Genomic DNA, 69,494 nt, shown 5'->3' with positions numbered 1-69,494 from the left:
GAAATCCTTTACCAAAGACCCCATGTTTTTTATTTTCAGAGACTTCTGGGCTCACCACTCTGTTATAGGAGCCACTTCACCCTTATCCCAGGGCTGAGGAGGCAGAGGCAGGAAGATCTCTGTGAGCTCCAGGATAGCCAAGGCTACGTAGATAGACTTTATCTCCAAAACCAAAACTTCCACAAGAAACCTAATTCTTTACAGGGGCTAAACTTGAATAAGAAGAGCTATTAGCCCCCGGGAGGCTACCAAGGGCGAGAGCAACAGCCTGTGTTGTTTGGCAGTCACAGTCTCTCTTTGTAATCCAGTGGCCCTGTCGTCAGGCCTGCACATGTGTCTTCTGCCCTCTGTGGAGTTCTGCTCTCTCTTGGTCCGCAGTTGCTGCAGGTTCTATACTTAGATCTAAAGCATCAGACCTAGGATCCACAACTAAGACAAAGAGGCATCATTCGTCCTTAGAATACTGGGCTTTCAAGTGTGGCATGGTGAAGCAGGCCAAGGCCTCTAATCCTGGCACTACTGAGTCTCACACTGAGTCTTGAGAAACTTAATTCCAGAATAGTTACTGCATCGAATTGAGTTTTGGCTTTCCTTGTGCAATGGAAGAGCAAGAACTTATCATGGTGCAGGGGTTGGTGTAGGCAGGGCTTGTTGGGAACCATAGAAGTTAATATGTCCCATGGCCCTGCCCGCTCTGCTCCCAGCTGGGCATGTGCACTCTGGTCCATGTTGTGTCCTCGCATACATTCTTTCATCCCCAGGGCCCTCTGTCTCACCCTGATAGACATATGAGGCAGAGCAACCTCTCAGTACATGCATGAGTAGATACTGTAGTGGACTGAATTGAGTCTTCCCCCAAAGCCAGGCAGTGTGTGCCTCAGGACATGGTTGTCTTTGGAGACAGGATGATTTGGTGATAGGAGGCATCTTAGTATGCTCTAATACTGTAAGTCACATATTCTCATTAAAGGACATCAGAACACTATCGGGGGAGGAAGGGGAACAATAAGAACAAATAGGAGGGTTTGGGGGTAAGGATTGTGGAATCAACAAAAAGTATTTATGAAAATGTCATAATGAAGGCCAGATATATGGTATAGAAGGATAAAATGCTACAGGCTCATGCCTGCATTTGGTGCCTAGAATCCATGTGGTGGAAGGAGAGAACTTGCTTCTACAAGTTGTCTGGTGACCTCCAAATGTTCATTGTAGCACATATGTGTGTGTAGTGTGTGAGCATACACACTAAAAAAAAAAAAAAAAAAAAAAAAAAAAAAAGAATAGGAGGCTTGGCCTAGCAGTTTAGGAGCATTTGCAGAATACTGGAGTTCAGTTTCCAGCACCCATGTCAGGCGGCTCACAATCCCTTGTAACTCCAGTGCCAGGGGTTTTGATGTCCCTTTTCCTGCCCTCTGGACTCCTCCACACACACACACACACACACACAGGTACACACACAGGTACACACACGTGCGTGCACCCCCCCCCATATACAGCAATAAAAATATTTATATGGGTGTCATAAGCCCATTACTTTATATGCTCTGTGTGTGTGTATGTGTGAGAGACTGAATTTTCAGCCTCTACAACAGTGAGAAAATATATCTCTGCTGTCTGTGGGGCTTTGTTACAGCAAATGAGTATTGACTGTAACACTCACTGTCCATCGGTTTGTATACAGTCCCACTCCCAGACCTCAGTTCCCATTATGCAGCTCAGGCTGGCCCCTCTCCCAAGTCTCTGGAGTACCACCAACTGTATTCCACCTGTCAGTGGGCAAAGGCACTTGCTGCGAAGCCTGACACCTGAGTTCAATTTGGGAACTACATGGTGGATGGAGAAAACTGACTCCCAAAGGTGACAGGTTTCCCTTCCAATCAAACAAAACGAAACAAAAATCAAGCAAACAAAAAAGTCAGGTGGAAGTTATGGGGCTAGCAATTTGATGCCATGAAATGAAAAGTTCACATTTATTTTGGATCTCTCTCTCTCTCTCTCTCTCTCTCTCTCTCTCTCTCTCTCTCTCTCTCTCTCTCTCTCTCTCTCTCTCTCTGTGTGTGTGTGTGTGTATGAGCATGTGTGTATAATTCAGAAGGCACCTTAAAGGAATTGGTTTTCTACTACCACTTGGACTCCAGGAACCAAACTCAGGTTATTAGGCTTGGAAACAAACATCTTTACCTGATGAGCCATATCATTGGCCCTTGACTTTTACTTTGTTGAGACAGGGTCTCTATACAGCCCTGGATGTCCAGGAACTCACTCTGTAGACCAGGCTGGCCTCAAACTCATGGAGATTCACCTGTCTCTGCCTCCTGAGTGCTGGGATTAAACTTTAATTTTTTTCAAATCTTTTTTTTTTTTTTTTGGTTTTTCGAGACAGGGTTTCTCTGTGTAGCCTTGGCTGCCCTGGAACTGGAACTCACTCTGTAAACCAGGCTGGCTTCGAACTCAGAAATCTGCCTGCCTCTGCCTCCCAAGTGCTGGGATTAAAGGCATGCGCCACCACTGCCCAGCACAAACCCTATTTTAAATTATCATTCTTAAATGCTTTAACCCCTCTTTAGCCACCAACCACCAAAGGTAGTGAGAACCACCAACCCCAGAATTACAGGGATGGAAATGGAGGGGAGCCTGAGGAAAAGAAGGTCCAGCGACGAAACTAATAGAAAAGAAACTGGGGAAAACCCTTGAGGACATGGGCACAGGGGGAAATTTCCTGAACAGAACACCAATATCTTATGCTCTAAGATCAAGAATTGACAAATGTAATCTCATAAAATTACAAAGTTTCTGTAAGGCGAAGGACACTGTCAAAAGGACAAAACAGCAACCAACAAATTGGGAAAAGATCTTCACCAACCCTACATCCGATAGAGGGCTAATATCCAATATATACAAAGAACTCAAGAAGTTAGACCCTGGGGAACCAAATAACCCTATTAAAAATGGGGTAAAGATGTAAACAAAGAATTTTCACCTGAAGAAATTCAGATGGCCGAGAAGCACCTTAAGAAATGCTCAACATCATTAGTCATTAGGGAAATGCAAATCAAAACAACCCTGAGATTTCACCTCACACCAGTCAGAATGGCTAAGGTTAAAAACTCAGGAGAGAGCAGGTATTGGCGAGGATGTGGAGAAAGAGGAACACTCCTCCACTGCTGGTGGGATTGTAAGATGGTACAACCACTCTGGAAATCAGTCTGGCGGTTCCTAAGAAAACTGAACATGACACTTCCGGAGGACCCTGCTATACCTCTCCTGGGCATATACTCAGAGGTTTCCCCAGCATGCAATAAGGACACATGCTCCACTATGTTCATAGCAGCATTATTTATAATAGCCAGAAGCTGGAAAGAACCCAGATATCCCTCAATGGAGGAATGGATACAGAAAATGTGGTATGTATACACAATGGAGTACTATTCAACAATTAAAAACAATGAATTCATGAATTTTTTTTTAGGCAAATGGTTGGAACTGGGAAATATCATCCTAAGTGAGGTAATCCAATCACAAAAGAATACACATGGAATGCAATCATTGATAAGTGGATATTAATTAGCCCTGAAGCTCTGAATACTGAAGATACAATTAGCATATCAAATGATTCCCATGAAGAAGGAAGAAGAGGGCCCTAATCCTGGAAAGGCTTGATCTAGCATTGTAGGGGAGTACCAGGACAGAGAGAAGGGAGGGGGAAAGATAGGAGAATGGATGGAGAGAAGAGGACTTATGGGACATATGGGGGGGGGGGAACTGGGAAAGAGGAAAGCTTTTGGATTGTAAACAAAGAATATAGAAAAAATATATATATATAAAAGAAAGTCCAGCGACAGGCCCAAAGTGGGATCCAGCGCAAGGGGAGGCCCCAAGGCCTGACACTCTTATTGAAGCTATGGAGTGCTCACAAAAAGGGACCTAGCATGACAGCACTCTGGAAGACCCAACAAGCAGCTGAAAGACTCAGATGCAGATATTTGCACCCAAACAGTAGACAACAGCTGCTGACCCCTGCTGTTGAATTAGGGAAGGCTGAATGAAGCTGAGGGCGACCCTGTAGGAGGACCAGCAGTCTCAGTCTTCCCCCCTGCATCTCTCCAACACTGGACCACCAAACAAGCAGCACACACCAGCTGCTATGAGGCCCTTAGCAGATATACAGCAGAGGACTGCCGGGTCTGTGTTCATTCAGAGATGATGCACCTAACCCTCAAGAGACTAGAGGCCCCAGGGAGTTTAGAGGTCAGGTAGGGTGGGGGGTGGCGACATACTCGTAGGGACATGGGGAGGGGAGGAGATATGGGATGTGGAACAGTCAGAGGGTAGACAGGGCTTTGCGGGGTGGGGAATAAAATATGGAGTGTATAATAATAATAATTAAAAGGATATGGGGGAAGTGGACCTGTTTAGAAAGGTTCTTTGGAGCAACTCCCATCTGTGTTGTCTGGAAATTGGCAGTTCAGTTCACAGGTCAGCAGTGGCAAGAGTCATAAATCAGCAGTGGTGGCACTGTCTAGCAGAGACAGCCAGGCCTCAGCCTCAGCACAAGCCAACAATGGGGGCCAGGAGAAACACTAGAAGACGTTCTTGGGTGTGACTCTCTCAGGAAAGACCTGAGACCCACAAGCATTGCTCTGTCTCTGTCACTGACCATCCAGTCCTATTTACACCCTCCATGTCCTCTGCGTGCCTTGCCTCAGCATGTGAACCGTCACTCTGCCAGTCAGCCTGAGTCCACAGAAGTGGCAGAGAAAGCCGGGGCACACCACCTATGGAGTCCAGACAGGACTGCAGCTCAGTTGTGCAGTGTAAGGCGGACCGATACACGCGTGTTGTTAGCAAAGAATCACGTGCTTGCTTTAGCAGAACATCTTTTCTCCTGTGTCTGTTTCAGGTAAAATGTTCCTTTACGTGTTTGCCCCAGCAAAACACCATCTAACCAACTTTCCAAAGAACTCTTAGGTTTCCACTTCACCCGTGTTTCACCATGATCAGCTCCCTCTTTGGCTTCTGAAACAGGGTTTTACACAGCCTAGGCTGGCTTCTCTATACTGCCAAAGATGACTTTAAAATTTTGATTCTTCTGCCTCCACCTCACAAGTTTTGGGGTTATAGGTGTGTATCAGTTTGTTTGACTTAAAACTTTTATTTTCATAGTGCTGGGATTTGAACCTAGGACCTGACAAATGTGGAGCAAATGCTTTATCCTAGAGCTGTATACCCAACCCTGCCCCATTTTGTTTTGGTGTTTGGATTTGGTTTGAGACAGGGTTTCTGTGCGTAGCCCTGGCTGTCCTGGAACTCACTCTGTAAACCAGGCTGGCCTCGAACTCAGAAATCTGCCTGCCTCTGCCTCCCAAGTGCTGGGATTACAGGCGTGCACCACCACAGCCCGGCTCTTTTGTTGTTGTTGTTGTTGTTGTTGTTTGGGACTGAGGATTGAGTTCAGGGCCTTATGCTGGGCAGGTACTCTTGCACCGAGCTACACTTCCAACCTCGTTGTTGTGAGACAGGGTCTCACTAAGTTGCCCACAATGGCCTTGAGCTCAGTGTGAAGCTCAGCTTGGCCTGGAATGTGTGGCCCTCCTGGCTAGTCTTTCTGAGTGCTGGAGTCACAGTCGTGAGTCGCCATTTTGCTTGCTCTCACTGCGCGAGTGTTCACCTCTCTGTCGCTTACGTAGGCTGAGTGGCCATGTTTAAGATTAATATTATTTTTATGTGAATATGTGGTGTGTCTGTGGAAACGTGTATATGTGTACAAGTACGTATGGAGGCCAGAAGAGGACACGGGTTCCCTAGAGCTGGGACTGTGAGCTGCCTGATGTGGTGCTGGGAACCGAACTCGAGTCCTCTGGAAGCACAGCAGGTGCTCTTACTGTTAGGCTGAGTTACCTTCCCTCTAGTCTCCCCTTCCTCCATCTCTTTTTGCTGGGGTCCAGCCTTGACACCGGACTGGAGTTCTCAACTGGAAGCAGGGATATCTGGAAGGCGCATAATAAATACACACAGACTACTTTTGGGGGACAAGCTGACAGGCAATTTTTCAAGGCCTAAAGTTTCTCTTCTCACTCTCTGCTCTCTTTCTTTCTCCTCATTCACTCGCAGCTCGAGGCTGCACACTCTGCATTCTCCTGTGGGCTTCTCTTGAACTCTCACGCTCAGACACACACATACACACACTCTTCACACACATTTCACACACACGCCACATGCACTCCCCTTTTCACTAACACACACTCTTCACACACACCTCACTTTCTCTCTTCACAAGCTCTTCTCATGTTTTCCACATTCGCTCTCTCACTTGCTCTTCACGTGCTCTCTGCATGCTGTCTACATGCTGTCTACATGCTCTCTGCATGCTCTCTGCATGCTCTCTACATGCTCTCTACATGCTCTCTGCATGCTCTCTGCATGCTCTCTGCATGCTCTCTACTTGCTCTCTACATGCTCTCTACATGCTCTCTACATGCTCTCTACATGCTCTCTGAATGCTCTCTGAATGCTCTCTGAATGCTCTCTGAATGCTCTCTACATGCTCTCTGCATGCTCTCTACTTGCTCTCTACTTGCTCTCTACTTGCTCTCTACATGCTCTCTGAATGCTCTCTGAATGCTCTCTACATGCTCTCTACATGCTCTCTACTTGCTCTCTACATGCTCTCTGAATGCTCTCTGAATGCTCTCTGAATGCTCTCTACATGCTCTCTACATGCTCTCTACATGCTCTCTACATGCTCTCTACATGCTCTCTGAATGCTCTCTGAATGCTCTCTGAATGCTCTCTACTTGCTCTCTACATGCTCTCTGAATGCTCTCTGAATGCTCTCTACATGCTCTCTGCATGCTCTCTGCATGCTCTCTGCATGCTCTCTACATGCTCTCTACATGCTCTCTGAATGCTCTCTGCATGCTCTCTGAATGCTCTCTACATGCTCTCTACATGCTCTCTACATGCTCTCTGCATGCTCTCTGCATGTTCTCTACATGCTCTCTGCATGTTCTCTGCATGTTCTCTACATGCTCTCTACATGCTCTCCTGCCTTCTTCTTGCTCCAGTCGTTTATTGATACTACAAAAGCAGATAAAAAGACATTGTATAATCATTGCCAAATCAAATTCAAAAGCATAACAACATCCCACAAAGAATCAAGAATTACAATTGTTCCCCAGAGTTTCAAGCTTCCCTATTCCCAGCCCTATAGCTAAAGTAAAAATAACTGCAAACTTATCATTATTTAAACTTTAACTTATTTTTCAGAGCTCAGAGCTCTGAGGCCAACTACTTGCATTTTCTTATGAAACTCTAATGATTAACGACATGGGCAAAGCTGTCAGGCAGTGGCCAGAAAGAGTCAAGTTAACCCTTAACTTAGCAGTTCTGCTACCTTTCTGCTTCTATACATTGCACACAATGACTTTCCTAAAAGTCCCAGTGTTTTGACATAGTTTTACTAAGATTTTACATATTCTATACTTGCTTATCCAGGAACGACTCTCAAATGTTGTGCAAAACTTATTTCATAACTTTAATAGTTTTTCTTTCTTTTTTGGGGCCCTAATGTTGGCTCTAATTCATTTTCTAATAATTTTGTCAAACTGTCTTTGCAAGTCAAACATTAATCTGGAACTACCAGTGTGCAGTTATTGCATTGTTTCTAAGATGAGAACACACAGCATGCACCTGGGCCATTAGGACTGTGCTGTGGGGTTCGGTCCTCAGCTCTGTTAAAAAAAAAAAAAGACAAAATAACAAATAGAACTGTGCTGTGCTGTGCCCCATGCCTCAATTTTTAATTGTTAAAGAATCATTACATCAGGGAACATCTAGTTTCACAGAATTCTCCCAGAGCAGAAGGAGAAAGAAGAAAGTCAGATATAATAGAATAATTATGCACACCAAGGCCAACTGAAAAACAGTCACGCACAAATGAAATCAATACAGCCATTGTCCAGGGCTAAGGTTAGAAGAAATGGGAACAACTGTTGTTACAAAGAACTGCTGCCTCAGGCTACTGAGATGTCTCCATCCAGACCTACTGCAGACCTATTTCAGATGGTGGGTCCCCTGGAGGGAAGCGTGTCCTGCTTCTCAGGGTCCCAGACGCCATCCTTTTCTACAAGGAGCTGCCATGGGTGTCTGAGATGTCTCCATCCTGGCCCACTGCAGGCGGTCCCTGTCATTGCATGCTGTCCCCAGCATCTTTTATGGGAGTTCTGGGGATTTAACTCAAGTCCTTATGCCTGGCAAGCATATAATCCATTGAAGTATCTCTCTCCAGCTCCCAGAGTGCATATAATTTAACTTAAAAATTAGCATTTTAATAACTACATATCTACCCAATGTGTATGTGCGATGATTTGTGATGTTAAAAGTAATTGGTTGAGACAGCATTATACACATTTCCCTTTTCTACTATTGATATATAGGTTTTATTTCCCAGTCATTTAGGAAGTCAATCACCCTGCTTAGTCATATCGAAAATGTCAGTTTATGTACCCCACCATACCATACACCAATATAATAGCAAATAAAAAGGAAAGCATTCAAAATAAAAGTTCACAACACATGTATGGGAACAGAAATTTAAACATAAATCCCAAATAAAACAACCATGACAACACTTTATATTAAAAATGCCATTTCCTGTAACTAGTTAGCATTAACGAGGCCCTCCATATATTTCTGTAATGCTTTTTGTACTCTATGTGTACCAAACTCAAAAATTCTTAGCTATGGATATGAGGACACAGCAGCTTTCATATTCAAGGGTTATTTCCCTAATTTGGGTTAGCTGGAAGTCTTAAAATGCCTGGATTTGTCACAGGGCAGATGCTAAGGACTTGTTCGTGACTATTTGGATAGGTATTTGCTGGCGAAAAGAATGGGCGAAATGGATCCGTGTCAGGAATTTCAAGGAAAGTATAGATATGGGAGCCATCGCCAAGGTCCCAGAAAGAAACACTCTTCTCTAGCAGGTCAAGGAAAATACCCACTCTGTGCAGTCGCTGGTTCACGAGCAGCACGGTTAAGGGATCAGTGCTGGCAGCATAGACATTTCCCTTTCTCACACCCACCGTCCAGAAGCCATTTTCTTCTGACAAATAAACATCCTTCTGTCGATTAATGGACTCTTTGCAAATGCCTATATCCCATTCTTCGCTGCTTCCCACCACTACCTCCCAGTAATGGCGGCCCGAAGTAAACTGGGAAAAGCCCAGGACACAAGGGGAGATGAATCTTTCTGCACGTTTCTTTCGGCCTTGATTCTGAGGTGTATAGTAGACACTCAGCAGGTCATCAGAGATGATGAGGTTATTTTGGGCTGTGTCCACATCCAAGGTCATGTTCACTGTGTAAATAAAATCCAGTAGTTCAGCAAAGATAAGAAGCCAACATGGACTCTGTCTATCATATTTATTATTAAGGCTATTTATACCCCACTTTTATTTAATTCTATTCTTTTTTAAAGTCACATTTTGTGGAAAATTTCAAGACCTTCCTAGTTAGGTAACATTTTATATAGAATAAAAGTGGTTGTCAAGAAAATGTTTCTCCAAACCACAGTAGGAAATTTCAACACCATAGAGTATTCGATATATGTAATACTTAACATCCGAAGGGCAGAAGATACAGTACTTATTGTAGAGTAGGAAAAATATTAATTTTTTTGCTGTCACCTATTTAATCCTGTGACCACATAATTGGATTCTTTAAAAAGTGTTTTACACTATTTATACATGTGTATATGTGAATCCACCATGATTATGTAGATGGAGATCAGAAGACAGCTTGACGATTGGTTCTCTCTTTCTACCATGTGGTTCCTGGGGAATCAAATTCAGGTTATCAGACTTGGCACAAGGTCTTTGATCAGCTGAGCTGCCTCCCCAGCCCTGGGGGTTGCATTCTAAGACATGCCTATTTTTTTAATAGAGTTATAAAACAATAGACTGGGAGATAGGTTAGCTAGGACTTGAATTCAAGTCTCAGAACTCACATAGAAATGTCCTGTGTGGTGTTGGGTGCACACTTGCTCAGAGTGCTGAGTAGGGGCAGGTTAATTTTGGAGAAGTCAAGATACAGGAAAGGAATTCCCATGCTCATGAGTGTGTATGGTGGCGGCTGGCTTGGAACTCATTATATAGACCAGGGTATCCGTGAACACAGAGGTCCACCTGACTCTGCCTCCAAAGTGCTGAGATTAAAAACACACACTTGGTGTATATGTTGGGTTCCCGGCAACAGTTTAGACCAGAAGTTGCCTGGTGTCATGGTTTAAATCTTGAGTGTGTCCTCTAAGGGAAACATATAGGTTCAGAGGGTCAGATAAACTTGAAAAGGAATAATTTGGTGACCTTCAAAGTAGTCCTTAAATACTAGGAGTTAGGAGAACTGCTTTCCCCAGGGAAGTGAGAGTGGAGCCCACATAAACCTCAGACGCTTTGACTAAAACCCAGGTTTCACCTGGCTCTTATTTCCCCCAGGAGGAGGAGAAGGCAGGACATCATCAAACTCAGGGCCGAAATCAATCAAGTAGAAACAAAGAGAACCATACAAAGAATCAACAAAACCAGGAGCTGGTTCTTCGAGAAAATCAACAAGATAGATAAACCCTTAGCCAGACTAACCAAAGGGCACAGAGAAAGTATCCAGATTAACAAACTTAGAAATGAAAAGGGAGATATAACAACAGAAACTGAGGAAATCCAAAAAATCATCAGATCCTACTACAAAAGCCTATACTCAACACAACTGGAGAATCTGGAGGAAATGGACAGTTTCCTAGACAGATATTCGACACCTAGTTTTCATCATCTGCCAACTTGACATAATTGATGTAGGCTGGCCTATATGTGAGCAGGTGGTCTCGGGCTATATGAGGGAGCTGGCTAAGCCTGAGAAATATCATCCTGCCAGAAAACACGTTTGCAGCAGTGTTCCTCCTCCTTGATTTCCTGCCTTGACTTCTGGCAATGATGGGACTGCATTCTGGCAGTGTAAGCCAAACAAAGCTCTTCCTTCTCAAAGTTGTTTCTGGTCGGTGTTTTCGCACAGCAGCAGGCTGTTACTAGATGAGCTTCCTCGTTTCCTTGGCTCAGTGTGTGGAAAACTATACTGTTTACTAATTGGAGGAGGAATTACTGAAGACAAAGAATATTCTGGAATGCATTTCAGCATCATAAATACAAAGTTTGTATGGAGCAAGAACTAAATAATTGGGTATGGTATGTTGCTGCATGTCTATAATTCCAGCACTCAGAGGTGGATTTTATTTGAGTTCCAGGGAAGCTAGGTCTACCCTGTGAGATTCTTGCCTCAATGACAAACCAAAACAAAGTAAATAATGGAAAGATAAATTCTTATTTTTACCCACAGCTTATATTTTAGATGGAGTTATGCAAAAAAGCACACCCATTGTATCCACACTTCATGCAGCTGCCAAGGACAAAGAGAGTGAGAAAGAACTGTGTGCATTCCAATGAGCCTGGGGTCAGGACTCCAGGAAGTCTAGACTGGCCTCTTGACTTCAGCTCATGTAATACAGGAGATGGTGAGATGGCTCAGTGGGTAAAGGCCCTTGCCTTCAAAACCTGGGTTTGATTCTCAGAACACACACACACACACACACACACACACACACAAAGATGGAAGGAGAGAACAGATGCCACAAAGTTATTCTCTTGAGTCCTCTGACCTCAACGTGACCTCCAACACACACACACACACACACACACACACACACACACACACACACACACACATGCACACAAGCAGAACCAGACATTATTTTCTGCAGCATTGGAGTAGAAAGCACATGGTGTAGTTATTAGGTCCTGAGTCTGTCTGTAACTAGATCTAACTCTACATGATCATCAGACGACTTCCACCTCTCTACCTGGGGGCCCTGAGCATCTGGATGACTTAATCCATCACAGCGGTTGCCTATGCTCATCAGAATCACCTGGGAACTTTCAAGGACTTCAGACCCTGGGTCTCACGATCAGACACAGGCCATCTTCCCCAGCGCTAATCCACATGTGCTCTGTGAGTCAACAGCCTCAGCACTGCCTGGGTTGTACTGGGAAAACCTCACGCTAGACAATCAAACTCAGCAGAGGCAGACAATTTCCCCAGATACTCCTAATCTATACTTGGGGAACTGAGAGCTGCTGTGCTGTGGGAAGAATGAAATTTTAGGTTCCTGACTTTAGCCAATGTTCAGAATTTGGTTTCCAGAGGGCCTTATGGGTTTGGAGATGTTTGAAGACTTCTTACCTTGAAACGCCTTCATACCTGGGTTCATTGTCAGAATAAGATTCAGGCGTGGCTCTAGGTTTTTGATCTCGGTAACCAGGTTCCCTAACTCTCTACCACGAATGATGTCTTTTTTCAAAGAGACATCAGAGCAAGTGGGGCACAGTATACCATCCCCTTCAGGACTTTTCTCCATTGAGTCAAGGCATCGGAAGCAGCAGACGTATCCACAGTTCAAGTACACAGGGCTTTCCAGATAACGAAAGCAGAAATAACACTTGATTTTCTCTTTAAAGAAGTGAGCCATGGTCAGTGCCTGAGGGGAAAACATACACAATACTAAAATTGTCTTGAGCTGAGTGACTGTTAGATCTTGGGAGACTGTCATCTTTGCAGGGGATGACATGGGACTATATCGCAGTCATTAGTAACAGGTTATAAAAACAAGAGCAAAACACAGATCTGACTGACTCATAGCATGATGAACATCTCATAATTGAACTGCTGACTGAACCTGACCTTTCAGTTGAGGGGGTGAAAGGGTCTTTACATAGATTGTCCAGTGTGGCAGTCACTAGTGGGCAGTCACTAGCCCACGCCGGTCTGTGGGGTACCGGAAAAGGGGTGTATCTGTCTTTAATATTTTAACATTTATTTTTGTGTGTATATGTGTGGGGAGGGGTGTGGGCCCTGGTGCATGTATGATGGTCAAATGACAACTTGTAGGGTTCGCTTTTTCCACCATGTGGAGTCTGGGGATTAGATTCAGGTTGTTAGACTTGTTGGCGAGCATCTTTTACTCACCGAGGCATCTCGCTGGCCCAGTGGGGCTTATCTGAATTGCAATGTGCTGTGAGTATAAAATACATACTCGGCTTCAAAGAACACAAACTATTTCATTAACATTGTTTAACTAATTACATGGTGTATTATGTAGATTAAGGTTTATTTTTATTAGTTTTAGTTATTAATATTTATATAAGACTAAATGTGGTTGTGTGCCCATGAGTGCTGGTACCCAGGGAGGCCGGGGCATTGGAGCTCCTGAAGTTACAATTACAAACCGCTGTAAGTTGCCACGTAGGTGGGTATTGAACGTGGTGCTTCTGTGTGGCACTCAGAGTTATGAGGATCCAGTGCTCTTAACCTCTGAGCCATCTCCATCTCTCCAGCTCCTTAATTTTTGATATTGAAATAAATGGAGGTAAATTATTTCATTTTACTTTCCTTACCTCAATCATTAGAAAGTTTGTCATTACATATGTGGGTCATGCTCTATTTCTATTGGACAGTGCTGACCTTGACCTAGGAAGGTTCCAACTTCCTTGTCCCACATGGATATTGAATGAACCCATGGGAATAATATGTCTCCTGCCTCATTTAGTCAGTCGAGCCCTGGTTGGACTCAAGGGAATGAAGATCATTATTTCTCCAGGCTGGATGTTGAAAGTCTCTGTCTCACCTTGTGCTGCTTAAGTGAGGGCCCCTGTGTCCCTGCACTGCCTGGCACAGGCTAGCTTCAGACAGCACTGGCAGAGTTATAAGTCTGTCCTCTGTCCCTAGCAGAGAGCTGAGGAGGGAAGGGGGTACGCTTAAGTGAGCTCACCTCTCCTCTGCTGGTCTCCTTCTGGCCCCCAGCTGAATTCGAGAGCGGCACCCACCTCCGTGAGGTATTTATTGGTGATGCCATCTTACTCCCCATCTGTCTCTTCTTAATCCAATCAGATTCAAAGTTTGGTTTAAGTGAGTTTTTTTATACAGTAAAATCCTTTTTACTTAAAGATGGTCAGGCGTGTTCTCTCATCAGTTAGATGATTGGGATTTGAGGGCAAGAATACAAAAAACTGGGACATAGTGACGTGATGGACGAGGTTTAGATTACATTCAGTTGGCCATTTAATCATTTCTACAATCATTTCTTGCCGGTGTGTTCTGAGCACTTAAAAAAAAAAAACCAACCTAATACAATTACATTCATTTTAAGTAATGTTTTTACATTTGTTTGTTTGTTTGATGAGGATGAATGTGTGTCACTGCATGGACGTGGACATTGGAAGAAGGTTTTGGGGAAGTAGTCCTTTCTGTTATGTGAGTCCTGGGGTGGAGCTCGGCTTCCCGGGCGGTCTTGGCTGTATAGCTCAGTCTGGCTCTCAAGATCTTCCTGTATCACCCTCCTCAGTGTTGTGGTTTCAGGTATTTGCCACCACGCCCAGCCTGAAGCACAATTTCGAAAAATCCTTGGAATCTCTGAGGTAATAAGGCTTGCTCTCAGTGCAGATGACAAACACCAGGTCTTGTGCACGTGAGACAAATGTTCTACCACTGAGCTACACCTTTGGCTTTTGACCTTCTGCCTGGGACTGAGCTGCTGCTTAATAGGCTGTAGGCAGCTTCAGCATCGAGATTGGCCACAAAAGAGAGCGACACAGGATTAGTGGGTTGGGTCTTTTTAGCTCCATGATTCACTCTGGTGTGGGAGGGCAAGGTTGGATCACAAATGTCAGCTTTCCTCCATAATTCCTGTGTTGTTAAGTCACAAGCAAAGCCAACCGAAAGGGTTCTATTGGGAACAGTTTTAGTGGCATATGTCCAAGATCGCACCCAGTACTTGGGAGGTGAAGGCTAGAGGATCAGGAGTTCAAGGTTATCCTTGGCTATGTAGGGAGTTTGAGGTCATCCTGGGCTACATGAGACTCTACTTTAACCAACTCACTAGTTAATCGGCTAGCCAAACAAAACACAATGACAGGGGTCAGTGAGTTTCTAGATAGGGTATGGGGGTTTCTGGGGAGTGGGGTATCTGAAGACAGCAAGGGCACTCTTCTGTTCTTCCACATGATTGCTCTCTATATCTATTTGTCTGGATCCCCTTTTGCATCGTTTCTAATAAGTCAACAAATACGGTTATCCCCCAAAGTTATGTGAATCACCTGAGCAAAGGTTTTATTCAACTGTAGGAAGAGACTGTGGGATCCTTTGAGTTTCAGCACAGCCAAAATAGCATCCAGCTTGAGATGAACATCTGTAGTGGGGGCAGAAAGCTGGAAGCAGCAGGGCGTGTTCAAGGTCACCCTGGAGTCTGGGGCGCCTGACTCCTTACCATAGGGCAGCAGTGTCCCATGGGAAATGGAGGCAAAATTTTTTTTTCCAGGTGATTTCTTTCCCCCCTCAACTCTTGGTGTGGAGAAGGTAAGGCTGTGATGATTGCTCCTCTGTAAGTCAATCATTGCAGATCTAGCCTGGTGTTACTCAGCTGCTGAATGATGTATGAGTGTTTACCGAAGGGGCACAGAGAACCCATCTCATGGGGCCCCTTCTGCAGTGAATTCTTGGCATTAAAGGCAGAAAGATTTAACACCACTCCCTTACCCCCCATTTCAGGCACAGGGCTTTCGTAAGATAGGCTGAGCAGATGGGACAGTTCACTGTCAGGCTGATTTATTTGCACAAGATGAAGCCCTAAGAGCTAGATGAGAACGGACAACTTGGACCTCCACAGAGTAATTTTGTCCTAGCTGTCTCCAGAATAAGGTACCAAGAACAAAACAGGTAAGTGGGTGGGTAGTTATCTCTGGAGACTTGAAATCAAGGAAAGGGCAAAAAACTTCTTAGGTTCCCCCAGGTCCGTTTATGGAGAAAGGACTTCCATGTGTTGGCCAGGCTGATCGTGAATTTCTGAACGCCAAGTCATCTTTTGCCCCAGGTTGCTGAGGGAGGACTATCGCCATGCACCCGTCCCCATTCACTAGGAGGCTTTGCTGGAGGAAGGTGTGTGTGTGGGTCACCCATGGCGGTATTTCCTCTCTGGTAGCAGACTCAGCCTGGGCCTAAGCTCTGCTGTAGGCAAGTGTCTTAGGGTCACTATGAAGGAGAACCTTTCTTCCTGGTGAGGTGGGACTTCAGAGTCGCTCTCCCTTCTTCCTGTTACTGTGAGGCAGAGTCTCATGTAGTTTAGATATTGAGATGTAGCTAAGAATGACTTTGAATTTCTCATCATCCTGCCTGTGGCTACTAAGTGCTGGAACTGCAGGCATGCAGTTAAAAAAAAAGCTATTTTGAGACTTTATTTATTTTTATTTTATGTCTACAATGTCTGGGCAGCGTGCTCAGGTCTCCTGGTTCTAGAGTTACAGACTGTTAGGAACTGCCATGTGGGTACTGAGAATGACACATAGGTCTGGAAGTGCAGTAGATTTTTTGTTATTGGTGTTTGTTTTAAGATAGGGTTTCTCTATGTATCCCTGGCTGTCCAGGAAGTCATTCTTTAGACCAGGTTGGCCTCCAGCTCAGCTATCCGCCTGCCCGTGCCTCCTGAGTGCTGGGATTAAAGGCGTGCACTATCACTGCCCAGCACACAACTCTTGACCACTGGGCATTTATTCCTCCAGTCCCCACACATAGTTTGTTGTTGCTGTCCTTGTTTTGTTTTATATTTTCTGTCAGTCATGTTTTGTTTTACCTTAGGTCACTGAGCTACCCTGTCTCTAATTCTTGGGCATCCAGGCAGTGTAGGACGTCGGCTCCCTCTCATGGAGTGGGATTCAAGTTAAACCAGGTGTTGCCTGGCCACTCCCACAATTTCTGCATCACCACTGCCTTGCACATCTTTTAGGCAGAACAGATTATAGGTTGAGGGTTTTGTGGCTGAGTTGGTGTGCAGGTTTCACTTTCCATAGTCTGTAGAGTACGTTCTTGAGTCAAAGAGGATAGAAAATAGAGATGAAGGCTCCATGCAGGCTCCAGCTTGACCTCTATGTTTAAATAGAGATGTTGTGCTTGGCAACAGAGCCCTGGTATCAGTTTTCAGAGAGCCGGTCTTCTGTTCTAGCATCAGCCTGGGTTGTTTAGAGAGCTCCATTGGCTCCGCACCCCCTCCCCCGCCCCAGCTAACAGCTCAACTGGATGGACCCAGTCCCACCACTAGAAGAAGCTTTGTCTGGCCACAAAACACAGCAAGTTAAGACTCTGTGTCCTCCATTACTGAGCCCTCACTAGGTCATCCTCAGAAGTTCCAGGATGTTTCCACTGCTCCCTTACTCCCAAATTCATTCTCTCTCTCTCTCTCTCTCTCTCTCTCTCTCTCTCTCTCTCTCTCTCTCTCTCTCTCTCCCCCAATGCCCCAGTCTTACCCTTCTTGCTCCCATCCCTGATGCTCCAGGCCACCCACAAGATTTATTCTATTTCTCCTTCACAGAATGATCCATACATCCCCAGTCCTCCTCTGTATCAAACCCCTCTGGATCTGTGGATTGTAGCTTGATTATCATTTATTTAACAGCTTAATATCCATTTATAAGTGAGTGTATGCCTTATTTGTCTTTTTCAGTTAAGGCCGCCTCACTAAAAATGATTTTTCTAGCTACATCCATTTGTCTGAAACATTTATGTCATTTTAAATGTTATGACAGCTGAGGAATACTCTATTATGTAAACATATCACATTTTCTTTGTCCATTCTTCAGTTGATAGACATCTCGACTGTTCCAGTGTCTGGCTGTTATGAGTAAAGCTGCCATGGACAGGGTTAATAACATGTGTCTCTGTGGTAGGATGGAGTGTCCTTTGGGTGTGTGCCTAAGATGATGTAAGTGGATCTTGATGTAAACTGATTCCCGATCTTCTGAGGAACCGCCATATTGATCCACAGCGGCTGTCCGGCTTGCATTGTGACCAGCAGTGGAAGAGTCCTCCCCTTATTCCCTTACTCTACATCCTCCCCAGCAGGAGCTGTCACTTGTGTTTTGGGTCTTAGCCATTCTGAGAGGTGTAAGATGGAATGTCAGAGTTGTTTTGATTAGCATTTCCCTGAGAGCTAAGATGTTAAACATTGGTTAAGTGTTTCTCGGCCATTGGACATTCCTCTATTGAGAATTCTCTGTTTAGATCTGTACCGCTATGTTTTCATTAGATTCTGTTTTTTTTTTTTTTTTAAATATCTAGTTCCTAGAGTTCTGTATATATTTTGGATGTTAGACCTCTATCAGATGTGGAGTTGGTAAAAATCCTTTCCCATTCTCTAGGCTGCTCTTTGTCCATATTCACAGTGTCCTTTATCTTACAGATGTTTTTAGTTTCATGAGGTCCCATTGTATTGTCAGCCTTAGTGCTGTGCTAATGAGGTTCTGTTAAAGAAGCTGTCTCCTGTGCCGACCTGTGCAAGGCTATCCCCCACTTTCTCTTCTATCAGGTTCAGTATGTCTGGTTTTATGTTGAGGTCTTTGATCCACTTGAACTTGAGCTTTGTGCAGGGTGATATGTGTGGATCGGTTTGCGTTCTTCTACATGCAGACACCCGGGTTGACCCGTATCATTTGCTGAAGATGATTTCTATCTTTTCAGTATGTTTCTCTAGCTTCTTTATAAGCAAAATCAGGTAGCCATAGGTATGTGGATTTATGACTGGGTCTTTAGTTTGATTCCATTGATCACTATATCTGTATGCCAATATCATATAGTTTTTATTATCACAGCTCTGTATGTAGTACAATGTGAAATCAGGGATAGAGATACCTCCCGTAGTTTATTATTATTATTATTATTCAGGGTTATTTTCCTATCCTGGGTTTTTTGCTTTTTCCATATGAAGTTGAGAATTGTCCTTTCAAGGTCTGCAAAAAATTGCGTTGGAATTTTGATGAGGACTGCATCAAATCTGCAGATTGCTTTTGGTAGGATGGCTGTTTTTACTATGTTAATCCTACTGACCCATGATCATGGGAGATCTTTCCATTTTCTGATATCTTCTTCAATTTCTTTCTTCAAAGACTTTAAGTTTTTGTCATACAGGTCTTTCCCTGGCTTGGTTAGTTACCCCAAGATATTTTATATTATTTGAGGCTATTGTAAAAGGTGTTGTTTCCCTAATTTCTTTCTCAGTCCATTTGCTATTTGTAGGGGCTGCTGATTTTTAGAAGTTAATCTTGTATCCAGCTACTATGTTGAAGGTATTTATCAGTTGCAGAATTTCCCTTGTGTAATTTTTAAGGTCACTTATGTATATTATCATATCATCTACAAACATCAGTACTTTGGCTTTTTTTTTAAAAAATAATTCGTGTCCCCTTGATGTCCTTCAGTTGTTTTATTGCTAAAACTTCAAGTTCAATATTGAATAGATATGTAAAGAGGGGACAGCTTGTCTTGCTCCTTATTTTAATGGACTTGTTTTGAATTTATCTCCCTTTAATTTGATGTTTTCTATCAGCTTGCTTTATATTGTCTATTATGTTTAGGTATGTCTTTTGTATCTCTAGTCTCTCAAGGACTTTTGTGATGAAGAGGTTTGGATTTTGTCAAAGGCCTTTTCCTGCATATAAAAAATGTTTATTTCCTTTTGCTTGTTTATGTGTTAGATTACATTTACTGATTTTCTTTGTCTCTTTTTTAAAAAAGATTATTTGAAATACAACTTTATTCTGATTCTAAATGAAAAGAATGGGAATGACAGTTACAAACAAGATTTCTTCACCGAATATTGTGATACTACTGTAGCAGTCTTATCTTTGAGCTCCAGGAAGGAAACAACTTTGTTCCGAAGTCCAAAAAAATGAAGGTGTGTTTTAACTGTCATGTTTACTCTGAAGCCGATTCAGATCCTTCAGCATCCCAAGGAAACACACGATTTCCTTTAGCTAATAAGGTGGAAGACCCGTGGTACCACTGGCTGGCATCACAGGACAGTCGCTCATGAAAACAGACTTCTGATGCAGGGCTCCAGCTTCACTTTCTCACAGGTCATCTTCCTCTTCTGGGAGAGCAGTTGTCTGAGCAACCTCTAGATCATGCTCATACTGTGCTGCCAAAGCTGGGTCCATGACCACCTCAGGCGGGGCAAGAGCAGGCATGGCCACGAACTCCAAGTTAGGATCTCCGATGAGCTTTCTGGCAAGCCAGAAGAAAGGCTTTTCAAAGTTGTAGTTACTTTTGGCAGAAATGTCATAGTATTGAAGATTCTTCTTTCGGTGGAAGAGAATAGGTTTTGCCTTCACTTTCATGTCTTTAATATCCACTTTGTTGCCACACAATACAATGGGGATGTTTTCACACACGCGTACCAGATCTTTATGCCAGCTAGGCACGTTCTTGTAAGTAACTCTCGATGTTACGTCAAACATTATGATGGCACACTGGGCTTGGATGTAGTAGCCATCGCGCAGGCCCCCGAACTTCTCCTGGCCGGCGGTGTCCCACACGTTGAACTTGATGGGTCCTCTGTTGGTATGGAAGACGAGCGTGTGCACTTCCACACCCAGGGTGGCTACATACTCCTTCTCAAACTCTCCGGTCAAGTGGCGCTTCATGAACGTCGTCTTTCCGGTGCCGCCATCGCCCACCAGGACGACCTTGAACTGGACCTGCGGCTCTCCCTGGGCGGCCATCGCAGCGATCCTGCGGGGGAGAGCGGCTGCTGCACGTGCGCCCCGCAAAGGCAGCGGCCGGCCGGCCAGCGGGGAAGAGCGCACTGGAAGGCGAGACCCTGCACGAGACTGTGGGGGAAGGGGAGCTGGCGGATCCTCCTCACCCCGAGCCCACCCGAAGGACGACCAACCCTCCGGTCACCGCCTGCGCTCGGCCAGGCCCTCCCAGCTACCTTCCAGGACTGATTTTCATTTACTGAACCATCCCTGCATTTCTTGGATGAAGCCTACCCCAATTAAGAATTCCTGACAGAGACCCAGAGGAAGGCATCTTGGTTCAGTGGACTGCCCGCCATCCTGAACAGATTTGTTAGACCAGAACTTTTCTGATAAACTCCAGTTGATTAAGCAAGGGGCTGCACAATTTTTTTTTAATCAAAGAAAAAGAACGGTGGTCTTATGTCAAATATGACAGAAATATTGTGTAAGAAAAGGAGTGATTAAATAAAAGTCAGAGATTGAACTCTTGTAGAAAGCCAAGCTTGATATAATAGGTGGTAGGACATAACTTTGCATCTATTAATCTTGTGCCAAACTTGAAAGAGAATCAAATTCAAATAGAGTCATTCTGTCTAGCATTTCTGTAACTGCAAGGCTTTACAACACCAATCTTAAGGAAGAAGATATTGAGTTTAAAGAAAGTTGATTAATCATAATGTTAATTTTTAGCTCTCGTAAGATTGATATCTTCCTGCTTTGTTCCTCTTTCAATATTCGTATTAATTAAGGAACACTTCAGTAGTAAATGTGTTTTGAAAAGCTGTGTAATCAATGAATAAAATTTTTTCTTTTGTTCTTTTTTATTAGATAGTTTCTTTTTTTACATTTCAAATGAAACAAAGAATTTTCAACTGAGGAATATCAAATAACTGAAAAGCACCTAAAGATATGTTCAACATCCTTAGTTATTAGGGAAATGCAAATCAGAACAATCCTGAGATTCTACCTCACACCAGTCAGAATGGCTAAAAAAAAAAAAAAAAAAAAACCTCAGGTGACAGCAGATGCTGGAGAGGATGTGGAGAAAGAGGAACACTTCTCCATTGTTGGTGGGATTGCAAGCTGGTACAACCACTCTGGAAATCAGTTTGGCAGCTCTTTAGAAAATTGAACATAGTACTGTCTGAGGACCCAGCTATACCACTCCTGGGCATATACCCAGAGGATGCTCCTGCATTCAATAAGGACAGATGCTCCACTATGTTCATAGAAGCCTTATTTATAATAGCCAGAAGCTGGAAAGAACCCAGATGTCCCTCAACAGAGGAATGGATACAGAAAATGTGGTACAATGAGTGCTACCCAGCTATTAAAAATGATGAATTCATGAAATTCTGTACTTCTTATATAGCTTTCCTTTCTTCTCTCTTCTCCTAAAAGTTGGGTATATCTTCCTGACTCATTCTGTCAAATTTTCCTCTGATTCAGTACTTTCTCTGATCTGTCACCCAGTTAGACATCAGTCGTAACAATGTGTGCTTCCTTCTACAAACTAACTTTACCTTAGTTATTTGGGATTAAGGTGTGTACTAAAGGTATGCCTATGTTCCAGCCAGAGGGAATAAAGTTGTATACTAAGGACCGAGCCATACCACAACTACAAACACAATCTTGGGCTTCACAGTGTGAGCAAATATCTTGCAACAATTGTTCACTTTCCTCAGTTTCCAGACATTAGCTCTGAATCTTGAGTTATGTGTGTTTAATTTGGAATACCAATATAAGAATGAGGAGTCAATTAGAGGGGTAAGACTGAGGACCTTTCGCTGGGAGATAGTCATTTAAAGGATTGAAGGGGATAATGGAATATGGAGAGTGAAATACTGTGGGAGTATGGAAAGACAGTGTAGAGGAGCGAATATGTGCAAACTTAATAATACTAAAGCCTTCTTAAAAATGCTTCCTGGGTCAGTGACCTGCCAACTACCTGCCAAAACACTGCAGCTTGCGTGCGGAGGTCTGCAGTGACTAGAACAAAGGTAAGAATTTCACCCATGCCAGATGGGATGCCCAGCTGATAAGGGACCCTCCCCCCACAAGCTCCACTTCCTTCCTGCCCATTTCCCCACTGGGCTGAATCATCAGTCTGACTGACACCTGCTAAAACACTACAACCTGCGTGCTTCTCAAGTGGTCCACAGTGACCAAGGGCACAGAACTCCACATTCCTTCCTGCCCACTTCCATACCCGGGCCAGAGCGGTGGCCTGATACCCACCCAAATGCTAAGGCACACGATCCTCCCAGGAGGTCCACAGTAAGCAGGGTCACAGGAGGCCTGCTATAACCAGAGACACAGGAAGCCCACCTGAATAGAGACAACATTGCCTGACTCCAAGGAAACCACCCTAACTCAGGTCACAAAGATCTACTCGCCTCCAAGGAGTCCAGTTACCATCAGAGACGCCCTGGTCAGTTAACATCAGAGAGAACCAGATGACCAGAGGCAAACACAAATTCAGGAAAGACAGAACCCAACACAATTTGGCACCATCAGAGCCCAGTTCTCCCACCACAACTCCAAGGAGTCCAGTTACCATCAGAGACGCCCTGGTCAGTTAACATCAGAGAGAACCAGATGACCAGAGGCAAACACAGATTCAGGAAAGACAGAACCCAACACAATTTGGCACCATCAGAGCCCAGTTCTCCCACCACAACAAGTCCTGGCTACCTAACACACATGAAAAGCAAGATAATGACCTATGATATCATCTCATGAAGATGATAGAGGCCTTAAATAGAATATAAAAAATTCCCTTGAAGAAATACAGGAAAACATGGGCAAACGGTTAGAAGCCCTTAAAGAGGAAACAAATCCCTTAAAGAAATACAGGAAAATACAACCAAGCAGGTGAAGGAATTGAATAAAACTAAGAATTCCAGCCCCCATACCATGCAGTTTTTTTTTTTTTATCACTATTGCTCTATAGTATAGTTCTGGATAGAACATCAAGTACTAAATTGAATAGATATGGAGAAAGTAAGTACCCTTGTCCCTGATTTTAGTAAACTTGCACAACGCATCTCTCCATTTACTTTTTTTTTGTTTGTTTGTTTAAAACTTTTTTTTATTCGATATATTTTTTATTTGCATTTCAAATGATTTCTCCTTTTCTAGCCCCCCACTCCCCAAAAGTCCCATAAGCCCCCTTCCCTCCCCCTGTCTTCCCACCCACCCCTTCCCACTTTCCCGTTCTGGTTTTGCTGAATACTGCTTCACTGAGTCTTTCCAGAACAAGGGACCACTCCTCCTTTCTTCTTGTATCTCATTTGATGTGTAGATTATGTTTTGGGTATTCCAGTTTTCTAGGTTAATATCCACTTATTAGTGAGTGCATACCATGATTCACCTTTTGAGTCTGGGTTACCTCACTTAGTATGATGTTCTCTAGCTCCATCCATTTGCCTAAGAATTTCATGAATTCATTGTTTCTAATGGCTGAATAGTACTCCATTGTGTAGATATCTATCTCCATTTACTTTTATGTTGTCTACCAGTTTGCCGTATACTGCTTTTATTATATTTAGGTATGGACCTTGAATTCCTAATCTCTCAAATAAGCTTAGCATGAAGGGCTGTTACATTTTTTCAAAGGCCTTTTCAGCATCTAATGAGATGATCATGTTTTCTTTTCTGTGAGTTTATGTTATGGATTATGTTGATGGATTTCCATATATTGAACCAACCTACATCCCAAGGATGAAGCCCACTTGATCATGGTAAATGATCTTTTTGATGTGTTTTTAGATTTGGTTTGCATGAGTTTTATTGAGTATTTTGGCATCAATATTCATGAACTTCTTCTCCTTTGCTGGGTTTGGTGTGGTTTAGATATCTGTATGACTCTGGCTTCATAGAATACATTGGGTAGTGTTTCTTCTATTTCTATTTTATGAAATAGTTTGAAAAGTATTGGTGTTAGGCCTTCTTTGAAGCTCTGATAGAATTCTGACCTAAAACTATCTGGTCCTGGAAATTTTTTGATTAGGAGACTTTTAATGACTGCTTCTGTTTTCTTAAGGGTGATGCGAGTGTTTAGATGGTTTACATGAGCCTGATTTAACTGTGGTACCTGGTTTCTGTCTAGAAAATCATACATTTCATCTAGATTTTTGAGGTTTTTTGCATATAGGCTTTTGTAGTAGGATCTGATAATTTTTTAAATTTCTTCAGTTTCTGTTCTTATGTGTCCATTTTCATTTCTTAATTTGTTAATTTGGATACTGTCTTGTGCTGTCTGATTAGTCTGGCTAAGGGTTTATCTATCTTGTCGATTTTCTCAAAGAGCTGGATCCTGGTTTTGCTGATTTTTTTGTATAGTTCTTTTTGTTTCTACTTGTTTTTTTTTTTAATTTATTGATATATTTATTTACATTTCAAATGATTTCCCCTTTTCTGGACCCCCACTCCCCGAAAGTCCCATCAGTCCCCTTCCCTCCCCCTGTTTTCCCACCCAATCCTTCCCACTTCCCTGTTCTGATTTTGCTCTATACTGCTTCACTGAGTCTTTTCAGAACAAGGGGCCACTCCTCCGTTCTTCTTGTACCTCATTTGATGTGTGGATTATGTTTTGGGTATTCCAGTTTTCTAGGTTAATATTCACTTATTAGTGAGTGCATACCATGATTCACCTTTTGAGTCTGGGTTACCTCACTTAGTATGATGTTCTCCAGCTCCATCCATTTGCCTAAGAATTTCATGAATTCATTGTTTCTAATGGCTGAATAGTACTCCATTGTGTAGATATACCACATTTTTTGCATCCACTCTTCTGTTGAGGGATACCTGGGTTCTTTCCAGCTTCTGGCAATTATAAATAGGGCTGCTATGAACATAGTAGAGCATGTATCCTTATTACATGGTGGGGAATCCTCTGGGTATATGCCCAGGAGTGGTATATCAGGATCTTCTGGAAGTGAGGTGCCCAGTTTTCGGAGGAACCGCCAGACTGCTTTCCAGAGTGGTTGTACCAATTTGCAACCCCACCAGCAGTGATTTCAGGCCTGAGTTTGTTTCCTGCCATCTTTATCGCTTGGGTGCATTTACTTCCTTTTTTCTAGAGCTTTCAAATGCTCTGTTAAGCTACTTGTGTATGATCTCTCCAATTTCTTTATGTAGGCACCCAGAGCTATGGGTTTTCCTCTTAGCACTGTTTTCATTGTGTCCCCTAATTTTGGATATGTTGTGCCTTCATTTTCATTGAATTCTAAAAACTCTTTAATTTCTTTATTTCTTCAATGTCCAAGTTCATTGAGTAGACAGTTGTTCAGCCTCCATGTGTATGTGGGCTTTGTTGTTTTTGTTGCTATTGAAGTCCATAGTGGTCTGATAGAATGCATGGGATTAATTCAATATTCTTGTATGTGTTGAGGTTCATATTGTGTACAAGTATAGAGTTAATTTTTGAGAAGATACCATGAGTTGCTGAGAAGAAGGTATCTTCTTTGTTTTTAGGGTGGAATGTTCTGTAGATATGTTAAATCCATTTGGTTCATAACTTCTTCCAGTTTCACTGTGTCTCTGTATAGTTTCTGTTTCCATGATGTGTCCATTCGTAAGAGTAGGGTATTGAAGTCTCCTACTATCATTGTGTGAGGTTCTATGTGTGCTTTGAGCTTCAGGAATGTTTCTTTCACAAACGTGGGCGCCCTCGCATTTTGGGCATAGATGTTCAGAATTGAGAATTCTTCTTGGTGGATTTTTTTCCTTTGATGAATAATGAAGTGTCTTCTTTATCTTTTTGACAAGTTATGGCTGAAAGTCTATTTTATTGGATATTAGAAAGGTTATTCCAGCTTGTTTCTTGGGACCATTTGCTTGAAAATTTTTTTCCTAGCCTTCTACTTTGAGGTAACTGATGTCTTTGTCACTAAGGTGTATTTCCTGTGTGCAGCAAAATGCTGCATCCTGTTTATTTATCCAGTCTGTTAGCATATGTCTTTTTACTGGGGAATTGAGTCCATTGATGAGAGATTTTAGGGACCAATGATTGTGGGTTTTTGATATTTTTGTTAGAGGTATAATTATGTGTGTTTCTCTTCTTTTTGGTTTGTCATGAAAAGATTAATTTCTTGCTTTTTCTTGGGTGTAGTTTCTTTCCTTGTGTTGGATTTTCCTCCTATTATTCTCTTTAAGTTTGGATTAGTGAAAAGATATTGTTTAAAATTGGTTTAATCTTGGAATAATTTGTTTTCTCCATCTATGGTAATCCTTCTCTTAGCATTTTTATGACATCTATCCAAGAATACTCTGGCTCTTAGAGTCTCTGTTGAGAAGTCTGGTGCTATTATGATAGGTCTGCCTTTATATATTAATTTTCCTTACTGCTTTCAATATTCTTTCTGTGGTCTGTGCATTTGGTTTTTTAATTATTATGTGATGAGAGGAATATCTTTTCTGGTCCCATCTGTTCTGTGTTCTGTAGGCTTCTTGAACGTTTATGGGACTTTCTTTCTTTAGAGAAGTTTTCCATACTTTTGTTGAATATATTTGTTGGCCCTTTGAGTTGGGAATCTTTACTCTCTTACATAACTATTATTCTCAGGTTGTGTCTTTTCATTGTGTTCTGGATTTCTTGAATGTTTTGAGATAGCTTTTTGCTTTTCATATTTTCCTTGACTGTTGTGTTGGTGTCTTCTATGGTATCTTCTACCACTGAGATTCTCTTTCTGTCTCTTGTATTCTGTTGATGATGCTTGCACTTGTGATTCCTGTTCTCTTTACTAGGTTTTCACCCTCTTGGGCTGTCTCCCTTTGGGTTTTCTTTAATGTTTCTATTTCCATTTTTAGGTCTTGGACTGTTTTGTTCAATTTCTTCACCTCTTTGATTGTGTTCTCTTGTATTTCTTTAAGAGATTTATTTATTGTGTTTCTTCTTTTAGGGCTTCTACTTGTTTGTCTTATCCTGTATTTCTTTTTTTTAATATTTTTATTGAATATATTTATTTACATATCAAATGTTAAACCCTTTCCAAGTTCCCCCCCAGTAAGCCCCCAACTTATCCTCTCACCCCCTGCCTCCAAGATGATGCCCTTCTGCCCAACCCACTCCCACCTACCCCCCTTTGATTTCCCCATGCTAGGGCATCTATCCAGCCTTCATAGGACCAAGGACCTCTCCTTTCACTGATGCCTGACAAGGCATTCCTCCACTACAATAGCTGCTGGAGCCATGTGTAACCCTTGGGTGATTGCTTAATCCCTGGGAGCCCTGAGGCATCTGGTTGGCTGACATTGTTGTTCTTCCCATGGAGCTTCAAACCCCTTTAGCTCCTCTAGTCCTCCCTTCAACTCCTCCATTGGGGACCCCATGCTCAGTCCAATGGTTGGCTGCTAGCATCTGTTTCTTTATATATAAGGCTCTGGCAGGGCCCCTCAGGAGGTAGCCATAACAGGCTCCTTTCGGTACACACTTCTTGTCATCTATAATAGTGTCAAGGTTGATGACTGTTTATAGGGTGAATCCCCAGGTAGGACATTCTCTGGGTGGCCTTTCTTTCAGTCTCTGCCCCACACTTCATCTCCATAATTGCTCTAGTCAGGATTTTGTTCCCTTTTTCAGAAAAAGTGAAGCACCCACACTTTGGTCTTCCTTCTTCTTGAGCTTCGTGTGGTCTGTGACTTGTATCTTGTTTATTCTGAGCTTTTGGGCTAATATCCACTTATCAATGAGTGCATACCATGTGTGTTATTTGTTAAGGTGTGTTATTTGTGAGGTTACCTCACTCAGGATGACACTTTCTAGTTCCATTTGCCTAAGAATTTCATGAATTCCCAAAATATCACCCCGGCTGCAGGTTTAAGAGCTCAGCTAACTACCTTAGCAGTATTTGTTGGCTGCTGGGTAACTGTTTTTTCCCTATGGAGGAGAAAAAATTAGAAGGTTTTTGCCAATGCCTATGTGGATTGCTGGGGTTCAGGCAGAGGTTTGAAGACCTTTTACCAATACCAGGCAGTACCATGGCCGGATGATTTCAGTTGTCCTTTCCATGCCTCTGAACTAGACTTGATTACATTAAATCAAAATAGAAAAATCAGCCCGTGGGTCCTCAGATTATGGAGGCTTGGAGCCTTTGTGATGATATCAAAGGTTGGGATGGACTTATCCACTCCTGCTTAAGCCAGAAATCCTGTTGAATCCTCATTGTGTGCCAGTTTCTGCCCCAAGTCTGCTTCTGCCCTTGGGATATGATAGTACCACTGCCCACCTGCTTTACTTGAAGCATTGAAGCTAAGCCTGGTAGGTGGTTTAATAGGATCTCAGCCAATGTGACTTCAGGATAAACAACCTTCTCTAGAGACTATTTATAGTGAATTAGCTCTCTTTATTAGGCGTGAACAATGACTATTAAACCCTGGTGTGTGTGGAGTGTTTTGGGTTGAGTGTACATCATTGCCAGAGGCTGAGGTGCTTGAAATTCTTCAGTTGCATGAAGAAGAACTCCAATTATAGAAGAAAATTTCCCTAACCTAAAGAGAGAGATGCCCATGAACATACAAGAAGACTACAGAACTCCAAACAGACTGGACCAGAACAGAAATTCCTCCTGTCACATAATAATTAAAACACCAAATGCACTAAACAAAGAAAGAATATTAAAAGCAGTAAGCAGAAACAGTCAAGTAACTTATAAAGGCAGACCTATCAGAATTACACCAGACTTCTCACGAGAAACCATGAAAGCTAGAAGACCTTGGGCAGATGTCATGCAGACCCAAAGATAAATGTCAGCCCAGGCTACTATACCCAGCAAAACTCTCAATTACCACCGACAGAGAAAATAAGACATTCCATGACAAAACCAAATTTACACAAATATCTTTCCACAAACCCAGCTCTACAAAAGATAATGGGTGGAAAATACCAACACGAGGAGGGAAACTACACCCTAGAAAAAGCAATAAAGTAATCTTCTTTCAACAAACCCAAAAGAATTCCACCATTAACATCGAAAATAACAGGAAGTAACAATCACTTTTCTTTAATACCTCTTAACATCAATGGACTCAATTCCCCAATAAAAAAGACAGACTGGATATGTAAACAGGACCCAACATTTCATTGCATACAAGAAACCCACCTCAGTGACAAAGACAGTCACTACCTCAGAGTCAAGGGTTGGAAAACAATTTTCCAAGCAAATGGTCCCAAGAAACAAGCTGGAGTGGTCATTCTTAAATCGGATAAAATTGACTTTCAACCAAAAGTTGTCAAAAAAATGATAAGGAGGGACACTTCACACTGGTCAAAGGAAAAAAAATCTAAAAGAATGATCTCTCAATTCTGAACATCTATGCTCTGAAAGCAAGGGCATCCACATTCATGAAAGAAACTTTACTAAAGCTCAAAGCACACATTGCACCCCACACTATAATAGTGAGAGACTTCAACATTCCATTCTCAGCAATGGACAAATCATGGAAACACAAACTAAACAGAGACACAGTGAAACTAACAGAAGCTATAAACCAAATGGATCTAACAGATATTTATAGACCATTCCATCCTAAAGCAAAAAAAAAAAAAAAAAAAAAAAAAAAAAAATACACCTTCCTCTCAGTGCCTCATCGTACCTTCTCCAAAATTTACCATTTAATTGGTCACAAAACAGGCCTCAACAGATATAGGAATATTGAAATAATTCCATGTAACCTATCAGATCACCATGGTCTAAGGCTGGTCTTAAGTTCACGCAAAAACAAAACAAAACAAAACAAAACAAAAACGGAAAACACACATACACATGGACGTTAAACAATGCTCTACTCAATGATAGCTTGGGTAAGGAAGAAATAAGGAAAGCAAATAGAGACTTATTAGAATTTAATGAAAATGAGAACACATATGGGACACGATGACAGCAGTGCTAAGAGGAAAACTCGTAACTCTTAGTGCCTCCAAAAAGAAACTGGAGGGAGCTTACCCTAGTAGCTTGACAACACACCTGAAAGCTCTAGAACAAGAGAAGTAAATAACCCAAGAGGAGTAGACGGCAGGAAAGAATCAAACTCAGGGCTGAAATCAACCAAATAGAAACAAAAAGAACTATACAAAGAATCAATAAAACCAGGATCTGGCTCTTTGAGAAAATCAACAAGATAGATAAAGCCTTAACCAGACTAACCAGAGGGCACAGAGGCACTACCCAAATTAATAAAATCAGAAATGAAAAGGGAGATATAACAACAGGACTTTGGAAATTGAAAAAAAAAAACATCAGATCCTACTACAAGAACTTATACTCAACAAAATTGGAAAATCTGGACAAAATGGACAATTTTCTAGACACATACCAGGTGCCAAAGTTAAAACAGGAACAGATAAACCATCTGAATAGTCCCATAAGTCCTGAGAAAATAGAAGCGGTCATTAATAGTCTCTCAACCAAAAAAAGCCCAGGACCAGATGGTTTAGTGGGGAACTCTATCAGTCCTTCAAAGAAGACCTAATACTGATACTCTTCAAACTTTTCCACAAAATAGAAACACAAGGAACACTACCTGATTCATTCCATCAAGCCACAATAACGCTTATACCTAAACCAAAGGCCAAACAAGGAAAGAGAACTTCAGACTAATCTCCTTTATGAACATTGATGCAAAAATACTCAACAAAATTCTGTCCAACCGAATCCAAGAGTACATCAAATGGTAATTCATCCCAGGGACGCAGGGTTGGTTCAATATACAGAAATCCATCAATGTAATCCACTACATAAACAAACTCAAAGAAAAAAACCACATGGTCATTTCATTAGATGCCAAAAAAGCTTTTGACAAAATTTAGCATCCCTTCATGATAAAAGTCTTGGAAAGATCAGGAATTCAAGGCCCACCATACCTAAATATAGTGAAAACAATATACAGCAAACCGGTAGCCAACATCAAACTAAGTGGAGAAAAACTTGGAGCAATCCCACTAAAATCAGAGACCAGACAAGGCTGCCCACTCTCTCCCTATTTATTCAATATAGTACTTGAAGTCCTAGCCAGAGCAATTAGACAACAAAAGGAGGTCAACGGTATACAAATTGGAAAGGAAGAAGTGAAAATATCACTATTTGCAGATGATATAATCATATACTTAACTGATGCCAAAAATTCCACCAGAGAACTCCTAAAGCTGATAAACAACTTCAGCAAAGTGGCTGGATATAAAATTAACTCAAACAATTGCTAACTTTCCTCTACTCAAAGGATAAACAAGCTGAGAAGAAATGACCCCCTTCACAATAGTCACAAATAATATTACATTCCTTGGTGTGACTCTAACAAAGCAAGTGAAAGATCTGTATGACAAGAACTTCAAGTCTCAAGAAAGAAATAGAAGATCTCAGAAGATGGAAAGATCTCCCATGCTCATGGATTGGAAGGATTAATATAGTAAAAGTTGTCATCTTGCTGAAAGCAATCTACAGATTCAATGCAATCCTCATCAAAATTCCAAATCAATTCTTCATAGAGCTAGAAAGAGCAATCTGCAAATTCATCTGGAATAACAAAAAAAGCCAAGATAGCGAAAACTATTCTCCACAACAAAAGCTCTCCTGGGGGAATCACCATCCCTTACCTCAAGCTCTACTACAGAGCAACAGTGATAAAAACTGTTTGGTATTGGTATGCAGACAGGCAAGAAGATTAATGGAATAGAATTGAAGACCCAGAAATGAACCCACACACCTATGGTCACTTGATATTTGACAAAGGAGCTAAAAACATCCAGTGGAAAAAAGACAGCATTTTAAACAAATGGTACTGGATAAACTGGAGGTCAATATACAGAAAAAAAGAGGACCCATTCTTATCTCCTTGTACAAGTGGATCAAGGACCTACACATAAAGGGTCTTTGGGGAGGGGGGAAATTGGGAAAGGTTTTACCATGGCAATGTAAATGAAGATGATATTCAATTAAAAAAAGAAACAAAAATGACAAAAAAAAAAAAAAGAACTATGGGCAACTGGGAACTGCATATAACAGGAGATATGATCTTCCCCAGAAAAGAACCCCCAATAGGTTAGTCAATACCAAGCAATCAACCCTGGAATCATATATGTACAGATAGCATAAACTGACTGAACAGGTTTTATTTCATATATTTAGAAAACACACATGCAATGACACACATATGTATGTATGTGTTATTGTATTGTGTATATAACATATACACATCCATACATATATACATATGTGTGGATGTGTAAGAATATTTTTAAGTCCTATAAACGAGAAATAGCAAGGGGTGAGCATTGGAGAAATTTGGTAGAGAAAAAAGAAGAGAAATAATGTAATTATATTATAATTTCAATAATAAAATTGTTATACAATTTACTACTTAAGCATACATGAAAACTCCAAATAAGAAAATCATAAAGAAATATCACTGTGACCTTGAAAAACATGATTAAGATGCCTTTTTATTCTGATACTTTATCATTAACATTTGACTAATATGTTTTAAAGAAGTATTTTATTTTTGCTACATTTGAATACACATAATTATATGAAAATCGGTATTAAATATAAAATGAGATGGAGTTCAAAGCCCATAGCATATGTATTTCAATAGTTTAGTGTATTTCCCATACATAATATATTAATATCATAAAAAATATATTAATATCATAAAGTAAATTAATCTCATGACTATATATTATCTAAAAGAAATAAAATTTAAAAATATGATTAAACAAACAAACAAACAAAAACCTCAGAAGACAGCAGGTGCTGGAGAGGATGTGGAGAAAGAGGAATACTCCTCCACTGCTGGTGGGATTGAAAGCTGGTACAACCACTCTGGAAATCAGTTTGGCAGTTCCTTAGAAAACTGAGCATAATACTACCAGAGAACCCTGCTATACCACTCCTGGGCATATACCCAGAGGATTCCCCAGCATGCAATAAGGACACACGCTCCACTATGTTCATAGCAGCCTTATTTATAATAGCCAGAAGCTAGCTGGAAAGAACAAGATGTCCCTCAACAGAGGAATGGATACAGAAAATGTGGTACATTTACACAATGGAATACTACTCAGCTATTAAAAACGATGAATTCATGAAATTCTTTTTTTTTTTTTTGTGGTAGTGTTCACCCTGTCTTTTTTTCACTATTTCTTTTTTTATTGAATATCCTCTTCATTTACATTGCCAATGGTAAAACCTTTCCTGATTTCCCCCCTCCCCAAAGACCCCCAACCCCTCCTCCCACCCCCTGCCCCTCCACCCGACCCAGTCCCACCTCCCCCCACCCTGATTTCCCTTTTTTGAGTCATCTATTGAGCCTTCACCTGACCAAAGACCTCTCCTCCCACTGATGCCCGACAAGGCATTCCTCTGCCACATTTTTGACTGGAACCATGTGTACCCCTTGGTTGATGGTTTAGTCCCTGGGAGTCCTGGGGCGTCTGGGTGGCCGAAATCATTGTTCTTCCCATGGGGCTGCAAACCCCTTCAGCTCCTCTGGACCATCCTCCAGCTCCTCCACCTGGAACCCCACGCCCTGTCCAATGGTTGGCTGCTAGCATCTGCCTCTGTATGTGTAAGGTTCCAGCAGGGCCCCTCCAGAGACAAACATAACAGGCTCCTTTCGGTGTGCACTTCTTGTCGTCCATAGTAGTGTCGGGGTTTGTTGACTGTTTATAGGATGAATCCCCAGGTAGGGCAGTCTCTGGGTGGCCTTTCCTTCAGTCTCTGCTCCACACTTTGTCTCCCTTATTGTTCCTGTGAATATTTTGTTCCCTTTCTCAGAGGAACCAAAGCACCCTCAAGTCCTCCTTCTTCTTGAGCTTCCTGTGCTGGGTAAATTGTAACTTGTTTATTTTGAGCTTTTGGGCTAACATCCACTTAGCAGTGAGTGCATACCCTGTGTGTTCTTTTTCGATTAGGTTACCTCACTCAGGATGACACTTTCTAGCTCCATCTATTTGCCTAAGAATTTCATGAATTCATTGTTTTTAATAGCTGAATAGTAGTCCATTATGTAAATATACCAAAGTTTCTGTATTCATTTCTGTTGAAGGACATCAGGGTTCTTTCCAGCTTCTGGCTTTTTTTTGGTTGTTTGGATTTGTTTTTTTTTGAGACAGGGTTTCTCTGTGCAGCCCTGGCTGTCCTGGCACTCACTCTGTAGACCAGGCTGTCCTTGAACTCAGAAATCCACCTGCCTCTGCCTCCCAGAGTGCTGGGATTACAGGCATGCACCACCACCGCCTGGCTCTGGCTATTATAAATAAGGCAGCTATGAACATAGTGGAGCATGTGTCCTTATTACATGTTGGAGCACCTTCTGGGTATATGCCCAGGAGTGCTATCGCTGTGTCCTCAGGAAGTACTATGTCTAATTTTCTGAGGAATCGCCAAACTGATTTCCAGAGTGGTTGTACCAGCTTGCAGTCCCACCAACAGCGGAGGAGTGGTCCTTTTCCCCCACATCCTCTCCAGCATCTGCTGTCCCCTGAGTTTTTCATCTTAGCCATTCTGACGGGTGTGAGGTAGAATCTCAGTGTTGTTTTGATTCGCATTTCCCTGATAACTAAGGATGCTGAACATTTCTTTAGGTGCTTTAGAGCCATTCGAGTTTCCTCAGTTGAGAATTCTGTTTAGCTTTCTGTACCCCACTTTTTTTTTCACCGATCAAGGCCAAAACTTTAATGTCAGTCAGACCTTTTAACAGTTTGGGCAACACTTCATGTCTTACAGGTCCCAGGATGTTTCCAGGTGAGACTGCCCTGAGGCAGCCTTGATTTCCAGGTGAAAGCAGCTGTATGGTTCTCAGAACAACAAAGGCCAGGGATAACACAAGCTTAAGGCTGGGGGTGGTGGCCAGGAATGTCAGACTGATCGAATGGGCTGAGAAGCCCAGCTCAGTGCTGTGGGGAAAGGGACAGTAGAATATATATAAAAATCACTAATTTCCTTTATATCTCTTCACCACTGAAGTTTTATATAATTAAATTTAATCTGTATGCTGATTATAGCTGAGTTGGTGCCTAACTAGTAGTGCCACTCCACTGACTAGTGTTTGCAGTACTTGAAGATACTGGGATGCTACTGGAGGAGAAGGATAATCACTAATATTACCAAGACACAAGTCCGAGGTTATTTGACTCTCTGGAGACTAACTTCTTGAGTTCTTTGTATACATTGGATAGCAGGCCTCTATCGGATGTAGGGTTAGTAAAGATCTTTTCCCAATTTGTTGGTGGCTGTTTTGTCCTATTGACCTTGTCCTTTTCCTTACAGAAGCTTTGCAGCTTTATGAGGTCCCATTTGTCGATTCTTGTTCTTAAAGTATAAGCCATTGGTGTTCTGTTCAGGAACTTTTCCCCTGTGCCCATGTGTTCAAGATTCATCCCCACTTTCTCCTCTATTAGCTTTAGTGTGTCTTGTTTTACGTGTAGATCCTTGATCCATTTGGATTTGAGCTTAAGCAAATGGATGGAACTAGAAAATATCATCCTGAGTGAGGTCACCCAATCTCTCTCTCTTTCTCTCTCTTACACACACACACACACAAGCCACACTTGGCATGCACTCAGTGATAAGTGGACATTAGCCCAGAAGCTTGGAATACCCAAGACACAATTCACAGATCAAATGAAGCTCAAGAAGAAGGAAAAACAATGTATGAATACTCTGGTCCTTCTTAGAAGGGGGAACAAATGCCCACAGGAGGAAATACAGAGACAAAATGTGTATCAGAGACTGAGGGAAAGACCATCCAGAGACTGCCCCTTACAAAACCCAGACACTATTATGGATGCTAACAAGTACTTGTTGACAGGAGCCTGATATAGTTGTCACCTGGGAGGCTCTGCCAGTGCATGACAAATACAGAGGGGGACACACTCAGCCAGCCATTGAACTGAGCAGAGGGTCCCCAATGGAGGAGCTAGAGAAAGGACCCAAGGAGCTGAAGGGGTTTGCAGTGCCATAGGAGGAGCAACAATTTGAACCAACCAGAACCCCCAGAGCTCCCAGGGTCTAAACCATCAACCAAAGAGTACACATGGAGGGACCTATGGTTCCAGACGCATAGGCGGGAAAGGATGGGCTTGTTGGACATCAAAGGGAGAGGCCCTTGGTCCTGAAAAGGCTAGATGCCCCAGTATAGGAGAATGCCAGGACAGGGAAGTGGGAGTGGGTGGATTTTTTGAGGGGGAGGGAGAATGGGTTAGAGGATTTTTGGGTGGGTGGGGGGACACCAGGAAAGGGGACAAAATTTGAAATATAAAGAATGTATCTAATAAAAATTTAAAAAATTAAAAATTTTAAATCTAAAGAATGAAAAACAAAATACCCATTCAACAATGTTATTTCCAATATAGAAGACATATTGCAATGATTAAGGAATGAGGGGCATCAATTTAAAACCTGATCCAGGTGGCCTTCACTTCTCCCCAGTGCAGGGCCATCTGCCTTGGCTTCTGAGCGATGCCTGTTCCTATGCCACACGGAAGTGAGACACCCAGGTGACGCACTGTGCTAACAGAGCTGGGATCACTTTGTCAGCCTATCAATTGGACTCTGCTCAGTGGTCATAAGATTCCCCAAAGCAGGGCCTGCTGGGCTCTCTCAGCCGTCCAGCATCGAATGAAGAACACCCAGGAGTTCTCAGGATTATCATCCGGTCTGCATCTTCTTCATCTTACCCAAACGTAAGAAGAAAGGAGGCCAGGCCTTCCGAAGGGCTACGTGGAGCTTAAGTTGAGTGTGGAATTCTTTATCACTTTAGTGTGTGTTCACATGCATTGACTCACAATACATTTAACTTGTGTACTCTCACAGGTATCCTTGTGTACACGCACATGAATGCTCAAACTTAGGTGTGTGTGGTGCATGTCTACACAATTGGTTCAGTCTCACATGTCAATTCCCAGGTGCTGAAAACCTTGACTTTTGAACACAGGCTTTCCCAAGGCCTTGGAGGTTGAAAGGCACCTGTCTAGAAAGATGGCACTAGCACCTGCGTTTACTCCAGAGGGAGAAAATGGAGATCTCGGTGAGTTCTGGGCCAGTGGGTCTACAGAGAGAGTTCTAGGAAAGTTATGGCTAAACAGAGGAACCCTGTCTCAAAAAACAAACAAACAAACAAAAAGAAAAAGAAAAAGGGGGGTGTATCTGTCTCTACCCCAAGATGCTAGTCAGCTAGCTGTAGCCACCATCCTGGCTGTTCCCTGGCATTCTGTGGGAATAACCTCAGATCTCCCGTGGGAAGAAGTCTGTATAGTTGTATAGTCCGTATGGACAGACAGACTCATTGACCCCAGCTGTCTTGTGCTGATGAATCTTGACCAGGCTGTAGAGGTCACCCTCTTGACTTTGAGCCTAGGCAAATCTCAAAGACAGGAGGGCCAGAACAGCAATGTGTCTATGCAACTTCTTCCAATGACACTCCCAGGGCAGCCCATTTATGAAAGGTGTTTCGTTCCTTTATTATGGTAAGCATGAGAAAAAGGAAGGACAAAATCATGTCAGATCATGGACCCATGCAAACTCCCTTCACCCCAGGCTGGTATGTGTTGAAGCAGGTGCCCTAGCAAACCAGGTGCACTGACAAAGTGCTAATGCAGAGCAGCCACAAGGGGGCAGTACAACATCACTTTCTAACTGGCTGCAAGGCCAGCAGAATTCCTGACATCCTTACTGGCAAAGTTTGGGGCCCCCATACCCTCTAAACTTCTTCCCCACTTCCTGCTAAGGGACTATCAGGGAACAGGGACCGCTCAACTACACAGTGCCTCCAAAAGGGTCAGCAGGGAGCGCTGTCTGCACAGCTCTTCAGCGCCTCCCACAGGGCAGGCAGGAAGTGCTTACTTCACAGCTCCTCAGTGCTGTGCACCAGGGACAAACTCAGTCCTCAGGCCGAGTCCAGATGTGAGCCACAGGAAATAATTACTGCACATACGGATGCCCAGTTTTCTTCTCTGTCACAGAGGGGACTTCTGATTCACGGGGAATATGTGGTTGTTATGAGCTGCCAAGTCACTCTTCTCAGAGTTGAGCACTGAGATTTGGGGGTGGGGGGATGGTGTGTGTCAGTCATTCTACACTGGCCTCAAACTCTCTGTACGGAGGAGGACACTGAGTGTCTGCTCCTCTTGTTTCTACCCCACAATCCTGGGTTTTTGGCCGTAAGTCACCTCATTTGATGTGATGCTGGCCTAGAACCCAGGGACTCCTGCATGCTAGACACACTGCACTAACTCTGCTGTCGTTGTTGTTGTCATTGTTGTTTTTAAGGATTCACACTGCCACCACAGCCAGACCACTGTTCTCTCTATAGTACAAGCTGGCCTTGAACGTTAAGACTAGTCTCCCACACAGGACAGGCCTGCTAAGCCTTCAGAGTCCTGAGGTGATATGCATACACCTTCACCCTAGCTCTGACATCTGGTCTTAATTAAAATCCACAAACTCCTTAGAAATGGCTAAATGTGAGTCAGGTGAGATCACCCAAGGAGTGCGGGCACTAAACGTTGAAACTGTGCATGAAGCCCCATCTTGCCACTTTCCTTCACTGCATGTTTGGGCTCAGGCTTGTAGTGGCTTGTGCCTTCTCTTCCGTCCAGCGTGATGCATAGAGAAGTTAGATGAGGTTAGCTCCACAGCTGCTAGTCAGAACACACCTGCCTACCTGGGCAAGAACAAGCAGTGTGCACACACTCAAAGGAATGGAAGCAACCTTCAGATGTGCCCAGCTGAGTGCAGACTCCAGGTAGAGACCTGAAGCTGACACGAGGCTGAACCCCAGCAGCACAACAGGTGGCTGCCCATCAGAAGGGTCTCTAGTTTGGCCCTGGTCACAACACCGATCATTCTCACACAGTGCGGAACTTGGTGCGGAGTCTGAAGTCCTGGTGACAAGGAGAATGGTGGCCTGGAAGGAAGAAGCATAGAGAGGCAGGAGGTGAGGAACTAGAGGGCAGAGTTGGTGGAGAGAGAGGGCACAGCTGCCCCTGGAGTCACTCCACAGCTGTGGTTTTCATAAGCTTTGCTCTGAGTTAGATCTGAGGACTCAAATAATGTGAGCTATGATGGCTTCAGCAGGGGAATGGGTGTGGTGGGGGATTGTAAAAGGTTGGCAGTAGGCTGCTCTGTAGAGGACTCCCTCAGAGACACTGCAGGCCTCATTCTCAACCTGGGAACCCATTTTAGGGAAGGTGGGACAGGCTGGCTAGGGAGGCTTCTCTAAGGAGAGATATCTACCTCATAAAGAATACCATGTTCACTGCAAGAAACAGAGAGCAAAGGGCAGACACTTCCCGTGGATCCACTCTGATATTTACCAGGCTGGAGGAGAGGGCACAGGGCTACTGTTCTGCAGACAGCTTTGGGGACTTTTGCACCTCAGCCCACTTCACTGAGCATGACCCTGTGAAAAGCCAGACCTGCCTGCGTGGGATTTTACCTGGACAGATCTGTGCTGCTGTGCACAAGTCTTCCTGCGCAGGATGGGCCTGTGACCACACTGGCTCCTGGACATCTGGCCTGGCTTCCCTGAGGCGCTGATTCTCAGCCAGACTGACCCCCACCCATGACTCACAAGCCGTGGAGCTGTGACCAGCCGGTGGGCTGGTCCTCTTCCAGACTTAAAAGTAGAACAAAACAGCAGGGAGGCTCTTAGTGACTTGAAAACACACAGGGTATACTGGGCTGCTGCAGGCCACCACACCCATCTGACTTGCTAATGACTCTCTGCTTCCTTTGGCCACGCCCACACCGCTCCCTCTCCCTGCTCTCATCAGCATCTCTGCTCTCCACTTGTGGCTCAGAAAGCATGAGGTTGTCTTTGAGGGGTTTCTATTGAATTGGTCTTTCTGAAGTGACAGAATATTAAGTTCCTAAATGTGCCACCAGGGGGCGCACTCATCATGTCTCACAAAGGACAAGACAGAGTAAGGAGTAAATGACTGAGGCCGTGCACCCACCTGATCCTGTGAATAGCTCCAGGATCCCCTTTCCTCAGAGCAAGGTTCTTATGGCAGAGTTGACTCCTCTTTGGTGGTGGCAGCAGCAGCAGAGATTTTGGAGCAGTTCATAACTGTCTTCCTCCTGCCCTTGCAGTGGTACTGCAAGGTATGAGGGGAAGCCTGGCCTGCATCCTGAGGCTGGCCATCAGAAATGGGCTTTTCCTGAATGACAGCAACTTTCCGATGGACAGCCTCTTCCTGTTTGATGGCCTCTTCCTAGGTGAGGTTCTTTTCCTCCAGGACGGTCTCTTTCTGCAAGGTGTCCCCAGAGGAGGAGCTGTGACGGTTACATTCTTGGGAGACTTCAGGGTTCCAGAGCGCTGCTCTTGGGGTCGGCAGGAGGACATATTCCTGTCAGGCTTATATGTGTTGACTCTCATGGTCCTGACAATGCTGGGGCTCGGGGCGCCTGGGAAAGTCTGTGAGGAATTGGTAAACGTGCCTCACTGTCCTGATCAGGGGCTGTCTCGTGATCCGGTGGATGGTTGGCCTCCTGGTGGGACTGATCATCAGCAGTTCGATGATGACATTGAAAATATCTATGGAAACACGAGGGAATGCTGAGGTTGCTGTGAGGATCTGCCGCCTCACATCCACAAAAGACCTGCCTTGAAAAGGTAAGCTCCCAGACACCGTGAGGAACAGGAGGACCCCTAAACTCCAGGTATCCATGGGGAGGCCCTCATAGTTACTGCTTGTGTGAGTTCTGGGGCACAGAAGGGCAGTGTGCCACAGAAACCGGCCAGCTTCTGCTAGCCTAGGAATCAGTATAGCAGCCAGGCCAAAATCACAGCTTGGCATTCCACTGCAGTCGATCAAAATGTTGCTGGTCTTTGTGTCTCTAAGGACAGTGTGATGGCCATGGCAGTACTGCACAACATGTGCTATCTGGGCAAAGTCCTTCGAGCCTCACTTTCCTCTGAAGACCCCCTTCTCTGATGCGGTCTAGTAGCTCTCCCTCTGAGGCATACTCCATTACAAGGTAAGTGGTCTCTCTTCTCTGGAGCACATGAAATAGCTTGATAATGTTAGGATGGCTAAGGGATTTCATAATCCTGGCTTCCCTGCACATGACTGAGGCATACTTCTTGGTGTTTTGGAGAATTTTTACAGCCACAGAGGTTAATGTGCGGATATGGAAGACCAGTTTCACCACTGAAAGGATTCCAGGGTGGTCAGCACATCACAGTTAGTGGTGAAGTTCTCCTAAGTAGAGTGGCAGGCCTTCAGATCCTGCTGCGTCTTCAGGGCCTTCGTGACTTGGCTAGAACCAAACTGGCAATGAGAAATTAAAAAGAAAACAAAACTTAAAATCAGGCCCAAGGGAATGCTTACAGCTACAAATTATTACCTCAAAAGATGAGAAAAAGCTCAGAAATATGTCATAGAACCTAGTCAGGAACTTAGAATGCTTGGGAAGAGAAGAACAAAACACCTTCTAAGGCAGTAGACACACACTGTGACATAGATCAGGTCGACAGGGACCAACTGCAAACTGAAAGAACAAACAAAGGACCACAGACAGGAAGAGCTGTGCACTGGAAAGGACAACCGTCCTCTCCCCTGATCTCAGCACACACTGTGAGCCAAGGCACCAAGAAAATCAGGTTCAAGAGGAGTGGCTAAGACAACAGACACTGCACAACCCACGGTGTCCTGGCCGGGGAGCTGGCTCTGGAGTTCAGAATGTCAGCTGATCCTGCAGAGGACCTGACTTTGGCTCTCAGGACCCAGGTCAGGTGACCCACTGTGGCCTTAAGTTCAGCATTAGGAGATCCCACAGCTCTGGCCTCTAAGGGCACAGTGCACTCACGGGCACTGCATGTCACTTGAAATACTGATACAAATCTTTCTATATAGTTATTTATGACCTTTGAAGGCCAGAAGAGGTCATCAGTTTCTCTGGAAGTGGAACTACAGGGAGTTGTAGTGAGAGTTTTGGTTTGTTCAAAACCCAGATATGAGCCAGGCAGTGGTGATAGCACATGCCTTTGATCCCAGAACTTGGGAGGCAGAGGCAGGTAGATTTCTGAATTCGTGGCCAGCCTGGTCTACAGAGTGAGTTCCAGGACAGCCAGGGCTACACAGAGACCCTGTCTCAAACAAACAAACAAACAAACAAACAAACAAACAAACAAACCAAAACCACATATGATATGTGAACATGTTGTGGCTTTTATTCCAGGTGTGTGACAAGCAGCTCCTAATCTACTGTAGCTCCATTTCTGGAAAATCTGATTCCTTCTTCTGACTTCTACAGCAGGGACCAAGGAGGTGCTGCTCAGACACACATGGAGGCAAAATACTCACACACATAAATGAACACATAAAATATTCTAACTTATCAAATGTAACGAAATAATAAAAAGTGAAATGTAAGATAAAAAAGAACAGGGAAAAATAAACACATATATCAAGCCAATAAATACACAAACCATAACCAAAAAAAGACTCAAAGAACATGTTGAGTACCCAAAGTACAGAGAAACTATTTCAGGGTCTAAAGCTCCTGAAGTCCAAGCATAATCTCTAAGCAGCATCAAACTCCAGTTGCTTTCCAACCAACCTACAGCTTCTGTCCTGTGACAACAGGAGGCAGCTTCAGCAGAGCTGTAAGTGGACAGGGGTCTATCATTCCCTGCAATGGGTCCTTGAGAGACCAGAGCAAGAAATGGACCAATGATGTCTAGGCACAGCCCACTGGGTTCCTCACATTCTGTCTCGAAGGACAGGGAGTCTGATCTTGCTCAGTGGGGCAGTAGGCGTGGTTGCACTCAAATGTCTGTCTCCATTGTTGCCGAGTGACACACTCCTTCCTGCTAGGCCCACTGCCCAAGGTTCATAATTTGCCCCAAACCACACAAGCAGGTAGAAACGAGGTTCAAACGCTTGACACTCTGGGGAACTTTTGACACCCTGATTTTAATGAGGACACTTTCCTTGTTAATAAGGAATCCTAGGAATGATGATGGGCTCCAGAACTTCAGTCCTCCTCAGTTATGGACTCTGGTATTCGTTGGCTACTATATGAACAGTGTTCAGCTTTTCACTTAGACCCCAGCCTTTATGACAACTTTGTAATAACTACACTGAAAGGATTCAATTATTATTTTTTGTAAACACACATTGATGGGTGCTAAAGGATGATAGTCATTCACTACATTGGTAATTGGGACAAAATACCGTTTTCCATGGTGCCCAGGGTTTGAGACAAACACCTGCGGGGCTTAGGGGAAGATGACACCATTCATCCCATCTTCCCCATTATGCCTGAGACTTCTCACCAAAGCCCAGGATCCAGAGACACTAACAATTCCCTTCTGTTTTTCCAAAGGGACAGGAGTTTGTAAGGGAATGCTGTGAAGTGCTAGGCAGACCATTCCAGCACTAGATACTCTTTGTTCCTCAACATGTTCTTTGAGTTCTTTGGCCGGCAGAACTCAAGAGCACAGTTTCCTTTGCCCCTACCTCCTGTGCCTGATCAAACACTAGCTTTTGTACCACATTTGCCCTCCTTAAGACTGAAGATCCCACACGCAATGACAGCTGCAGACAGAGGACCCAAGTAGGTGGAGGGACAAGCTGTGGTGTGTCCCAGCACAGAAACTTCTTCAAGGAAGTACAAATCTGGCTGTTCTTAGACTTATATTTATTCTGGTCTTGAATTCTATTCAGTTGCCCACATCCATAATTAGAATCACCAGAATGGGATCTGAGCATTGCCTTTGGCCTTGCATGGAGTCATGACATCTGAAATGCCAGGAAGACCCTCAGATAACCAGGTAGGAGGAAACTTTCTGCTAAAGCACAGAGACACATTGGTGCCCTTCCTCAAGAGACTGTCCAATACTGCCTGTCAGTCCTGTAAACAGATGGACTCAATGTGACGTTGCTTCTGCTTGGAAAGGGAAACACTGAGGGACTTGGAAGGGGCAGGCATGAGGAGGTGTGATCAGGGAGGGGAAAGTGATCAAAGTTCTTCATGTACATGCATAAAAGTATCCCTGTGAGAAGGAGCATGTTGTGTAGTTAATATAAACCAATGTTCCAAAATGGTGAAAGTAATACAGCCATGTAAAATAGAACATTTTAAAACAAAGTAAAAAAAAAACTAATGAACAAAGACAATAAAAATTCTCCCAATCCCATTTCAAAGCAAGGAAGGATAGGAAGGGAGAGATTAAAGCCAGAACACGGAAAGCTCTTAAATGAAGCATAGGGATGTAGAAGAAACTCACTCTATTCATATTCAACAATTCATGAAGATTTCAAGTACAGCAGCTCCGGTCTGGAAATCCCAATGCTCGTCAACCAACTGACATCAACTGACAGCAACTGCACTCACTCTAAGGACAGGAGGAGCCTCAGCAATGCTCTAAGTGGGCAGGTCAATGACCTCACAATGTTTCCTTTTGAGATCAGAGCTGAAATGGACCAATGATGGCAGGGAACAACACATGGGTTTCCTTTACATTCTGTCCTCATGATAGGACAGGCTGGTCAGTGGGGCATTGGGGTCCTGAGGAAGATGGTTAAACCCAGTTAGCAGTCCCTAGATCCCCTATGATGAACTTCTATCTGCCTGGCTACATTTCCCAGATTTTCTCAACTATGCCAAACAGGGCCACATGCTAGGGACCAATGTTCAAACACATGATCCTTTCTTGGATAGCTGATGTCCAAACCCAAATAAAGACCCTTTCTACTATAATAATACTAGGTGGAATCATTTGATTTACAACAGGCTGCAGACACTAGCCTTCACTGAGAATGAACACTGTATTGGTGTGCTTTCTCTTGCTGGGATTCAAAACACCACAAACAAATGCAACTTGGGAAAGAAAGGGTTTGTTTGGCTTTCACTTCCCAATCATAGCCTACCATGAGCGGAAGTCAGGGCAGGAACTCAACACATGACTCTAGAGGCAAGGACCAAGGCAGATTCCATGTAATAACACTGCTTCCTGGCTTGCTTTCCATGACTGTGCCTACATATAAATACATATATACAGCCTTGACTCGTACCCAGGGACATAAATTTAACATGATGCTCCCTCATAGATTTACCTACAAGCCAATTAAGTTCCTTCTTCTTCCCCAGACTTTTATATCTTGTGTCAAATTCACAAAAATCCAATTGGCACACTCTAACATTCATGTATTAGTGGATGAATAGCTGGTTCACTTTTCACTTGGCCATAGACTTTCTGTAATATGTGTTGGTTTATAGAACCTCCCTCATACATACCCAAGAAAACCAGTCCCCCCCTTTTTAGATTCAGAGTAATAAGAATAAAATGGTAGCTTCTGACTGACACTGGGATGCTGTGACACAATGCTCTGTTTCCAGGACTCCAGGGTAAGTGACTACATCTATGGGGCGCAGAGGAAGAGACTTTCTCACATCTTCTCCAGAAATCATTCATCCAGTTTCCCACCAGACAGAGAGTTGGAGCCCAGAAAGCAGCATGTTTGTATGTTCAAAACAATAGAGAAGAATAAATTGATCAATGGCCATGGTGGAATCCTCACCAATGAGGGAGCACACATCATATCAATGAAACCTGATGCTCCAGGCAACATTTTGGGAAACTAGAGTGAAAACTCTCAGACGAAACCACAACCAAAAGAGGTGAGAATGTAAATGAAGATTATTGTACACTTCCTGGCTCAGGCAATTCCCAAATGTCTTATCTGGACATATTTGCACAACTTTAGCTCCCCTGCCCCCCCCCCCTTTTTTTGATTTGAACTCTATTGTGTGTTTTCAGTCCCCCTGGATTTTAAATCCTGGTACTCTCAGTCTTCCAAGCCCTTAAGATCCTCATGGTGCTGCTTCAAAATTGCCATCCATTGCCATCAGCATCAATGCCATCTCCCACTACTCAAACTTTCAGTGTTGTCATGTCTGCCTCCACTCCCTCACAGCCGTGCCTACCTTCTAATGTTTCTAAGGCCTGTTAGGTGTGGCCATCTTAGGACCTGATGACCAAAGGGTAAGATCAGCTGCCCATTCCCAGCTCTGAGGCAGCTCTAGAGGATGACCTCTGACTCTTGTCAGTGCTTTGACCCTGCTTATCTGTCAGGGAGATCTGTCAGGTAAACACCATGCCAGCATGGATGGCTCTGCTGAGCCCTTCTAGTCTTGGAACAAGGCTGCCTTGATCTCAAGGCAGGCCTGACTTGCAGCAAAACCTGGCCACCTTCAAGCAGGACCAGAAAGGGTTAATCTTAAAAAGCCTTGACAGCAATCTGTTCAGAGCGGTAGCACCACTGTGGAGAATTAGACCTTCTAGAAGCACTGGTCTTTACATTGGTTTACAACAGGTTTCTGTTACTATTATAAATACCACAAACCAAAACTAACTCAGAAGGAAAAGGTTCCTTTCCACCTACATTTTACCACCTGTAAAAAACAAAGCCACAGCACAAACCTGGAGGCAGGAACTGGAGCAGAGACCACAGGTGAAGGCTGCTCTCCTCTCCGGCTTGCTGCCTCTGGCATTCTACCTTCCTTCTACAAGGGACCCCCTGCCCAGGGACCACATTACCCACAGGAATGAGACAAAACCATCCTAGACCAATTAGCAGTTAAGAAAGTTCCATATAGCATGCCTCCAGGCCACTCTGGGACTGGCAAACTTTTGATTCTGGTTTCCCAGGTGTGGCTCTGAAATAACTGAGGCTACTATGACAATGTTTGATTAGTTTTGAAACATTTTCTCTTGTACCCCATGCTGGCCACAAATTCAGTATTTAACCGTTGTTTTATAAACAACAGTTTCCTGATAGACCTTATTAACATTTTAAAACAAAACCCTAAACATTCACTTTTACAAAATGAAGACTGAGGACCTACATGCTGTGGTGAAAGCATGTAGCTCAGATAGGCAGAGAAATCACCCAGCTGATCTTCTTCCTCATCCTGGGTTCCAGAAGGGAAAATTCAGTTCCCTCTCCACTCAACTGAAAAACCCTTCCAACTGAATCCCCCTCCTTTCTACTTCCTGGGTGTCTCTCTATCCACCCTCCTGACTTCCTCTCATTCTCTATGGTTTTTTTCCTAGGTTCACCCCCTGTCAACCGGTGGCTTTCTCCACAGCTTGATCTATGGTTGACTTTATTTAATATTGTTTACAAGGAACTGAAAACTTTTTGATTAAAGCTGTATGCAAGTACTTAGAACACAACTAGAAACAGGTTTGTTCAGTACTTAATCTCACTGTGTGTTCAAATATCGAGCAACACTCTTGGATTAAAGGTGTGTGCTAGGGCTGAGTCTCACCACAACCAGAGATAGGTTTTTCCAGTATACAGTCTCACAGTGTAATCAAATATCTTGCAGCTTCTGATCTTCCAGCCTCTGCTCTTCAAAGGTTGGTGTTACAGACATGTGCCACCAAGTTTCGCTTAGAAAATTTCATCCATCTTTACAGATACATATTTTCATATTATTCCAAAAGTGGGGTGCACCAGAGTATAATGAACTTTCCCTATTTTAAATTTTTACTTTTATTTATATACCTATTTATTTTTGCAGTGGTGGAATCATAGGGTCAGGGCTTTGCACATAACTGGAAGGAAAGTAAGTAGTGTGAAATGTCGCTACCTCTTTCTTCCTTTCTCCTCCTTAATCAACCCTTGGGTTTGTTTTGTTGTTGTTGTTTTGTTCTTTTGAGACAGTATCTCTGTAGTCCTAGAGCTGGAAACATATATCAGGTTTGCCTTCAACTCACTGAAATCCTCTTATCTCTGCTTGTAGAGTGCTGGTATTATAGGCATGTAGAAACACATTCAGCTAATCCTTGGTGTTTTGGTGTTTTTCTTTATTTTATTTTGGTGAGCCAAGATCTTACTAGACAGCGAGGCTGGTCTGGAATTTGATATGTAACTCAGGCTGGCCATTAATTTATGATCCTTCAGTTTCACTCTCAGTAACTCTTAGGTTTCAAATCCTCAAGCCGGGTGTGCTATATCTCTGCTTCTTTTTGCCGTGCTGATCTAGGTGCAGAACTCTCTGTTGTTCTCCAGTTCCATGCTCCTCGAAGTGACTGAACTTCTGAAATATAAGCTGTCCCCAATTAAGTGTTTTTCTTTATATGACTTGCCATGTTCATGGTATTGATATTTCTTCACAGTCATAGAACAATAATCTAGAGGCCAAGGCAGGAACTCAGGGAACCTGGAGGCAGTGGTCATGGAGGAATGCCTCTTATTGGCTTGCTTTCTTCGGCTTACTCAGCCAGCTTTCTTACAGAACCAAAGACCACTCGCTCAGAAGTGGCTCCACCCACAGTGGGTTGCATCCTCCCATGTCAATAGTGAAAATTGCTTCAGAGACTTACCCACAGGCCACTGTGATGGAGACAATTCTTCATTTGAGGTTTCCTCTTCTCATGGGACTCTAGTTATTATTAGGTTGACAAAGACTAACCAGAACACAGACTTTACATTTTGTCAATTCTCAACTATTATCCATTGAGCCTTTAAGTTTGATAGTGCCCATTGCTAAGTCAGCAGGTCTTGGGATTGTCTGTGTGTGAAAGCCAGGTGGAGATCTTTTTAAATACTTTAAAGGGCCTGGTGAGATGACTTATCAGCTAAGAGCATCGACTCCTCTTCTAGAGAGCCAAACCTCAATTTTCAGCACCCACAGCACAGCTCAGGGCTATCTGCAACTCCAGTTCCAGGGGATCAGACCTCTTTTACCTCCTTAGAAACCAGGTACATGTGGTACACATATATCATCCACACACAGGCAGAACCATCACACACATAAAAATAAGTCTAGTTTTCTTTTTTTATTGTTTTTCTTGTTTTGTTTTTGGATTTTTTTTTTTTTTTTTTTGAGACAGGGTTTCTCTGTGTAGCCCTGGCTTTCCTGAAATTCACTCTGTAGACCAGGCTGGCCTCGAACTCAGAAATTTGCCTGCCTCTGTCTCCCAGAGTGCTGGGATTACACCGTCTGGCTCAAGTCTATTCTTTTAAATAATGAAAGTAAGCTCCATTTATTTTCAATTTTTATTTATTGTATGTGAAGGAAAGGTCACCTGTTTGCTTCTCTGTGATTGTGGAGGTCAGAAAAGGGTGTGGAATCAATCCTCTGGAACTGGAGTTACAGCCACCATGTGGGTGCTGGGAATCAAACCAAAAGGACAGATCTTAACTGCTGAACTATCTCTGCAGTTCCAAAAATAAATGTTAAGAAACACTGCTTTCAACCATATGGTGGTAGAGGTGCATGGCTTTTATCCCAGCCCTCCTAAGGCAGAGGAAGGAAACTCCCTGAGTTTGAGGGCAATATGGTCCACAGAGTCCCAGGACAGCCAGAGTTACACAGACGTACCCTGACTCAAAGAACCAAAAGGAAAGAGTTCCTACATCTTATAGGTCTAGACTTCACAGCTGTATAAGACTGTGAGGGGTTTATTTTGAGGGGAAGCTCATGTAGCTCAGGTTGACCTGCAACTTAATATGTAGCCGGGACAGGTTAAATGATCTCACGGTGAATCCGATCCTCCTGCCTCAGCTTCCTAAGTACTGGAATTTCAAGCGTCATTACTAAGATCTACCATTTTGTTACATTGTTCAAAAGATATAAACAGGGCACTGGAGGGACAGGGTGAAAGAGTTAACTCAGAAACTTTAAAAAGGCCAGAGGCTGAACTGCATTCCTCAGACCGCAAGGGGGAGGGGGAGGCCGACCTAAGGGTGGGGACACATTCCGAAGGGCTGACCCTTGGCCACCTACCTCATCGCCTAACAACCAACTAGTTTAAACGTAGCACTGTTCTGTCAATCCCATTGTGCTTAGTGGCAGCGGCCCTGAGGAGGGTATAAAGGCCCACACAGCACAAGGCGAGAGGTAGTTCTCTCTTCATGCGCAGAGCGGCCCTAGCATGCTAGTTTATATTTTATTTTTATTTTTATTTTATTTTTTATAAAAATTCATCTTGCATTTTGCATCGATTTCCATCCCTGCGTGGTCCACTCAGGACTGGTAAGGTAAGACTGGTCGAGTCTTCTTCTTTCTTTTTTTCCCGAGACAGGGTTTCTCTGTGTAGCCCTGGCTGTCCTGGAACTCACTCTGTAGACCAGGCTGGCCTCGAACTCAGAAATCCACCTGCCTCTGCCTCCCAAGTGCTGGGATTAATGGCGTACGCCACCACCACCCGGCTGGTCGAGTCTTATAATGGGAGCAGTTTAAGAGCAACTGGCTGCTCTTCCAGGGGACTGGGGTTCAAGTCCCACTAGCCACATAGCAGCTCACGGCTGTATCTCCAGTCCTTGGGGAAGGCAAGGCCCTTCTCAGGCCTCCAGTGTGCATTGGACACATGTAGTGCAGAGACATACATGCAGGCAAATACCATACACATAAAAATAACAAACAAGTGAATAAATAAATAAATAAATATATCTTATTATATAAGAGAGAGAGAGAGAGAGAGAGAGACCCTTGGAGAGATTGCTCAGTGGTTAAGAGCACTGACTGCTCTTCCAGAGGTCCTGAGTTCAATTCCCAGCAACCATGTGGTGGCTCACAACCATCTGTAATGGGATCTGAGCCCCCTTCTGGTGTGTCTGAAGACAATGACAGTCTACTAACATACATAAAATAAATACAATCTTTTCAAAAAATTTTTTTCTTTCTTTCTTCTTTTGAGACAGGGCCTCTCTCTGTGTAGCCCTGACTGTCCTGGAACTTACTCTGTAGATCAGACTGGCCTCAAACTCAGAGAGTTCCCTGCCTGCCCCCTGCATTCCCAGTGCTGGAACTAACGGCTTCACTGCCGTCTGGCTAAGTTAGGGTTATTCTGTATAGCCAGGGATGTCCCAGAACTGGCTTTGTAAACCAGGCTGGCCTGGAACTCACAGAATTCAACTTGCATCTGTGCCCAGAATTCTAGGACTAACGGTAAACACTACTGCTAGCCACACCTAGCACTCTTAATGTGGGTTCTGGGCTTCAAACTCAGCAAAGCAAGCCTGTCACTGACTGGGCTATCTCTCCACCTCCACCCCACTTGATTTCTGTATTGTGTTTTGTCTTGAGACAGGGTCTCACATAGCTTAGCTGGCCTTGAACTCACCATATCTGTTGAAGGTCCTTCAACTACTTTTGTAAATAACAAAACTAATTGAAGAGACTAGTGATAACTAAGTAGTTTTAAACAAACAATTCTGCAGAAAGAGATTTCTGGCATAGAGAAAAGGCATGGATGGCCAAGGTGCTGATTTTGGCACAAGACAGTGACTTTTAAAAAAGCTATAGATAGACATTCTTGTTCTCTTCTCTTGACAGGCCCATGTGACTTGCGTCCCTCTAGGTCTCCTATCTCATTGACTAGGACACAAGCCTCATCCAATAACAAAAATTGGGTCATGAGTGTGGCCACTTCTGATCGCTGGCTTCCCTATCTGACACAACTAAGTGACTACTAGGCCTATCACTAGTACCTTTCTGAAACAACTGGGGGCTAGCCCCTAGTCTGCTTGCCTGCAATTCCGATGGACTCTAGCTCACCACCTACTTAAAAGGGACAAAACATTCTATGTCTTACATTCCTTATCTTCCTCCAACAGCTCCAGAGGTCTGGGAATTTTTCTTTAGAGTTTAAGATTATTGAGTAGTATCTGAGGTACATGACACAGGTTACAGGATAAGGTGGCTCTACACAGGGCCCAAGGATCAAGATGTGGTTTTACTTAAGATGGGTCTTGTTCCTGAGATTGTCGTGTTCTCAGCCTTTCTCTTCCCCTGTGTATCCACTTCATTGTCTCGTTCTGTCTGCCCAGAATTTCCTGGGAGCTGCTGTGCTCTTCCAGAGAAGGTGTCTGTTAATCAGAATGCAAATGGACCACCAGCTCTACACAGGCAAGGGCTTCACCCATGGCTGTCACTGGTCACTTCCTGGTATGTCCTGGATGGATTTAGACAAACCGACCCTGATTCTGGAACAGGGTGAAAACTGTGAACACTTGTCCCAGAAAGTGGCTGAGCTTGTGAGTTGTGTGCCTTGCTGACGGGGACATGGAAGCACTGGAAGGGGATTGGGATGTCCTGCTGAGCCACTCCTCCCTGGCTGTTGGTCACTGTTTGCATCCAAACCCCAGTGGATGCTGGCCAGAAATTCTGATCTCCAAGCCAAGGCTAGGCACCACCCATGCTGGTTAAGCACCTGTGCTGTGGCTGAGTTCCAGCCTTGGGGGAAGCAAGCTGGGCTGAGATGTGTTCCTGCTGACTGAGCCTCCTAGGGCTTCAGCCTCTCCCTGCCCCAACAGCTGGCCAGGTGCTGTGTCAGCTTCAGTGCTGCTCCCAAGTGCACACAGTGACTCCACACTGAGGCCACTGAAGGAGTTGGGCTCTTAGCAGCCTGGCCTCCAGTCTGGGCTCCGAGGCCAGCCTGCAGCAGTTGCTGTGCAATGTGAGTGAGCTCCCTAGGCCTGAGGGCAGCATCACCTGCACTTCATCAACAAGGCAGGTGAGGCTCCCAACCGGTATTGGAGGGCAAGCCCCCAAAAGTCTGAAGTCCAAGAGGAGAGAAGATGTACCTGTGTCACTGCAGGCGGAACCTAACCAGGTTGTCTAAAGAACCTCCTGGCAGGTGTGTGACTCCAAGACATCTTGAGCAAATCCCTCTGCTTTTCTAAAGAACATTCAGGTGAATTCTTAGCTTGCATTAGGGTTGTCTGCAGAGCTGAGGCAGAGGGATAGCCAAGGGCTATGGGGAGGAAGTTGTGAAGGAGAAGGAGAAGAGCATCTCAGGTGCTTCCATATTTCTTCCATCATTGTTGAGAGCTTTTGGTGCTGATTTCAGGGCTTGGACAAGGAAGGAGGCGCAGACAGGAGCATTAGAAACAGTGACCATGGGGCTTTGCTTACGGCTTTAGCTGAATTCCTACCTCATGTGATCACTCTGCTTACTGTTTGACGTATTACCTTGTGTGATCCTTTGGCTTACTGCTCTTCTTGGTGACTTTCTTGTGTGACCTTGTTTACTACTTTGCTTGATTACTTTGTCTTTGATGTAAGAACTGACCATGTGTTTTGGATGTACCTAGACTAATATAAAAGCAGACTAGGAAAGAATAAAGCTGCTTCAACGTCAGTACAGTCTGGAGTCCTGTTATAATTTTGTCTGTTTTTCTTTTTCAATCCTGACTCCCTCACTTGAGACCCTGTTGACTGACTGAGCCAGTGTGATCACATCATGTTTTATTTGTTTGTTTTGTTTTGTTTTTCAGGCACTAATGGGGATGTTGACAAAGGCTTCCTGAATGAGAAGGACCTAGCTGAGGTGAACTCCTGTGCTCTGAACCTGTCCTCCATGTTCCGCTTGACCTCAGGCACCCCCGAATGTTTTCCAGATAGCCCTGGCCTCAGTAGGACTGTGGTTACCATCCCATCTCTGTGTGCACAGCATCCCTTCAAGGGCTGGGGGCTCTACTGTGCAGGGAAGGCTGCCTGACACAGGCCATACCAGGTCATCGCTCTTGAGAAACCCAGCATGAGGGTGTTGAGCTATGCCCAGGGGGTGGCTGGTAATGATATTGCTGTGCCCAGACCAAGCTGGTACCTTTCCGGAGGCTGGGCAAGGAGGAGAGTCTGATCTATATTTTCATTAAAGAATCCAAAGATTATAGTGCTCCTCTCTATGGTCATGACTCCTCACTTTGCAAGAAAATTACAAACTCCCAAGAAGCAGTCAGGGGCAGAGCCACTGAGCCTTGGGAGATGCCTGATTAGTAGATGGCATAAAACACCCATACACATGAAAATGAACTAAAATTAAAAACAAAAAACAAAATACCTTTGTATGTTTAGCTGTTGTCTTTTCTCCCTCAAGGGACACATACTATTCCTCCATGTACCCCCAGCACCCAGATAAGCTGTATAGAGGATGGACACAATAAATGTTCAAAGCCAAGCAACAACATTGTTGATTGGTGAGCATCTCAGGCTGTGCTGGGCTGGAACACTGAATGGAATGCAGAAAGGGTGCTGGGATGGATAAGAGAGGGGCCTGTTCTTATGGGAACTAAAGGGTATTTGACTTTCTGAAAACTTCTCTTATCTGACCAGCCTAATATGACAATACCCTGCCCTTCTTCTAAACTTGAGATTTCAGTGGTTAGAAGGCAGCAACATGTGATAAAATGTGTGAGCAACTAAGGGGTGAGATCTCTTGTCTGTACCTCTTTGGACTAGGACAGGATCCTGGAGGCAGAGAGGCAAAGTGGTCTAAGGCCCAAGAGAGGCAGGACCAGGATCTAGGCTTGATTCTAACGGCTCGATCTATGTTGGGTTTCCTCACATTATCTAGCACACACTCTATACACACATCCATGATATTTCTTGTTCCACCATTCAGCTCACCTACCATGAAATTGTTGTGCAAGGGAAATGTTAGTGGTCCCCCAAAACACACTTAGGAGCCAATCTGATGCAGCTCACAGCAGGGTCTTTATTCTATTGGAGCTAGCTTGGACCACCATCACACAGGATGGTTTTGGTGGAGGTGGGAGAGCCCCGGATGTCTATGGGGCGAGGCTTTATAGTAAGCAGCAAGCAGGGAGTATGTGTGCAAGTATCTAATTAGGAAGCTGCTGTGACCTTTAACATAATTGGCTGGTGCTGGGAGTCATGTCATAGACTTAACTTCTGTTCCCCTCTGCATTGGTGGTCATTAGGCAAGGGGTGGGTAAGGGGTGCAGGTTTGTTGGGGGTTAACCTGGAGACACTGATCTTGTTGAGGGTGTAACCTGGAAAGTCTGGCCTTGTTGGGGATTAGCCTAGAAACTGGGGGCAACTTAGAAATTAATACTGGGTATCTGACTGTTAGTTTACCTGAGTTCAAACTTAGGTCAGGTGCTCTAAAATGGAGTCTGAACATAAAAGATTAGGCCTCTCAAGATCAGCCTAGGCTCCTTCAGACAGCAAGGATCACATGTGAACCACAGCCAGGAGGTGAGCCAGTTCCAGAAGGGCCCAGTTAGTGCTCTGTAGGATGCCCAGTAACAAGGAAGAACCGAGAAGCTCTCCTGAGCATGAAGGCAAGCATGGGCCAGCCTAGTTTTCATTTCAGTCTCCAGAAGAATGTTCTAACAGGTTTCCAATGATAGAGAAGTCTGTACAGATAGCAAACCTCTCCCCAGAGGTTCTCAAGGAGATAAAACTAGGCATGGTGGAGCACTTGAGTGGTGGGAGCAGGGGTTCAAAGTCAGCTCTGGCTACATAGTAAGTTAGAGGCCAGCATGGGCTACAAGAGACTGTCTCAAAACACAAGAGAAAGCAACAGAAGTGGGGGAGGAGTCAGGCTAGAGGACATTCAAATGTCAGCAAAGTGTTCTTCTAGTCCTTGAGTTCCATGATTTTGCCTTCCTCTGGGGCCAGGCAGAGAGAGGGGTTAAATGAGGGAGAAGTTGAAGAGAGGAAGGGGAATCATCCTTGCCCTGTTCACCTGTCTTCTTTCTGTAGTTTGGAGGCCAGGGCAGGTGCTGGGCAACTCTCAGACATCTTAGAGAACCCTAGGAAGTCTGAGTCACCTTCCTCCCCAGATATTCTCACCCCTGTCTCTTTTGCCCCTTAGGAAACAGTCTCTTTAAACCTAATAGCCCTAGTTGGAATTAGGGGGCTAGAATTAAATTTTTGTGAATTTTATTTTTTGTGAAGAGGTGAGAAGAAAAAGTCTTCTCTTATTTTGGGGTATCCACCTTAATAGAACTTCCTGCATATGACCTAGAGACTCCCTTAAAGAAAGGCAAAAGATAGGGTCCAACCTCCTCCCAGACCTGAGGCGTGCTCTCAAGACCGTCAGAAGTCTTGGCCCACACTCCAGCCCCGAAGGACTGCCTGCTCAGGCAGGACAGCATCTAGGATTGGTATTTACCGAACACTGCCTGAAGAAGCGATATCCCATGACCTTTAACTAGATCCAGGCCACCACAGCCATTTGCTGAGGTTTGCTGAAAAGTGAGTGAGTGAATGGTTATCAGAGTGAACCCCATGCAAATAATAGGACAGAAGCATTATGTTCTAGAAGAAAATTGGCTGTTTCTTCTGTGTGTGCATGTTTTATGTGTGTGGTTTATGGTACATATATTTACATATATGTAATTCACATACATAAATATACATATAGACGGACATATATAAATATATAAATATGTACATATATACAAATACATACATCTCTCTCTATATATATTCATATGCAGATACACACACCTACACATATACATGTACACATACTTACAAGTATACATACATACATATATATATGTATATATATATACATATATACACAGATACAGATACACACACACACACACACACACACACACACACACACACGCACACCCTGAGCCTTGCTAGAAATAAAAGCTGGATCTTAGTTGCACAGGTGGCACCGAGCTGCTCCCTTGCACATCTGTCAGTTTCAAATGTAGAGGCTGGCTAAAGTTGTTTGCGTGAGTGAGTGTGGGAGTGTGGGAAGCAGGGTCTTTGGGGTTAGGGCACAAGTACTCCATGAAATTGAGAGGCCTCAGCAGGTAGAGGAAGATCCCAAGATCTTAGGATGCTCTCCAGAAATCCATGCCTTAGGTTGCAGCTCCATTCCCTCCCAGGTAGAAGCCCAGATTTAGAAACCATCTCACCTAGTCTGGTTAGTTCCCTATCAGCCTGGTGACCCTGGGAAATTACCTGTTGTTCTCACTCATGGTGTGTGTGTGAAGAGGTTGTCTTACCTGTTGTTCTCATTCATGGTGTGTGTGTGAAGAGGTTGTCAGGCAGTCTGTCAGACCTCAGCCTCCTGGCCTTCTTTTTTTGTACTTTTAATATTTATTATTATTGTATATGGTGTTATGCCCAGATTGGAAGGTTCCCACAGACAACCAGAGACCACCAGGTGTCCAACTTCTATGCAAAACCAAAGAGTCTTTATTATGCTCGAGTTCAGACCCCCCAATCTCTCAGCACACTGAAAAGTGTGGAAGGACCTGTGCTGGTACAAACCTTGCCTATTTATCATGATAGCGGGGTGAGGGACTTTCCAACGTGGCAGTTACATGGGCAGTTCACATTTTCTTGGTTCTCTTCTATTAGCTAGTGATGATTTCAGCTTGGTATGGACAATGGTTGCTAGCTAAATCAATCTACTTTAGACATTATGTACTTAAGAACTGATTGGTTGTTGCTAGGAGGGAAGTGACTATTTGCCCAGGGGAACTGGGATTGTTACCAGGCTGACATGGCTCTTAAAACAAGTTGGGGGGTTTTTCAGTAGCTGAGTTCATTCAGATGGCAAGTTAAACATACAATGGAATCTGAAAGCAAAATGGAGTTTGTAGAGTTAGGCTAGGCCCTTCATCATATGGAAACAAAAAAATCACAGGAAAGCTAAAACAATCCTGGATTATAAAGAACTTCTGGAAGTATCACTCTCCCTGGTTTCAAGTTGCACTTCAGAGCTGTAGTAATTAAAACAGCATGGTACTGCAACAAAAACAGACACATTGATCAATAGAATCAAATTAAAGACCCAGATATAAATCCACACATCTATGGACACATGTTTTTTTTTTCATTAAAAACAAAGAAAAACCCAGAAATATACACTGGGAAAAGGGCAGCATCTATAACAACTTGTGCTGGTCATGCTTGATGGTTACATGTTGAAGAATGACAATAGACGCCCATTTATCACTGTGCACACAGTGCAGCCCCAAATAGATGCAGGACTTCGAATCTGAACCTGCCAGAAGAGAAAGAAGGGAATAGCCTTGATGCATCAGCACAGGGAAAGATGTTCTGAACAAAATGCAGTTGGCCCAGATGCTGAGATAGACGGACGGGACCTCGTGAAACTGGAAAGCTTCTGTACAGCAAGCAATGCTGTCATTCGGATAAAGCAGCAGTCCACAAACAGAACAAGATTGTTATGAACTACACATCCAATATAGGGCTACGATCCAAAATATACAAAGAACTCAATAAAACAATGCATTTTTTTTTTAAAAAATAGGGAATAGATTTAAATGGTTTCATCAAAAGGAATCTCAAATGGCTTAGAAACACTTAAAAAAGGTTCAACATCCTTAGCCATCAGGGTAAAGCAAATCAAAACTACTTTAAGATTTAATCTTATACTTGTCAGAATGGCTAGGATCAATAAAACTAGTGACAGGTTATCCTGGCAAGGATATGGAGAAGGAGAAACATTCACCCATTGCTGGAGGGAATATGAACGTGTACAGTCACTATGCATGTAAGTGTGGCAGTTCCTTAGTAAGATAAGAATAGATCTCCCTCAAGATCCAGCTATTACACCCTTAAACCTACAGAGGTAGACCCAAACACAACAGGCACCAAAAAAAAAAATCGATGAAATGATTTCTAATTGTATTCTAGTATAGTTACTGATCAGTGCCTTGTCCAGTCATCATCAGAAAGGCTTCTTCAGGCAGCAGGTGGGAAAAATAATTGTTTTAAAAAAGCATCATTGTGAAGCTCACAGGTAAATGGGTGGAATTAAAAGAAAAACAAAAAACAAAAATCCTCCTGCATGGAATAACCCACTCAGACAAATGTTACATGTTCCAGTATATGCGGATACTACCTGTTGGGGCAATGTTAAACTAGCGACAATCAGTAGAACCACAGAAATTAGGTATAGAGTAAGAGAAAATAGGAGTATAGCTAGATCTTGTTAGGAAAGAGAAATAGAATAGATAGTTATCATTGAAGGGGACTGGAATGGGAGATCAAGTGGGGAACTGGAGAGGAGAGACATCTAACACAATGACCATGTGAGGGGTAGTATGAAAACCTGTACAGTAGAATCTTCCTAAAATGTATACATATACAAGCATTATCTAAATGAAATTATCAAATAATGGGAGAGACAGAGTCCCAATGGCCATCTCTTCTCACCCACTGAAATTTCCAGTCCTGGGGTTAGGTTATATCGAATTGACTTGTTCAGAGCTCTCCTGTGAGAATCCCCAAACAGCTCAGGCTATTTTCAGGACTACAGCTTGCTGACAGCAGAGACCATTTCAAAAAAGAACTAAGCAACTCAATGACCATGGAGAAGCCAAGCTGATATGCCTACATAGAGCCTTTAGTCCTATGTTCTATTGCCTTTGGTACAGGAAGGTATTCTGCATGCTACGAAAAGAAAAACATAAACCTCAAGTCAGTCACAAACCCTCCAATCTACAGTGATGTCATGCATACAAGATATGCTAGTATAATAGTGTCAGAAGTTTGTAGGAGTAACCAATCAGTATCTGATTTGACCTAAGGCTCACTCCACAAGAAGGAACCCATACCTAACTCTGGTTGGGTGGCCAGATACCTGAGACTGGATAAACAAGGGACCTAGAACAAAACCAAGTAATACTAGTCCAAAAGAAAAAAGTAGCAATCAAATTAATCCTAATGACATTTTGCTATACTCACAGATCAGCACTTTGCTCAGCCATCACCAGAGAAAGTTCCTCCTGCAGGAGATGGAAACAAATACAGAGACCCAAGCCAGACATGAGTAGACTGAGAGAGCTAGAAACACTCGGCCCTACATTGGTTGTCTTTACTAAATCCCTCCCCTGAGGGCTCAGGAAACCCCGTGGAAGTGGAGGCATAAAGAGTGTAACAGCCAGCAGGGGTTGAAGGACACCAAGAAAACAGGCCCCCTCAGTCAACAGGAGCAAAGATCGTATGAACTCAGAGACTGAAGCAGCAAGCTCAGGACCCACACGGGTTTGCACCAGGTCCTCTGCACGTACATTAGGAGTTCCAATTTAGGTTTTTTATGGGATTCCTAAGTCTGTGAAGGAGTGTGCCTCTGATTCCTATGCCTTCTTTTGGGTGCTTTTCCTTCTCTTTGTTTATCTTGTCCAACTACAATATGACAGGTTTTTATTGTAATCATTACATTTCATGTTGTCATACCTCTTAGAAGTCTGTTTTTTCTCCTAATGGGAGAAAGAGAGTGGATCCAGGTGGGAGAAGAGGTAGGGAGGGGATGGGAGGAGTAGAGGGAAGGAAGACCATGATCAGGATGTTATGTGAAGAAAAAACAAAAACCTCTTTCAATAAAAGAAAAGGAAAGAAAGTAGAAGTCATTATTTAGATGAAGGGAAGTGATAGAAAAAGGCAGCATACTGCCGGGAGGAGGGTGGTGGGAGGAGGGTAGTGGGAGGAAGATGTGGAGGAAGGAGGGTGGTGGGAGGAGGGTGGTGGGAGGAAGATGTGGAGGCAGGAGGGTGGTGGGAGCAAGATAGACAAAACAAAGTTTTATGGCATGTGTGCCTAAAATGTAATTGTGAATCTTGTTATTTGAATGCTAACTAAAATTTTTACTTTAAAGGGCTGGAGGGAAGGCTCAGAAGTTAAGAATACTTGCTGCTCTTGCAGAGGACTAGGGTTCAGCTCCCAAAATCCATCTCAGGTCCCTCACAACCACCTGTAACAGCTTCTCCAGAGGATTCAATGCTGTCTTCTAGCCTCTGCAGGCACCCACACAAGTTCAAACACCCACATACATATATACATACTTACATAAATACATACTTACATATATACATACACACACAAATAATTTTTAAAACTCTGGAAGACTTCAGTGAAGAGACACGAGTCTGTCCTTGAGAGTATTCTATAGTGAACTATGAGTTGGTAATTGATGGGTGTGGATCCCAGCCGTGTCTACATGATGCCCCATGAGTCAGGATGCTCTTGGGGCTCACTTCTGAGACTGTGCACCTAGACTTCTTGGAGACCACTGTGAACTCAACTTTGATGAATGTGCCAGTCAGCCATGTCTCCACGGAGATCTGGATGGAGGAAACAACTACTACTGTGACTGCATGGGGAGTGAATTCACAGTGCCACATTGTGAGACTTCGATACCTCATTGTTGGTCAAAGCCTTGTCATAATGATAGAACATGTGAAGACACTGTTGACAGCTAAATTTGTCACTGCTGGCCTAGATAAATAGGTGCCCTGGGTGAGATGGACATAAATGTGCTGATCTGTTCTCAGAGGATCAAGAGGACACATCGTAGGCCTGCCTTCCTACCTTGGAGCCTCAGGGTATGTTTGTATCTGTCAGCCTGGATTCACAATAATTGTCCTCTGAGAGGCTCCACCCAGCAGCTACTGAAACAGATGTAAAGACCCACAGCTAAACGTGAGACCAAGCTCAGGAAGTCATAGAAGAGTTGTGGGGAGGATTGGGGAACCTTTAGGGGATAGGGACTCCACAGAAGACCATCAGAGTCAAGTATCCTATACCCTTGGGAGTTCCAAGAGACAAACCGTCAGCCAAGGAACATACAAGGGCTGGACCTAGGCCCCTGCATGTATGTAGCCAATGTGCAACTTTGTCTTCATGCAGGTCCCCCAACAACTGGATTGGGGGCTTATCCTGACTCTGTTGCCTGCCTGTGGATCCTGCTCCCCTAACTGGTCTGCTTTGTTTGGCCTCAGTGGAAGAGGATGTGCCTAGTGTTGCAGTAAGTTGAGGTGCCTGGGTGGGTGGGTAACCCAGGTGGCACTTTCCTTTTCTTAGAGGTGAAAGGGAGGGGTGAGGGAGACTGGGAGGAAAAGGGGTAGTGGAGGGGTGCAAACAGGTTGTAAAGTGAATAAAGTAAGAAAGTAAGTAAATAGATAGATAAATAGAAAAAATTAAAAATTCAGGAAAGATGGCTCCGTAGTTAAGACCACTTGCTGTTCTAGCAGAGAAACAATATTTGATTCCTAGCACTCACATGGCAGCTCACAACCATATGTATCCCCAATCCCAGGATATCAGTCACCTTTTACTGATCTCTGCAGACCCTTAATTCATGTAGTACATAGACATATAGGCAGGCACCACATCCATTCACATAAAAATTTTAAAACTAAAAAAATTTTTAAGAGACTAAAAAAAACCTAAAAGTTAGGGGAGAATCAATAAAAGAGGAGGTAAGGCAGTAATGGGAGAAATATGTTTCATGTACTATACACGTGCATACTGTACTAGTCAGGGTTCTCTAGAGTCACAGAACTTAAGCAATGTCTCTGTATATTGAGGGAATTTATTGTGATGACTTACAGTCTGTAGTCCAACTAATCCAACAATGGGCAGCTGTGAATGGGAAGTCCAAGAGTCTAGTAGGTGCTCTGTCCCACAGGGCTACTTGCTTCAACTGTTCTTCTGTAAAAGTAGGTTCCAACAGATGTGCTGGCAAGTAAGTGGAAGTGGCAAAAAAGATGGAATCCTCCTTCTTCCAATGTCCTTGTGTTGGTCTCTAGCAGAAAGTGTGGCCAAGATTAAAGGTGTGTACCACTATTCCTGGATCTGGGACTTGTTTTGTCCCAGACTTACGCTGAACTCAAGGATCTCCTTGCCTTAGTCTCCTGACATTAAAGGCATGTACTCCCTTGCCTGGGCCTAAGCTTCTCATAGCCACTCTGCTTCAAGATCTCCATGTCGAGATCCAGGTCAGAAACTTGTGTCTTCCAGTCTCAGGACCTGGATCACAGGTGAGCCCTCCAATTCTGGATTGTAGTTCATTCCAGATGTAGTCAAGATGACAACCAGGAATATCCATTACACATACAAATGCCCCCTTATAACATAGCCATGTACAATGGATGTACACAATGAAAATTATTTTAATAATCAATGAATATAAATGAGTAAATAAATAGAAATATTAATAGTAAGTAAAATAAAACTGAGGAGTCGGGGTGCAGCTCAGTAGAGTGCTTACCCAGTAAGCAAGAGGTTCTGAGTTCAAGTTCCAAGTGTTTCATAACCCAGGGTCAGTGGTGTACATCATCTGCAATCCCAGGGTTGGTGCTGCACACCTGCAATCCCAGCACTTAATGAGAGGAAGAGGAATCAGGAATTCGAAGACATCTGCAGTTATGCAGAGAGCTCAAGACCAACTTGAGCCACAGGAGACACGTCCTTGAAACATTTTTTAAGTAAATAAAATTGGAAATGAATAATCATAAACCCAAAATATTTTAAAAGCTCAATATAATACATCTAGCTAAATTGAAATGAAGGAAGATATGGAAATGGATGGTAAAAAGTAAAGAAATGAAGACGGAGATTGCATGGACTCCAGGGCATAAGCAAAGGAGCATGGCTAGAAATCATATGTACATCAAGAATTAGGGGGCTGAGAAGCTGGAAAGAACCCAGATGTCCCTCAAAGGAGGAATGGATACAGAAAACGTGGTATATTTACACAATGGAATACTACTCAGCAATTAGAAACAATGAATTCATGAAATGTTTAGGCAAATGGTTAGAACTGGAAAATATCATCCTAAGTGAGGTAACCCAGTCACAAAAGAATACACATGCAATGCAATCTCTGATAAGTAGATATTAATTAGCCCAGAAGCTCTGAATACTCAAGGCACAAATAGCATAACAAATGACTCCCATGAAGAAGTATGGAGAGGGTCCTGATCCTGGAAACGATTGTCCTAACGTTGGAGGGGAATATAAGGACAGAGAAAAAGGAGAGAGGTGATTGGAGAATGGTTGGAGAGAAGAAGGTTTAAGGGACATATGGGGAGGGGATATCTGGGAAAGGGGAAATCATTTGGAATGTAAACAAAGAACATAGAAAATAAAAATATATATAAAAAAGAATTAGGGGGCTGGAGAGACGGGTTAGGAGTTAAGAGCACTGATACTCTTCCAGAAATCCTGGGTTCAATTCCCAGCACCCCCAGGGCAGCTCACATCTGTCTGCAACTCCAGTTCTGGGGTGACCGGATGCCCTCTCACAGACGTACATGTAAGCAAAATATGTAAAATAAAACAAATCAGTTTTAAACATCAAAGAATTAGAAAGTTAAAGCGTGGAGTTAATTTCCTTTTGAAGACACAGGGTCATCCTTCCGCAGCCATGATCCCTTTAGCCAGTGTCATTTGATTTAAAGAGTTCTGACACCTGGGCTTTGGAGGGGGGCTCCCACTTCTCAGATGAGAAGGGGAGGGGAAGGGGGGGATAGAGGCTGTATGAGGGCGGGGCCCTGGGAGGAGGGAGGGGCTGATACTGGGATATAAGAGAATAAATTTTAGGAAAAATATTCTGATCTTTTGTAAACATTATGTTTACAAAATGACATTCTAGAGTTTTCCCTTTCCCGTTGGACTCTATTAGCCCGAATATGAAAGCATTCTCTTCATTTTTTCCTACTCAGGGTTCCTAGTTTAATAATCATTTGGATGAAATTTTCATAATATCAGAACGTTTCCAGGCTGTATTGCTTTATTTAATGTTTCTATTTTCCTCTGAATTCATTATTTTTTAAATAATTTTAATTTTGTGTGTTTGTGCACACACCAGTGCATGTGTTCATGAGTGAGTGTATGTGTGCACGCGTGTGTGAAGTGTGTTGAGTTCACATTCATAGCTATCCCTAAACGCAAGTGGTCTTCAGGCCACAGGCTAGGCACACCTCCATGGCCACAGTCACTCCTCATAGAGAACAGAATAAAAGGAGCACTGTCACGCCTGTGCATGTCTGAGCTAGACTGGGCACCTCAGAAGTCTTGCTCATTGCAGGTTTTCACAACATCTCCTGATTGAAAAATGGTCCACACGGAATGATAATGTCAGAATGGGGCATCAGGCAAGAACCTCACAGCGAGAGATCCGGAGGGCACAAGGAACGTCCACACACAATCTCAATTTCATATAGCTAGAGATGCCATAAACTACACTAGGGAAAAAGCGATGTCATCACCTGATGAGGTTCCATGTAAATCTGAGATGTCCCCAATGCTTGTGCAGGGCCAGCGAGATGGTTCCTTTGGTAAAGGTGCTTGCCGCCAAGCCTGATGACCTGAGTTCAATACCCAGGACCAACACATGGAAGGAGAGGACTGACTCCTGAAAATTACTCTCTTTTACACACCGAATAAAGAAATAATAGTTTTTTTGGTTATATTACACCAACTTTTTTTCTTTTTTCTTTTATTATAATTTTTTATTTTCTATATTCTTTGTTTACATTCCAAATGATTTTCCCTTTCCCGGTTCCCCCCTCCCCATAAGTTCCCTAAGCCCTCTTCCCTCTGCCCAAAATAATAGTTTTCTTAAAGTAAATAAATATTTGTGGAATGTGTGGGATCATAGCAGTGGAGAAGGTGTAGTCATACTTCCTAGACCTGTGTTAACCTGTGGGTCTGACCCCTTTGGGAGGCTGAATGACCTATTCACAGGGGTCAAATATCAAAGATCCAGCCCATCAGATATTTACATGATAATTAATAACAGTAGCGAAATTGCAGTTATGAAGTGGGGAGGAAAATCACCTTATGGTTGGGGTCACCACAGCATGAAGAACTGCATAAGAGGACAGCAGCAGCAAGGTTGAGAACACTGATCTAGATCCTTAACCCAGGAGTCAGTATTCTAGAATCCCCTGCCATCTGTCACCATCACTGAGGACCTGTTCCCACCTGCAGCTGTCTGCTGAGATCAGCCAAGTGTTCTGAGAACCCTTGGTGACTATGGCTCCTCACATCCTGCACCACAAAGGAAAAATGATGGTCCTCTCAGTAGACTCAAAGGAGAAAACCACAAAAGATATAACATCTCTCTGTACTCCCAGGTTTTTGTACTTATAAGTCTTTGTAAACTAGTAAATAACCCAATAAGATGCAAAAGCAAAGCACCAAAAACCTCATGCTGAGGGGCTGGAGAGATGGCTCAGGGGTTATGAGCACTGACTGCTATTCTGGAGGTCCTGAGTTCAAATTCCAGCAACCACACGATGGCTCACAACCATCCGTAACAAGATCTGATGCCCTCTTCTGGAGCGTCTGAAGACAGCTACAGTGTACTCACATATAATAAATAAATAAATCTTAAAAAAAAAACCCTCATGCTGAAAGAAGGGATCACTTAAAATGATGCCCTTTCTGTTTGGCAGTCAGAGGACAACTTAGGAGAGTCAGTTCTCTCCGTCCTTCAAGTGAGGCCCCCCCAGGATCAGACTCTCAGGCTTTGCAGCAACTTTTTTTGGGGGGGGGCAGGGGGAGGCGTGCCACAGAATGACAACACTGAACCAGACTGGATAGGGGACAGGGTGGAGGTCTAGCTCCATGATGGAGCAGTTGTGTGACACACTCAAGAACCATGCTTGTGTTCTACACCCAGACACACACCCAGACAGCCATGCTTTAAAACTATTTTAAAAATTATATATATGTATATATACATATATATAAAATATATAAAGTTATAAAGTTGATATGAAAATCTGGCAGTCTTCCCATAATATATTAATATTATATATAATATATTAATATTATATATGATATAATATTATATATAATATATTAATATTATATATAATATATTAATATTATACACACACACACACACACATTTATCTTCCATGTCCATTTGAAGTTGCCCAATGGATGGGTGAGACTCAGATAAGAAGGAACCCTGTATAGTTTTTCCATATATACATCTACAGAAGTTTAGTTTTTACATTAGGTATAACAAGTTATTCATAATAACTTAAAGTAAATTAGAGCAACATTAACTGTACCCGTAAAGGTAAAGGTCAATTAATACTAGTGAGTTCTTTATTTCTGGGATTTACCACTTTTTTTTAAATTTATTACACTTATTTATTCATCTATAAATTGACAACTAGCAGGAGTAAGTTTTCTCCTTCCCCCATGTGGGTCTTAGGGATTGAACTCGGGTCTTCAAGGCTTGATGTCAAGTACAACCAGCTGAGCCTTCTCGCTGACGGCCCTTCCCCCACTTAATATTTTCAAATATTGCCAAATTTTGACAGTGGGCAGCCTAAGCCAGGAAAAGATGAGCCTTGGTAATCATAGTGAGAACTTGAAATTCTGCCACAAGTGTTGTTCGCGTCTGTGGTCCTAGCACTCAGGAGGCTGAGGCAGGAAGAGGCCGAGTTCGAGGCCAGCTTGGACAGTGGGGACGAGCAGAGACAGAGAGGCTGCCTACGCTCATTTACCCGCTCCTAAATGCCAGATCGCGCAGAGAGGAAGACGGGATCCCTCTCAGCTTCCCATCCGCCTCTTCAGGGAGCTGCGGGAGGGATTCCGTACAGCCAGAAACCTCCGCCCAGCACTTGGGAGGCAGAGGCAGGCGGGTTTCCGAGTTCGAGGCCAGCCTGGTCTACAGAGTGAGTTCCAGGACAGCCAGGGCGACACAGAGAAACCTTGTTTCGAAAAACCAAACAAAAAAAAGAAGAGACCTCGGAGACCCCGCGTCCGGAGTTCATCCGGAATCTGACACCAAGATTCACTATCCGCCATCTGTAGAACCCCGGGAACTGAGGGCGCAAAGCCACACCCAACCTCCGACATCAGTCACATCCTTCTTCCTTTCGCCAGAAGCCCCCGTGGACCAATGAGAGGAAGTGACGCGTTGGCCAATCACATGGCACCGTAGACTCCTCTGCCCAGGTCCAGCTGCCATGTATTAAGGACGAACCTGCGAGCCCCAGCGCGGTGAGTCAGCTAATCTGCCGCTTTTCGTCTCTCCTATGCATTTCTTTATTGGAGGAGGACGCATCTGCGCTTCACTTGCCTTCCCTTTTCCCTCCCTCATGCATCCTGTGTCATGGCTGGCTGTTTGGACGACTTGCTTTTAAGCCTAGACACTTTGCGGTTCTCATATTTAACTTTTTTCTTTTTTTGTTTTTGTTTTTTAGGAAAACAAACCTTACTACTAGACTGAATCCTCTGCCGCTTGCTCCGGCTGGATCCACAGACAGTCCTGCTGACTTTATCCGGGTTTTTCCGACTTCGAAGTAAGTAGAGGGTCCGGGCCACAAGAGATTGTTAGCTGGAGACCTCGGAGGAGCGGGTGCTCGTGAGGCCTCCCAGATACAAAGAGAAAATAAATAACGTGGAGGCATCGTGAATGCAGAGGGTAGAGATACATTTATACATTTATATTCGTGTTTGTGAGGCCGAGAATCAGGAGAACCCACAGAGAAGCAGGCAGATGTGGACACACCGAGTGTTTGTGTCTTAAGCCCATCCGTGAGCAGAGAGATCTTCTATGTTCCATTTCTGGGGTCTAATCCTTTGAAGACTCGCTTTTTTTCTTTTTTTCTTGGCTTTTAGGTAAATGCATGGGCAAAGACTGCCCTTGCATATCAATAAAAGGGGTCTTGACTGTTGGCTGGAGTGTTGAGTTGTGGCACCTGGGGCTAAACCAATAAATCAAAGTCCTGACCTCTAATGACTCAAAAGGTGGCAAGAAGACACTGAGGTAGATTGAATTTAGTCCTTCAAAGGGTAAGCCTGTGGAGACCACAACAAGGGGAGAGTGATCGGATAATCAAGGCAGATATTGGTGTTAAATAGCTTCAGGGAAAAGACACAGTATTTTCAGCAAATCAGGGGCTTCGAAGGGGCGGGTCAGGGGTTCGCTGATGGAGCCCGTGAAGCCGCTGACCCTGCTCAGAAAGTGTGTGGCAGTACAATTCTTAGAGGTTTTGGTGTTACTGGAGTTGGTTGCTTTTTTTTGGGACAGTGTCTCAAGGACTGGGGGCTAGCCGAGAAATCACTGTGTAGCCAAGGATGACCTGGGACTTCTAATCCCCCCCCCCCGCCCCCTTTTACCTTCCCGGTTCAGGGACTGCCGGTGTGCACCACCACATCTGACTTTCTGTGTTACCAGGATGGATCCCAGGGCTCTGTACGTGCTAATCTGGCATGCAACCAGTCAGCCCATATCCTAACGGAATTTCTCTAGTTTTAAACCACTTAGTTTATGTCCTTTTGTAACAAAGATCCCTGCAAATTTACCTGT

The 69,494-nt window shown here is 43.6% G+C and overlaps 2 protein-coding genes and 2 pseudogenes across 2 annotated transcripts; 1 reads left to right on the top strand and 3 right to left on the bottom strand.

Moving 5' to 3' along the window:
- Nucleotides 1-8,786: 8,786 nt before the first annotated feature.
- Nucleotides 8,787-12,571, bottom strand: LOC127666187 (ret finger protein-like 4A). The gene is made up of 2 exons (XM_052158983.1): nt 12,286-12,571; nt 8,787-9,358 (listed from the first exon to the last, which is right to left on the bottom strand). The coding sequence occupies exons 1-2, from the start codon at nt 12,569-12,571 to the stop codon at nt 8,787-8,789; spliced, it is 858 nt and encodes a 285-aa protein (XP_052014943.1).
- A 7,404-nt stretch (nt 12,572-19,975) lies between these two features.
- Nucleotides 19,976-20,671, bottom strand: LOC127683261 (GTP-binding nuclear protein Ran, testis-specific isoform). The gene has a single exon (XM_052180361.1). The coding sequence runs from the start codon at nt 20,640-20,642 to the stop codon at nt 19,992-19,994; it is 651 nt and encodes a 216-aa protein (XP_052036321.1). The 5' UTR covers nt 20,643-20,671; the 3' UTR covers nt 19,976-19,991.
- Nucleotides 20,672-40,662: 19,991 nt separating this feature from the next.
- Nucleotides 40,663-50,412, bottom strand: LOC127666105 (sperm motility kinase X-like; annotated as a pseudogene).
- Nucleotides 50,413-52,503: 2,091 nt separating this feature from the next.
- Nucleotides 52,504-68,085, top strand: LOC127666029 (sepiapterin reductase-like; annotated as a pseudogene).
- Nucleotides 68,086-69,494: the final 1,409 nt, after the last annotated feature.

Source organism: Apodemus sylvaticus, chromosome 1, assembly GCF_947179515.1.
Source record: "Apodemus sylvaticus chromosome 1, mApoSyl1.1, whole genome shotgun sequence".
Lineage (NCBI taxonomy): Eukaryota > Metazoa > Chordata > Mammalia > Rodentia > Muridae > Apodemus > Apodemus sylvaticus.
This window is presented reverse-complemented; position numbering and strand designations above follow the sequence as displayed.

What these genes read in the sequence shown, in the direction of transcription:
- LOC127666187 (XM_052158983.1), bottom strand. Translation starts at nt 12,571, where the DNA reads ATGGCTCACTTCTTTAAAGAGAAAATCAAGTGTTATTTCTGCTTTCGT. An exon ending in AGGTATGAAGGCGTTTCAAG is followed by an intron (nt 9,359 to 12,285) that starts GTAAGAAGTCTT and finishes TTATTTACACAG; the next exon opens with TGAACATGACCTTGGATGTG.
- LOC127683261 (XM_052180361.1), bottom strand. Translation starts at nt 20,642, where the DNA reads ATGGCCGCCCAGGGAGAGCCGCAGGTCCAGTTCAAGGTCGTCCTGGTG.